Genomic DNA, 72,089 nt, shown 5'->3' with positions numbered 1-72,089 from the left:
CACACGCACACACACACACACACACACACACACACACACACATACACACACACACACCATTTATACATACACATACAGAGACATAAACTCATAAATACACACATATATACATATACACATGCATACATACATACATACATACATACATACATACATACATACATGCTTACATACATACACATATACATATATAAAAACAAATGCAGGATGGTAGGTCATGGGTGAAAGGCTGGTAATGTTTAGTTAAAGCTAGAAGCCCCAGCAACACTGACAGGATGGAGGAGCTCTGCTTGCTCATGCACCAGGCCCCTGGCATGTAGTGGCAACCCAGTGCTGTGACCCTTCCCCCAGAGAGATTTGTGACCATCAGCCACAAAGGGCAACACTCTAAGCCCTTCCATATGTAGATGAGACATCACTAACCTTTCTGATGAATCCTGTAGGAAGCAGCTACTGTCAGACCCCAAAACACCTCAAAATTGTAGATAAAGATCCTATCCAGAAGTACTAAAGGTGTTTGATAATTACTCCTTCATTTGACAGCTTCTGCCATAAGAACTGCAGCACTGCGGTCAGGAAAGAGAACTGTTCTTCTGAAATGCTACCAGAACCTCCCCTGCCACACAAAACCCCCAGCCCAGAGATTTCAGTGGAAAGCCTCTGGTAACAGGCTCACACATATACATATTCATATCTGCTACATATCCATCCAAACAAACACAAAATTCATACATGCACGCATATACATATACATACACAAATTTAATCATCCCTCCATGCAAATACACTGTATATTCAATACATACATGGGCATGTGCATAAACACATTCATGTGCACAAATACAGACACACACACACAGACACACACAGACACACACACACACACACACACACAGATGCATGCACACACGTGTGCTTATATGTGACCTTATCTTAACTATATTCTTCAAAGTATAATTAAACTTTTCTGCTTTTGCCTATGAGGAAATACACTTTGTATTTTCATGGTTTAAATAGTAGTACTACCCCCTCCGACATAGGCTCATGGGTTTGAATGTTTGATCCCTATGGAATGGCACTATTTTGATGTGTGGCCTTGTTAAAGTATGTTTGGCATTGTTGTCCACTAAGCATCCCAGGGGTGCCTGAAATATGAGACGTCTCTTCTCTCCAGTGGCTCCATGTATTCCAAGGCCTATGGGGAGCACTAGGCATGGGGCATTGAAGGACAAGGGAGGAGATCCTAATTGATGGCTAACCTTCATTGCAAGCCTGGTTGGATATGGAATCCACTCAGAGATGTGTGACTTGGCACACACTTCCAGGAAGGATTAGCTAGAATAGGGGCGCATTTTCAGAGTAGGGGGATCATCTGGAGGCCCAGTGGGAAGGAGGACTGAGGAGAAAGCAGGATTCTCTCTTACACTGCTTTGACTTCCTGTTGTCAGAGTACATAGCTATTATTTCTGATCTGTCCGTTATTTTTATATTTGTACCTAACCTCTTGTAGTTATACTGATTGTTCATTTATCAATACTAGAACCCAGCTTCTTCAATGTTCCAATGAAAACTGATGACTCCAGTTCTTCAGGAGATCCCCCAGGCCTTTATTATCAGACTGAGACTTCTGAGTCATCCAGTCTTAAGTACAGAACAGCTGGTGAGGTCTTAGTCTGCCCTCTATGGGAGCTGACAACTTGACTACCCAGGGTGTATCACATAAGTCAGACTAATAGATCCCCATTTTATAATACATATTCATCCTATTGGTAGAATTAATATAGAGAAATTTGAATATTACAATTATTTCTCTTTGTCTACCATTTATTTCTGCTCACCTTGTACTGTTGTTCTCCAAAATTCTGAGGAAAAAACTTACAGGCATTAACTTCTGTGTGCTCTGATCTTTGTTTTAAATATATTCTTCCCTGAAAATTTCAAATGAACAGTCTTAGACTGTCTGTTGCTGTGAAGAAACAGTATAACCAAGACAACTCTTATAAAGGACAATATTGAATTAGAGTTGGTATGCAAATTCAGCTCCACAGTTCATTATCATCAAGGCAGGAACATGGCACTGTCCAGATAGGAGTGATGCTAGAGAAGCTGAATTCTACATTTCATCAAAGGGAATCCAGGATCCAACTATTTTCAGACAGCTAGGAGGAGGGTCTCAAATCTCATTCCTAGTTTCTCCAGCAAGGTCCCACCTACTAATGTTGTCACTTTCTGTGCCAGGTATATTCAGACGACCACACTTATATACAACATTTTTGGATACTTAATTTATTCCACATATCTACTTGCTCCTGATCCCTTTCTGGCCATGTTGGCTTTTTTCTGGCTTGTGATGGTTAGCTTTAATTATGAACTTGACAGAACCTAGGATCAGCTAGAAAGAGAGTTTCAGATAGGTTTTGCCAATATTAGGTTGGCCTCTGGGCATGTTTGTGGGGAACTCTTTTAATTATGTAAATTGATGCAACCCATTTCTCTACTGGAAGGTTTTATATGGTGAGGAGAGATGTCTTGTTGGTGTTCTGTCTTCCCAGCTATTTGATAATTCCATTTACCTTCAGAAATATTGCAAGTTTCTATAATAGCAAGTTTCCATGACACCTCAAATGGCCTTTAGTCTTCCTTGTCTTTCCCAGTGTTTCTGTCTTTGTTCTTCTCTTACCTCCTGTTTGATATTTGCCTTATAGTCCATCCATAAATATCTATTTTACTTTTGCTTGCTAGGGAGACCCGTATCACTTTCTCCCCTCCAGTAACTTACTCTGTACCTAACTTCTGGCCATTATATGGAGTATACCTTTATCAAAGATTTAAAAGCTAACATTCTTATACATGTAAATACATACTACATTTGTCTTTTGGGATCTGGGTTACCTCACCCATATAAATTACTTTCTAGCATCATCCATTTACCTGGGAATTTAATAATCTCATTTTTTAAAAATGATCCAGTAATACTCTAATACTTAAATGTATCACATTTTTTTATGAGTGGAGCAGTTATGAAAATGATTGAGCATATGTGTTTGCAGAAAGTAAAAAATTCTTTGCATATATGTACAAGAATATTATAGCTGGATCTTGAGGTAAATTTCCAGCTTCCTGAGGAACCATCACACTGATTTCCATAGTGACTGTATAAGTTTCAGGCTTAACCAGAATGAAAGCGCATTCTCTTAGTTCACATCCTTTCATTGATCTTGGCGATTCTGACTGATGTAAGATGAAATCTCCAAGTAGCTTTCATTTTCATTTTCCTGATGATTAAGGATATTGATCATTTGCGTGTTTCTTAGCCATTTGCATTTCATCTTTGATAACTCTTTGTTTAATTTGTACCCTATTTTTAATTGAGTTGTTTGGTTTCTTGATGTCGGGGAATTTTTTTTTTTTAGATTTTTAGATATTTCAAATATTCCCAATATATCAGATATGTAGTTGGTAAATTTTATTCCTTTCTGTAAGATGCCATGCTGTCCTAATGACAGTGTTTTTTGCCACTCAGAAGTTTTATTTTGTTCTGCAAGGTGCCATTTATTCTTCATATTACTTCCAATGCTAAGGCTACTTTTTCCTATGCCAACACTATTTCCTATGAGTAAGACTATTTCCCCTATCTATTGTATTCGAGCATGTTCTAATAAGAGTGATTTGCTATTAGTTAATGAAATACTGAGCTCAGACAGCCAAGGTGAAAGGCAATCTGATTTTGTGACTCACCTGAAACTTCTGTGCAAAGAAGAGAAAATGACCCTAGCAAGTGCTGGAATTTCAGGCATGAGCCACCATCCCCTGATTGATGTTTTTTTTAACACCATTTTGGTTTTGGAGGTAGAGAATAGGCAGTAGAGACAAAGGAAATATACCATCTGCCAGAATACATATCATCACTATATACACATCAAACCACATCTGTAAGTATTAAAAAAAAAGTGCTCATGTGTGCAAGCTTTGGGATAAGGCCACTCTAGATTTTTACCATTGCTATAAAGGTAAACAGTGAGAACTAGTTTTATAGGAGTCTTCTGCGAGTTTTAGGTAAATTGGTTATTCAATGAATTAGCATTTACCAATTTGTGTTTTGTAGAATTCTTCTGGGATCGGTATTCGGCTAATTTACTACAGTCCACAGCTTCTATTTGAAGTGCTTTATTAAGGATCTTCTTGTAAACAAGTGTAGTTTGATCACTGCAAAGAATTCCTGCTGATGTAATTTGTAGCTTCCCCTTTAAATAGCCATCTCTGCTGCTTTATTTTTTCATTCATTTAATTTTGTCATGTTTCAGCTTAGCCTCAACTTTAGACTTCCCGATGGGAAAACCCACCCCTGACCTCTAGCACAGAAACCCTTCCCTGTGAAATCTGTGAGACATTAGTCTTCCCTGTTTCAGGGAACACTCAGAATACGTGTGTGTGTGTGTGTGTGTGTGTGTGTGTGTGTGTGTGTGTGTGTGCGCGCGCGCGCGCATGTGTGTATGTATGTGTATATATATGTATGTATATATATATATATATATATATATATATATATATATATATATATATATATAAAATTGAAGAAGTATGAGTATGCACACATTTGTGTGTGTATGTATTAGGGCCAGAGTTTATGCCAAGTTTATGGTACTCTACACCTTGTTTTCTGAGACAGATCTCTTACTCAATCTGGATCTCACTTCCTTGTGTAGCCAGTAAGCCCCAGGGATACTCCTTTGTCTACATTTCCAGAGCTTGGAATACAGATGCTTGTCACCATGCCCTTCTTTTTATGTGGGTGCTGGGGTTTAAATATAATTTCAAATGATTGAATGTAAAGCATTCTTTTGTCTATCCTATCTCCTCAGCTCCCATAATTACAATGTTAAAGTGAGAGTTTCACTCTTTTGTGCTTCTTCAACTTCAGCTGTGGTATCACTCATCTTTTTACTCTTCTCACTCTGTGTGGTATCTGGCTTTGATTGGCATGCAAATTCTCCCCTGTAGGAATCTCTCAATCTAGGTTGTAATTTCTTCCCAATGTTTTCCACCACTTCTCCTCCATATCCTACTTCATCTTGTAATGATTTCTGAACTTCTTTCCTTGCACCTGTGATAAAATATCCTGACAAAACCAACTTAAAGCACACAGGGTTTATTTTTGCTCATATTTGAAAGTATAGCCAACCATGGTGCAGGAATTCAAAGCAGTGGGAGACTTTAGCTGCTCATCCTAAAGTATCCACGACAAGGAACAGAGATTGTACTGCTGCACAGGCCTTTTTGCACTCACATTCTCAGGGAGTCAGTCAGGGACTGCAGCTACAGGAATGCAACCAAAATACTGCCCAGGTCTCAGGCATGATTTGAGTAGGTACATCTTCCAAACAAGTCTATTTTCTGCTAAAAGAACAACCAATACCACCGAGCTATGAATTTGTGTTTATACCTAGCAGAGATCGCTCTGCTCTTATCCATGTGGCCTTTATAGGCAGTCACAGATCAATCTGGTGCTTCCACTTGTCTAAGACCATCCCCTCCTTGTTGGTATGAGGCAGGTTTGAGGATTGTGGGATGAAGCATTTGTGGGTGCCAGGGGAACCTGTGCAGAGGCAGCTGTTATCCACTGTCTCTCCATATAGCCAGTACCTTTGGAATACAGTTTCTTTATGTTCACTCTGTAGGACCTGCTACCCTAAAATGCCAGAGCTCCTTTTTTCACTGTGTTGAAGTGCAGATGCACTGAGTTCATAAATGTTTAGAATGACTTTCAAAAGATATTTCTCCGAATTTTCTCTGCTTCATTCAATACTTATTGACGGTCTCCAAGCTGTGAAAGACACAAAAGAGCTAGTTGATGCAACCTGAAAAAGTTAGCAGGGGCATGGCATTAGTGCAGCAGCACTGGGGCAAACCAAACAGGAGTTGATTCAGAGACACAAACTGATGGAGAAGAGCATTGAAGTTTCTGAGAAAATTCAGCAGGGAGGTATATAGGAACCACAGTGATCTGACTGCAAGAGGTATGTTAGGTTCAAGCTAGGTCTTGAGATTGAAAGAGAGGGAGGACCTTGTCAAGCCCCAGTGCACTGGTATCCCGAATAAACCTCTTGCTTTTGCATCGAGACATGAGTCCCGTGTATGCGTGGGGTGATGTGTGTCCTCAGAATTGGAGTGAGAGTCTCCTCATTCTGAGGGTCTTTCAGGAAGATGGACAACAGAACTTCCTATAATGCCTTATGGTCACAGATAGTTAAGAAAAACCAAGGACACTACTGCTTGGCAAAGAAGCAAAAGCAGATGCCCTCTAGGCAGCTACAAATATAGAGAAGCCTCTGGGGCTTTGGAGCGCACAAACTGTATCTTTCTCCTAAGAAGAAACACTAGCATGGCTATAAAAAATTCCTTTTCTTACCTAGTAAGCTGGCACATTAAGGCTTCCACAAATGTTTTATCAATGCAAACGAAGGCATTATTGCCTGTGATTAAAGCATTATCACCTTCATGTTTTTTTATGCTCATGAATAATTTATTTTTCATAGTAATGTTTCAGTAACATAGTTGTCGAATTCATTTGTTTCATTTTTTATTTCAAGAAAAAGGATATCAAAATGATATCCAAATACTTGCATTTTCTAAAGATTACAAGTTGAATTCTGATGGGTGGGTGAGATTTTTATATTTTTATTTTTCTCTCTTCCATATTTACCTTTTAAAGTAGAATGTGATTGGGCACAAACTTATTTTGATTCACAAGCCTTGCTGAGTTAGAAGACCTAGGGAAACTTACAGTTTTGTTTTTGGTACTTTAGGAAACAAGCCACTTGTGGGAATTCTTCTGTCAAGCTGTTTTAATTTGTGTTTACTTCGTAGACTAATACATGCAGAATTAACTACATGAAATGAATAAAAAACTTAAGATGAAACTTTAGCCATCTTAATTTGGTCTACTAAGGAGTCCAGCCCAACAGCTAAACACTTTAGACCACGAGGTTAACATTAACAGTAGGTTACATTATGTCTTACAACAAATGTTCTATCAACCTCTTAAGTCACACCTACAGTATCACATGTAGAAGTTTTATCTTCCCTTTAATTTTCATGCCACATAGATGTTTTAAATGTTAACAAAAACATGAAAAATATATTATCAGTAGGATTGAAAGTACACATCAAACACATAGTTCTGGTGAAGCCTAGTCTACTTCTTCCATCTGTGTTATGTTGTCATCTCCCTCCAGGGGTGGCAGTTATTCACTTATAGCAGCACTGGTATCACCCACAGTAGGATCATCCTCTTCAATACCGAGATCATGCTTGATCGTCCTGTTGTTCCTGTTAGCTTGGGTCTGGATATCTTCTGGACTTAAGCCAAAAGACAGAAGTGAAGTTTCATACAGCAGAATGACCAGATCCTTCACAGAGTTGTCATTCTTGTCAGCCTCTGCCTTTTACCTTAAGGTTTCAGTATGGAGTGATCAGGGTTTATCTCTAGGTGTTCCTTTACTGCCATGTAACCCATTGTTGAGTTGTCTCTGAGGGCTTGAGCTTTCATGATTCTCTCCATGTTTGTTGTCCACCCATTTGTACTTGTGACAATGCAGCATGGTGATCTCACCAATCAGTTTGACACAACTACATTTTTAATGATTTCCTCCAAAATATATTTTTTAATTTTGCAGAGGTTCTCAAATTTTGTCTTTTTCTCTTCCTCTTTCTTCCTTTCCTCTTCATCTTCTGGAAGATGTAGTCTTTCATTGGTAACTGACATAAAGGTCTTGGCCTACAATTGCTTCAGCTGTTGTGCACAGTACTCATCAATGGGCTCATTTATATAGATTACTTCCAAGTCATGCTTTCAGAGACATTTCACTTAGGCTGAGTTAGCAACCTGGTTCTTGGTCTTACCTGTGATAAAATAGATATGTTTCTGGTTTTCCTTCATTCTGGTGCAGTAGAGGAGATGGTTTCTTTGAAGGGGTAGTGTGCAGTCACAGAACACTCAGCCCTAAGATGGCTGCTGCAAGATTATGAGATCGTTGGATAAAAGACTTTCCCATGAACTGGTGGCACAGGAAGATTCCGGGAACAGTCACAGGATGTTTCAGCCTGAGCAAACAACACATGTCTTCAAGCAAATACCAGATGTCTCCACCAGATGACCTTTTTGCTTCCTGCTATCGGTGCCAAGAATACCCTCACCCCTCCCTCCTTTGTGTTTCATAAAGGTCACTCCCCCTATCTGAAAGCCTTAAAACCTGTAACGCTTGCCCCATTAAATGAGACCTTAACAACAGAAACTTGCTTGGTCTCCTTCTTTTCTCCTCCCCTTGACCCTCAGGTAGCGCCTATTTGGGACGCTGAATAACTGAAACTGCTGGACCGGTCAGGTTAGGGGTGTGAGTTTTCAAGTTATTGGAGGTGAAGGGATTTGTTCAATTTGTCACTGAGATACCTTCTGGAAAATTATGAAAGATGTTTTGGAGAAAAAAGGTTGAAATGGATATAAAGCATTGTCATGAATTGGTTTTCCTTAACAGACTTAGCGGCATTACTCAGGCTGGTAATGCTGTTCTGATGGAAAGCAAGGTGCCAAGTCACAAGACAACTAACTTCTGAATCATCTACCTCTTGACAAGATGGAAAATGTGAGCTGAGAATGCAGTATTGGAAACTCATTATCTGCTTTTAGGTTAGGTCTTGCTGTCTGCACACAGCAGACAGGTGCTTGGACTCATTCTGCCCACAGCTCTATGTGAAAACACAGGTTGAGAGCTGGCTTATCAAGGTGCCTTGAGGACCATGGGCAAAAAATGTAACTAGGAACTCCTCAAAGTGGTTTTCTTAATAGGGAAAACTGCCTAAAGGCAAAGGAGAAAAAATTCTTGGAGTTGCTAACTGAGGGGTCTGTTAAATGCACCATGCCTTCAGGTGTGCCTAACCTTTTGACATTAAAATTCTAGCATTGTAATTTTACTGTGCTTTGTTCAGGTGCACTCTAGTCTGCATGCTGTTTATTGAACAAGCCTGTCAGTGTAGGAAAACAACAACAATATCAACAGCAACTACAACAATAACAGTAACAACAAAACAAAACAAAAAACAAACAAACAACAACAACAAAACAGTAAGTGACTTTCAAGAGCCAGTGGTCTTGAAAGGCAAAACAAACTCAACTGAGGATGTAATTAGAAAACCAGAGGAGGGTGAAAATTCCCTCAAGTAAAACAAAGCTAATTGAAATGTCATCACTGTCAACATCTATTCACAAAATTAAAAAACATAAAAACAAACAAACAAACAAAACAAAAAAAAAAAACAAAAACAAAAACCAGTATCCTACCTATTCCTATCTATGTACTAGGAGCCTGGCTTTTTCTTCATTGGGTAAAACATTTATTTCGAAAATGACTCCCCAAGCCTGGATTAAATAACAGCAAATTTAATTAACCTAGGTGGCTTGATGTAGATAATGCCTCTGAGGGGGAATTGAAGAGGTAGGATTTGTCTTCACATAATTGGCTTCATTTAGTCAAAAATCAAACACTGTCAAGCCCTTCATCTGCAGAGCCTGAGGGGATTCAGGCTCCAAGTTTACAGAATCCTCAAAGTCAACTGCTTCCCAAACGTTCCTGGAGCTGAGGGGAGAGAGGTAGCCCAAAGAAGAGAAGATATGCACAATGGAGTACAGTGAGATGAAGAGAAAGGGAAGAGAAAAATAGAGAAATGAGCGACTAGGGGAAAAAACATAAGTGTAGAGGAGAGAAGAATAATAAGAAAGACAGAAAATGAGAGGAGAATGGTTGAGAGGAGGGGATAGAAGAGAATGGGGGAGGGGAGAGAGGAATATATAAGGGACAAGTGGAGAGAGTGGCAAATGGGAGAAGGAGAAGATAGAAGAGTATGGGAGGAGAAGGGAGAGAAAGAATGTAGAGGAGCTACCACCTACTGTCATCATCATATTCCACAGACTACACCCCTCACAACAACCATGCTGGGGGTGTCTCTACAGATGCATTTAGGATAGTAACAGACAAACACCATTTGCAGTGTTTGGGGGCTCTATATACTCATCTGTCCATAACAACATGAAATCATAGAAAGAAGCATAAATCTTCACTCCGTTAATAATTTTTCTACTAAGAAATAAGAGCATACCCTATGAAAGAAAGCGAATCATTCTTTATTCATCAAGCAGTAAACTTTTAAATATAATATCAAACTTGGATGAGGAGGAACAGAGGCATCAGCAGGATCCTCCCCTTCAGGTTCACAGCTTGGTCCTACTTCTTGTGCTGTTTCTGCTTCTAAATCTGCCAAGAAGAACTAATCTTTTTTGTTCCACTCCCAGGTTTCTGTTGGACCCTCCAGGGATCCCTCAGTCTTTGCCCCCTTTTGAGTCTTGCTGATTCATGTGAAAACTTTTCTTCCTAACAAAGGAACATCTTGGCCTTTCAGTTTGGTTGCTGAGCAGTAACAGCTGAGCAGTAACACTGTTAAGTCGTGTTTTGTTCCTGTTTTTCTCCTGATGGTGTAACCTTGTTTTTCCACTGTGTTTCCTGGAATTCTCTAACTGATGAACTTTGGGTATATATTCTGTGAAGCTCAGTAAAGTTTTGGCATTATCATACACAAATAAGCTGAGGGTGTGTCTTTTCTTAAATCCCCCAGGCCTATGCCCTGTTCTCAGTACTGTGACAGTGCAGGCACTATCAGCTTCTTTGCTGTCTTAGTTTTGGTTATTACTATGATAGAATATCTGGACCAAAAACATCTGAGGGGAGGAAGTACTCATTTACATTATATCCCCCAGTTAAGTTCATTACTGAAGGGAAGTCAAATCAGGAAGTCAATGCTCCTCCCTACTTTTAGTTAGGTCTCCTACCTACATTGGGATCCCATCTCAGTTAACCCCATCTAGAAATTTTTTCCTGACATTGCCAGAGCTTTATCTACTAGGTTATTCTATGTTCTGTCATGTTGACAAATAAAATTCACTTTCACTGACAGGATTCATACTTTACTCAGGTCTAATGGCACCTGACCTGAAGCAGGAAGAGTGCCCTCCAAATAGACACAAGAAATAAAATGCAAAATACAGTCTGCCCCTGAGCTTGTGCCAGATATGGTAAATTGCTAACTGTCAAGGGCACTGAAAACAAACTTGTCAGACTGATGCTTGTCAAACAACGTTTAACGGAGTATGGATGCCCTGAGTACTGAGTGTGGAACCTAGTCCAGCAAGCCCCTTTGACCTGCAAACCCACCGACCCAATTAAGCATGTAGGATTTGGCATAAATGGAGGTTTTTCTCAGGGGAAAGTGGGTGGAAATGTCTCCACTGAATCTTCTGAAATAGCTTTTTAGTAACCAGCACTTTACAACATGAGAACTATTGAATTAGACATCCATTAGCTTTCATTCCCTAGGGAGAAAGGAATCCTACTTTCCTGAATACTTGCTGACTGAGAGAGACAAGAGGAATTAAAAAACCCATACCAATGGAAGATCAGCTCACTGAGGGGTGGCAACAAGTTGAGTCACTTCCCTAGCAAAGCAGAACTTAAGAGACACAAAGAAAGAGAGCCACTCCGAAGAGTATAGATCCCACTCTGAATACCTTGTTTGTTTAAAATGGTCCCCAGCACTGAGATCCATTCATGAACCTTTGGCTCCCTATGTGCTTAACAAAGAAAATCTTATCCTCACACTTCTGTTCTCTAGTTTTCGAATTCCTGTGTGTTGCACCAAGTGCATAAAATGTGAAGCAAGCATTTCTATTCCTGGACATGACATCCATTTTAGGGTCAACTTGGTGAGTGTAATCCAAAGCATCTGGGGCTAATTAGCTCTTAATTATTATGGAATGGAGCTTTCTCTCCATAATGAGTAGAGAACACCATTGCCTTATTGTTGGAGTGGCAGAGATAGAAGGACTTTTGGAGATCCCTGGTTAGCCTGTCTAGTCCATTTTGGTGTGTTTATGTTTCTAAGAGACTGTCTCAGGAAGAAGGTGGATGACTCCTTTGGAATGATAGCTTAAGTGGACCTCTAATCTCCACATTCATGTAAGCATATGTGCACATGCACCTAGACACTTTATAACACACACACACACACACACACACACACACACAAACACAGAGAGAGAGAGAGTTAGAGAGAGAGAAACAGAGAGAGAAACAGAGAGAGAAACAGAGACAGACAGAAACAGAGACAGACAGGGAGAGAGGGAGACAGATACCAAGAGACAGAGAGACAGAGAGAGGGATGGAGACAGAGAGACAGAAACACACACACACACACAGAGAGAGAGAGACAGAGACAGAGACAGAGACTGAGACAGAGACTGGGCTTCTGGATACAAGATCAATCTCAATAAACAGGGAGCTGGTCAGTGTCTTTGAGGGCAGTTAATCTGGGAAGGGTCTCTGAAAGCACTTGTATCAACTGTACTGTACTGTATGTACTGTGTACATATTTAAGACGACTATGGGTTGGAGATTTAGCTCAGATGTAGGGCGCTTGCCTAGCAAGCCCAAAGCCCTGGGTTCAGTCCCCAGCTCCAGAGGGGGTGGGAGAACACTATTATAGGCAGAGGGAGCTTAGACTTAAACCTTAATTTTGACAATTGTAAAAAATATAAAGCAAGTTTTCCATCACAATAAATTAGAAAATAATGAGTTTCCTAATGAATAGAGTCCAAGCATGTTAAGAGGGTAAATATTTTGATTTGCGTGAGAGTATCACCCTGTATTGGTGAGGCAGAGCAAATTGGTGAAGATGGATTTGTGGGTGAGTGGGCTCAGAAGTGCTTTCTTAGATCATTACTAGTATTCTCTGTTTTTTGCTCCCTGTGCAACCCCATATGCCCCTGCCTCTTACATACGTTAAGATGGTAAGCCCATGGCTTTCATCAGTACATGAAGTTCCTCCCTCATGAAGACCCACAAATAGGAGGGATGAGTCTAAATTGGAACATCCATGGTGTGTATATGGTATCTATATTCGATACTTTTGTGGCTGTGAACAAATACCTTTGGCTAAATGTGCTCATGTACTGATATCATCTTTAAAGCTAATCTTAAAATGAGCTGGGTTTGTCTTCCAGTTTTACTTGCTCTCTGGCATCCCCCTAACCTCTCATGAAAACAGACACACCTACTTCCTTAGACATCTATTCATAGCTATCATCTAGCTTCCCTAACCACAACCCGTGTCCAAAAGGATCAAGAGTAAAGGACATTTTGGAGACCATCTCGTACAGTTTGAGTTTTTTCAAAATTTGGGCCTGGTTTCGCTCAGATCTCTTGTTTCTTACCGTAGCGGGATTTTATATCTCTATCACACTCCTCTCCAAATATTTAAAGCACTTGACTACCAAACGCTGATTCTTTGCATATTTATTTACAGCTCAAATTCCAGAATATAAGGTCATATATGGGGAGAAAAATGAATGGAAGTCTTTATGAGAGGGTTCTGCTCATAATAGTCTTTAAATGACCCGTCACTCAAGAGTCACTTGATAAAATTCCAGAATATTTGCAGTATTTTCCATTGGGTTGAATAATTTATTAACATTTAATATTTCACAACAGTAATACAGAGCATCAGATAAAAATTTTATAAGCACATTTTTAAGCAAAATGGAATGTGAGTCATTGGGCAGTGCTGGGTACCAGAGATTTCCCTTTACGTCTAGGATCAGACTGCAAAATTGAGCTCCTCGGCCTGTCAGCTCCCAAAAGGTGCCTTAAGCTCATGCCTTAGGATGCTGTGAGTTTAGCTGAACAGCACTATCTCCTTATGGAGTGATCTACCTATGCAGCTGTATGCTTTAAATGTCTGTAACTAGAACATTTTTTGTACTCAACATGAGAATATTTAGCTCCGAGATAACAATTGCAAATTTGATTTAAGGTTCATCTTCTCTGTCTACCTTTCTATTTCTTTCTCTTCACACAGATTGTATGTGCAGGCCGATAGGTGTTTGTGCATGCAGAAGCCAGCATCTGAAACTGTGTCTCTTTTCTCAGGTGTCACCAACATTATCCCCTACTTTTGGTGACAGTCAGTGTCTTTTACTGGCCTGGAAACAGGTATATAAATTAATCTGACTGGCCAGAGAGCTTTGTGGTCTGTTTATCTCTACTTCCAACAAATGGATTATAAGTACACACCGATATGACCAACTTTTGTTTTTTGTGTGGGTTCTGAGAGAATTATCTCTGGTCCTCATCCTTGCAAGGCAAGAACTTGACCAAACCAACTTTCTCCTTTATTTTATTTTACACATGTAGCGTATATAATCCATGAATTACAAAAATCAATAGGAAATACTTTTTAAATTTTATTTATTTACAACTGTTATTGTGTGTGTGTGTCTGTGTGTATGTTGTGTATGTGTGTGTATAAATGTATATGGTGTGTGTGTGTAAATGTATATGGTGTGTGTATGTAAATATATATGGTGTGTGTGTGTGTGTGTGTGTGTGTGTGTGTGTGTGTGTGTGTTTAGGTGCACATGTCATGCTACATAGGTATAGCTTGATGTAGTCAGTTCTCATTCCATCTTTACAGGGTTAGAGGTTCAACACAGGTCTCCAGACTTGCTCACCAAGCACATTACCACTAAGTAACTTTCTATCTTTTTTTATTTCTTTTTTTTTAAAGATTTATTTATTATATGCAAGGACACTGCAGCTGTCTTCAGACACACAGGAAGAGGGCATCAGATCTCATTACAGGTGGTTGTGAGCCACCATGTGGTTGCTGGGATTTGAACTCAGGACGTCTGGAAGAGCAGTCAATGCTCTTAACCGCTGAGCCATCTCTCCAACCCCCCTCTTTTTATTTCTAATTATGAATGGCAAACTAACACAGATCAGATATAACCTGCTGAGTGTCATTTAGAATATGAAGTGCCTTTGATTTGGAGCAGTGCTGCTCTAAATTGTCAACCAGATAGTGGCCAGCACACTGTGTTCTTTCCCTCTAAACTTACAAACAGTTTATTTCAAAGAAACATTGCTTTGGTGAGTCAGCCAACGCATTACAAACAAGTTTATTTCTACAAGAACATGGATTGTAGTTATTCAATTCAATATAACACATGTGCTTCATTGACAGCATAATACAGATAGTCAACTCAACATGCTCTTGAAATACCCTGGGGACAAATCTGAAGGTGTTTCTATGGGGGCTTTTCCAGATTAGGCTAACTATAGGAAGAATTACTCAAAATGTTAGTGTTACTATGGGTTAGAATCCCAGACACAGGAAAAACAGAAAGTAAGCTGAGTACCACATTCAGTTCTCTTGGGTTTCTTGCTGCAAACACCATGCAGGCAGTGGTCTCATTCTTTTGGCATCACAATTGCTATTCAGTGAGCATTAACTCTTTTTTTTATGAAATTACAATTTTATTACGCAGAGATAACCCATGGATCCTTCCTAGATATCACTGCTCTTTGACATTTGAGCATTCTATAGTTTTCCAATTGTTTGGACATTTTTCCTACCATTTTCCAACCTACATAGAATTACATATCATCTATTATAAAAAAAGATATCATAGAGTTGATACTGTGCATTATTATGAGCAAGAAAGGATTTTTAACTATATCCGGTCATATTTATTCTACCTAATAGTTCTCCTTTATCTTTGGTAGAGTCCCATCACTTCTTACACGACATGCATTTTGCAGTCCAAATTTTTTTTTTATTAACTTGAGTATTTCTTATATACATTTCGAGTGTTATTCCCTTTCCCGGTTTCCGGGCAAACATCCCCCTCCCCCCTCCCCTTCCTTATGGGTGTTCCCCTCCCAACCCTCCCCCCATTGCCGCCCTCCCCCCCACAGTCTAGTTCACTGTGGGTTGAGTCTTAGCAGGACCCAGGGCTTCCCCTTCCACTGGTGCTCTTACTAGTATATTCATTGCTACCTATGAGGTCACAGTCCAGGGTCAGTCCATGTATAGTCTTTAGGTAGTGGCTTAGTCCCTGGAAGCTCTGGTTGCTTGGCATTGTTGTACATATGGATGGGGTCTCGAGCCCCTTCAAGCTCTTCCAGTTCTTTCTCTGATTCCTTCTACGTGGGTCCTATTCACAGTTCAGTGGTTTGCTGCTGGCATTCGCCTCTGTATTTGCTGTATTCTGGCTGTGTCTCTCAGTAGCGAACTACATCCGGCTCCTGTCGGTCTGCATTTCTTTGCTTCATCCATCTTGTCTAATTGGGTGGCTGTATATGTATGGGCCACATGTGGGGCAGGCTCTGAATGGGTGTTCCTTCAGTCTCTGTTTTAATCTTTGCCTCTCCCTTCCCTGCCAAGGGTATTCTATTTCCTCATTTAAAGAAGGAGTGAAGCATTCACATTTTGATCATCCATCCTGAGTTTCGTTTGTTCTAGGGATCTAGGGTAATTCAAGCTTTTGGGCTAATAGCCACTTATCAATGAGTGCATACCATGTATGTCTTTCTGTGATTGGGTTAGCTCACTCAGGATGATATTTCCCAGTTCGAACCATTTGCCTACGAATTTCATAAACTCGTTGCTTTTGATAGCTGAGTAATATTCCATTGTGTACATGTACCACATTTTCTATATCCATTCCTCTGTGGAAGGGCATCTGGGTTCTTTCCAGTTTCAGGCTATTATAAATAAGGCTGCGATGAACATGGTGGAGCACGTGTCTCTTTTATATGTTGACGCATCTTTTGGGTATATGCCCAAGAGAGGTATAGCTGGATCCTCAGGCAGTTCAATGTCCAATTTTCTGAGGAACCTCCAGACTGATTTCCAGAATGGTTGTACCAGTCTGCAATCCCACCAACAATGGAGGAGTCTTCCTCTTTCTCCACATCCTCGCCAGCATCTGCTGTCACCTGAGTTTTTGATCTTAGCCATTCTCACTGGTGTGAGGTGAAATCTCAGGGTTGTTTTGATTTGCATTTCCCTTATGACTAAAGATGTTGAACATTTCTTTAGGTGTTTCTCAGCCATTCGGCATTCCTCAGCTGTGAATTATTTGTTTAGCTCTGAACCCCATTTTTTAATAGGGTTATTTGTTTCCCTGCGGTCTAACTTCTTGAGTTCTTTGTATATTTTGGATATAAGGCCTCTATCTGTTGTAGGATTGGTAAAGATCTTTTCCCAATCTGTTGGTTGCCGTTTTGTCCTAACCACAGTGTTCTATGCCTTACAGAAGCTTTGCAGTTTTATGAGATCCCATTTGTCGATTCTTGATCTTAGAGCATAAGCCATTGGTGTTTTGTTCAGGAAATTTTTTCCAGTGCCCATGTGTTCCAGATGCTTCCCTAGATTTTCTCCTATTAGTTTGAGTGTATCTGGTTTGATGTGGAGGTCCTTGATCCACTTGGACTTAAGCTTTGTACAGGGTGATAAGCATGGATCGATCTGCATTCTTCTACATGTTGACCTCCAGTTGAACCAGCACCATTTGCTGAAAATGCTATCTTTTTTCCATTGGAAGGTTTTGGCTCCTTTGTCAAAAATCAAGTGCCCATAGATGTGTGGGTTCATTTCTGGATCTTCAATTCTATTCCATTGGTCTATCTGTCTGTCTCTGTACCAATACCATGCAGTTTTTACCACTGTTGCTCTGTAATACTGGTTGAGTTTAGGGATAGTGATTCCCCCTGAAGTCCTTTTATTGTTGAGGATAGCTTTAGCTATCCTGGGTTTTTTGTTATACCAGATGAATTTGCAAATTGTTCTGTCTAACTCTTTGAAGAATTGGATTGGTATTTTGATGGGGATTGCATTGAATCTGTAGATTGCTTTTGGTAAAATGGCCATTTTTACTATATTAATCCTGCCAGTCATGAACATGGGAGATCTTTCCATCTTCAGAGGTCTTCTTCAATTTCATTCCTCAGTGTCTTGAGGTTCTTATTTTACAGATCTTTTACTTGCTTGGTTAAAGTCACACCGAGGTACTTTATATTATTTGGGTCTAGTATGAAGGGTGTCGTTTCCCTAATTTCTTTCTCGGCTTGTTTCTCTTTTGTGTAGAGGAAGGCAACTGATTTATTTGAGTTAATTTTATACCCAGCCACTTTGCTGAAGTTGTTTATCAGCTTTAGTAGTTCTCTGGTGGAACTTTTGGGATCACTTAAATATACTATCATATCATTGCAAATAGTGATATTTTGACTTTTTCTTTTCCGATCTGTATCCCCTTGACCTCCTTTGTTGTCTGATTGCTCTGGCTAGAACTTCAAGAACTATATTGAATAAGTAGGGAGAGAGTGGGCAGCCTTGTCTAGTCCCTGATTTTAGTGGGATTGCTTCAAGTTTCTCTCCATTTAGTTTAATGTTAGCAACTGGTTTGCTGTATATGGCTTTTACTATATTTAGGTATGGGCCTTGAATTCCTATTCTTTCCAGGACTTTTATCATGAAGGGGTGTTGAATTTTGTCAAATGCTTTCTCAGCATCTAATGAAATGATCATGTGGTTTTGTTCTTTCAGTTTGTTTATATAATGGATCATGTTGATGGGTTTCCATATATTAAACCATCGCTGCATGCCTGGGATGAAGCCTACTTGATCATGGTGGATGATTGTTTTGATGTGCTCTTGAATTCGGTTTGCCAGAATTTTATTGAGTATTTTTGCGTCGATATTCATAAGGGAAATTGGTCTGAAGTTCTCTTTCTTTGTTGTGTCTTTGTGTGGTTTAGGTATAAGAGTAATTGTGGCTTCGTAGAAGGTACTCGGTAGTGCTCCATCTCTTTCAATTTTGTGGAATAGTTTGGATAATATTGGTATGATATCTTCTATGAAGTTCTGATAGAATTCTGCACTAAACCCGTCTGGACCTGGGCTCTTTTTGGTTGGGAGACCTTTAATGACTGCTTCTATTTCCTTAGGAGTTATGGGGTTGTTTAACTGGTTTATCTGTTCCTTATTTAACTTCAGTACCTGGTATCTGTCTAGGAAATTTTCCGTTTCCTGTAGATTTTCAAGTTTTGTTGAATATAGGTTTTTATAGTAAGATCTGATGATTTTTTGAATTTCTTCTGAATCTGTAGTTATGTCTCCCATTTCATTTCTGATTTTGTTAATTTGAACGCACTCTCTGTGTCCTCTCATTAGTCTGGCTAAGGGTTTATCTATCTTGTTGATTTTCTCAAAGAACCAACTTTTGGTTCTGTTGATTCTTTCTATGATCCTCTTTGTTTCTACTTGGTTGATTTCAGCTCTGAATTTGATTATTTCCTGCCTTCTACTCCTCCTGGGTTGTATTTGCTTCTTTTTGTTCCAGGGCTTTTAGGTGTGCTGTCAAGCTGCTGACATATGCTCTTTCCTGTTTCTTTCTGCAGGCACTCAGCGCTATGAGTTTTCCTCTTAGCACAGCTTTCATTGTGTCCCATAAGTTTGGGTATGTTGTACCTTCATTTTCATTAAATTCTAAAAAGTTTTTAATTTCTTTCTTTATTTCTTCCTTGACCAGGTTATCATTGAGTAGAGAATTGTTCAATTTCCACGTATATGTGGGCATTCTTCCCTTATTTTTATTGAAGACCAGTTTTAGGCCGTGGTGGTCCGATAGCACGCATGGTATTATTTCTATCTTTCTGTACCTGTTGAGGCCCGGTTTTTGACCAATTATATGGTCAATTTTGGAGAAAGTACCATGAGGAGCTGAGAAGAAGGTATATCCTTTTGCTTTAGGATAGAATGTTCTATAAATATCCGTTAAGTCCATTTGGCTCATGACTTCTCTTAGTCTGTCTACATCTCTGTTTAATTTCTGTTTCCATGATCTGTCCATTGATGAGAGTGGGGTGTTGAAATCTCCCACTATTATTGTGTGAATTGCAATGTCTGTCTTGATCTTTAGTAAGGTTTCTTCTACGTATGTAGGTGCCCTTTTATTTGGGGCATAGATATTTAGGATTGAGAGTTCATCTTGTTGGATTTTTCCTTTGATTAATATGAAGTGTCCTTCCTTATCTTTTTTTTTGACTTTTAGTTGAAAATTGATTTTATTTGATATTAGAATGGCTACTCCAGCTTGCTTCTTCTGACCATTTGCTTGGAAAGTTGTTTTCCAGCCTTTCACTCTGAGGTAGTGTCTGTCTTTGTCTCTGATGTGTGTTTCCTGTAGGCAGGAGAATGCAGGGACCTCGTTGTGTATCCAGTTTGTTAATCTATGTCTTTTTATTGGGGAGTTGTGGCCATTGATGTTGAGAGATATTAAGGAATAGTGATTATTGCTTTCCAATATATTTATATTTGGATGTGAGGTTATGTTTGTGTGCTTTCATTCTCTTTGTTTTGTTGCCAAGACGATTAGTTTCTTGCTTCTTCTAGGGTATAGCTTGCCTCCTTATGTTGGGATTTACCATTTATTATCCTTTGTAGTGCTGGATTTGTAGAAAGGTATTGTGTAAATTTTGTTTTGTCATGGAATATCTTGGTTTCTCCATCTATGTTAATTGAGAGTTTTGCTGGATACAGTAACCTGGGCTGGCATTTGTGTTCTCTTAGGGTCTGTATGACATCAGTCCAGTATCTTCTGGCCTTCATAATTTCTGGCGAGAAGTCTGGTGTGATTCTGATAGGTCTTCCTTTATATGTTACTTGACTTTTTCCCTTACTGCTTTTAATATTCTTTCTTTATTTTGTGCGTTTGGTGTCTGACAATTATGTGATGGGAGGTGAATTTTATGGTCCAATCTATTTGGAGTTCTGTAGGCTTCTTGTATGTCTATGGGTATCTCTTTTTTTAGGTTAGGGAAGTTTTCTTCTATGATTTTGTTGAAGATATTTACTGGTCCTTTGAGCTGGGAGTCTTCACTCTCTTCTATACCTATTATCCTTAGGTTTGATCTTCTCATTGAGTCCTGGATTTCCTGTATGTTTTGGACCAGTAGCTTTTTCCGCTTTACATTATCTTTGACAGTTGAGTCAATGATTTCTATGGAATCTTCTGCTCCTGAGATTCTCTCTTCCATCTCTTGTATTCTGTTGGTGAAGCTTGTATCTACAGCTCCTTGTCTCTTCTTTTGGTTTTCTATATCCAGGGTTGTTTCCATGTGTTCTTTCTTGATTGCTTCTATCTCCATTTTTAATTCTTTCAACTGTTTGATTGTGTTTTCCTGGAATTCTTTCAGGGATTTTTGTGTCTCCTCTCTATGGGCTTCTACTTGTTTATTTATGGTTTCCTGGAATTCTTTCAGGGATTTTTGTGACGCCTCTCTATGGGCTTCTACTTGTTTAATTATATTTTCCTGGAATTCTTTCAGGCATTTTTGTGATTCCTCTCTGTAGGCTTCTACTTGTTCTCTAAGGGAGTTCTTCACGTCTTTCTTGAAGTCCTCCAGCATCATTATCAAATATGATTTTGAAACTAGATCTTGCTTTTCTGGTGTGTTTGGATATTCCATGTTTGTTTTGGTGGGAGAATTGGGCTCCGATGATGACATGTAGTCTTGGTTTCTGTTGCTTGGGTTCCTGCGCTTGCCTCTTGCCATCAGATTATCTCTAGTGTTACTTTGTTCTGCTATTTCTGACAGTGGCTAGACTGTCCTATAAGCCTGTGTGTCAGGAGTGCTGTAGACCTGTTTTCCTCTCTTTCAGTCAGTTATGGGGACAGAGTGTTCTGCTTTCGGGCGTGTAGTTTTTCCTCTCTACAGGTCTTCAGCTGTTCCTGTGGGCCTGTGTCTTGAGTACACCAGGCAGGTCACTTGCAGCAGAAAAGTTGGTCTTACCTGTGGTCCTGAGACTCAAGTTCGCTCAAGGGGTGCTGCCCTCGGGCTCTCTGTGGCGGCAGCAACCAGGAAGATCTGCGCTGCCCTTTCAGTGCATCAGGGTTCCAGATGGCCTTTGGTGTTTTCCTCTGGCGTCCGAGATATATGTGCAGAGAGCAGTCTTTTCTGGTTTCCCAGGCTTGTCTGCCTCTCTGAAGGTTTAGCTCTACCTCCCACGGGATTTGGGTGCAGAAAACTGTTTATCCGGTCTGTTTCCTTCAGGTTCCAGCGGTGTCTCAGGCAGGTGTCCTGCCGCTCCTGGGCCCTCCCCCATGGGAGCCCAGAGGCCTTATACAATTTCCTCTTGGACCAGGGATGTGGGCAGGGGTGGGCAGTGTTGGTGGTCTCTTCTGCTCTGCAGCCTCACGAGTGCCCACCTGACCAGGCAGTTGGGTCTCTCTCTCACGGGGTCTGGGAGCAGAGAGCTGCTGCAGGCCGTGATCCGCGGGTGTGGGACTTCCAGTAAACACAGGACGTGCCCGGTCCTAGAGGAATTCTGCCTCCGTGTGTCCTGAGCTCACCAGTCAGCTTTCTTGCAGCAGAAAAGTTGGTCTTACCTGTGGTCCCGAGGCTCAAGTTCGCTCGTGGGGTGCTGCCCACGGGCTCTCTGCAGCGGCCATGAGCATTAACTCTTAAGCCAAACTATGAAGAAGGAGAACTTTTCTTGAGCTAATATACTAGCAGATACCTGCTCCGTGCCAATTACAGAGAACATCGGTGAGAGAATCCTGATTATGTGAAAGGTAATATTCCCAATATATGGAAGATTGATAACTGAACAAGAGTGGGTATACTTTTTAAATATATGTCATTTAATCTACCAAACAACACCTGTCTAAAGTCCTGAGAAACTGGAAAATACCACACGACATGGGCCAGTACACCAAGCATGAGATTCTAATCTCAATGATCCTCCCACATCACTTTTCTTTTGTTCTTATTATTTGTCTTTTTGCTATACAAAATACCTAGCAAGAACGACATAAAGAAGAAAAGGTTTGTTCTGTTTAATACCATATCAGTAGATACAGACTATCAAGGCACAGAAGGAATGGCTCCAGGAGTATTAAGCAGTTGGTGCCACTGTGTCTTGGTTATCTAGCAGACAATGATGATCCCATGTTCAGGTCAGTTTATTTTTATTCATTCTAGTGTTCAGTCCTATGGGATGTTGTCACCGACATTTATGATAGGTCTTTCCAATTTTAATAATCTTGAAACTCCTCCCCACTGACACACTCAGTGATTTGTCTTTAAGACAATTCTAGATCTTGTCAAGTAGCTAGCACATAGTAACCATCACACTTTCTGATTCAAGTCAATGTTAGAGAGATTACAAACATCTAAATGACTGTATTGCTATTAATGTGACTTTAAGAAAACTTTTTAGTGGAATTGTATGTCCAAGTATGCTGTATAACTATTTCTAGATTTACCCTCCCATTCCATCCCATTTGAGGACATTCTCTTCCAAGATTCACAATAAACTTTGTTTTCCTTTTCCTTTTTTTAATTTTTAGACATCATTTAGTTTCTTTTTCTAATAGGATATTTATAATTTGCATTTTGACTGTTATTCCATTACGCTGTTTTCTGGTCATAAGCCCCCTACCTCATCCCCCTCCCCTTCTTCTTGAGCTAATATACTAGCAGACACCTGCTTCCTGCCCAAACCCCCTGAAATTCCCTTACAATAGGGGGCCAACCTTGGCAGGACCAAGGGCTTCTCCTTCCGTTGGTGTTCAGCAAGGCCATCCACTTCTAAATATGTAACTGGAGCCATGGGTCTGTCCATGTGTAGTCTTTGGGCAGTGGTTTCGTCATTGGGAACTCTGCTTGGTTGGTATTGTTATTCTTATGGGGGTCCAAAACCCTTCAGCTCCTTTAATCCTTTCTCTAACTCCTCCACTTGGGGTCACCTTCTCAGTTCAATGGTTTGGTGCTAACATTTGCCTCTGTATTTGTCAGGTTCTGCCTGAGCTTCTCAGGAGACAACTGTAGGCTATTGTCCACATGCACTTCTAGGCTTCATCAATATTGTCTAGATTTGGTGGTGGATATATATATATATATATATATATGCTAGATTCCACAGGTGGGGCAAGCTCTGAATGGCCATTCTTTCTCTCTCTGCTCCAGACTTTGTCTCCATGTTTCCTCCTATGAATATTTCTGTTCCCTCTTTTAAGAAGGACTAAACAATCCTCACTTTACTTACCCTTCTTTTTGAGTTTCATGTGGTCTGTGGACTGTTTCTTGGGTAATTCAAGTGTTTAGGCTAATATCTACTTCTCAATGAATGCATACAATGTGTGTTTTTTCATGATTGGGTTACCTCACTCAGGATGATTTTTTCTGATTCCATCCATTTCATCAACGAATTTCATCAAGTCATTGTTTTTGATAGCTGAGTAGTACTTCATGGTGTAGATGTACTACATTTTCTGTATCTATTCCTCTGTTGGATCCCAGGGCATCTGGGTTTTTTTCCAGCTTTTGGATATTATAAATAAGTCTGCTATAAACATAGTGGATCATTTCTATTTGTTGTATGTTGGAGCATCATTTGTCTAGGCTTACAACCAAAAGAAAGTTTCATTATGTGGCTTTGATATTTTGTTATACAAAGCAGGTTGTGATTGAATGTGCCAGGACATGCACCTAGTAACTTTCTCTGTGAGAATGGAAGGAGCACATATCAGCATTACCGACAATATGCTGGAAAATGCAGAGGTTTACACACATGCAAGTATGGTTGTCAAATGTCAGCCACAACTTGACATTGTAGGTGAGAGTAGGTAGCCTAATCATCTGTCCAATCTATTTAATGCCATATCTCTTCTTCAACATCAAACTTTAATTTATGCCAAAGACCAGCCTCGGATGGGAGATGAGTTCTTTAGAGGAGGGACGTTTAAGAGAGGTGGAAATAAAACAAACAAACTTGAAGGCAAATTTTAAGTTAAAAGCTGATGGCCTATGTTTGCTCTCAACACGTTTCCAGACTTCTCCCTCTAGAGAAAATTTTCTCCTACAATTACATAAAATTCATGTCTTGTAGATCAAATAGCTAATCTTCTGTTGAAATATCAATTCAGTTAATATCTGAGATTCTCTTTTGATTATCTCATTAATCAGTGTCCCATGTTTCCCATGACACCAGCAGATTCATTCTTAGAACAAAACATTTTTTTAAACAGTGCAAATAATTCCATAGACCTGCCTTTTTTTGTAAGCACGGATAATGAGCTCACTGTGTGGGATACCATCCTGATATTATGATTTTTTTACTGTGCCTGGATTAACCTAACTATTTCTCAGGCTGATCATGGTCTCAGGAATCTGCCTGTCTTTGTATCTGTATGACAAGCTGGCTTATAGTCCAGCTTCCTCTGATTTTCTCAGTCTACACAGCTCCTTTTACAAGTCATATTGAATGCTTATATCTTGCAAAGTTAAGGAATTACATATTCTTGAACTCATATTTTCAGAGATCTTTCCCAAGGCCTCCCAGAGTCACGTTCTCTCCATGATTACTATGGAGTCATTAACCTTAGCATGAGGAAAATCCTTACATTATTATGTAAACAAGCCTTATACCTACAGCAATGATCATCACTACCAGAAGCTGCTAACATGCTGGCTCAGTTCCTGGGGTGTAAACCAAGTCAAACAGTCTTTTATATGGCCAAGCCAGACTGGGAAAATTTAAATTTTTTATTTCTCTGTGTTTATTAGGTATGAGCATGTGAGTGTGCATGTGTGTGTGTGTGTGTGTGTGTGTGTGTGTGTGTTTCTGTGTACGCCATTCATATGTGTGAGAGTGGGAATGTACATAACAAATTTACCAACTTGTAGACATCAGAGGACAAATTCAGATGTCATTTCCTTTACATTTTTTGAGACAGTGTATTTTCTATATACAGCAATGTAACTGTCCCAAGACCTTCTGTGATTCTCCTGTCCTTTCTCTCATTATATGATAGCAACACTGGGATTAGAGATATATATTGTCAAACCTGATTTTCATTAGTTTTGGGAGTTTAAACTTAGGCTCTCACACTTGCAAGCAAATATTTGGATAATTTTACTTCCTCACACCATTCTCCTAACACACTTTTTATTTTCTCTAAGACTTTTATGATTAGAGAAGCTTTTTGACTTGCCAATCATGCCTGATATAATTTCTTTTTATTATCCTTTCACCACATGTAAATTTTGAAAAGAAGAACCAGAAAATAGACTGCCTCAGGACTACACAGACAACTATTCTTGATAGCAGAGGAAGCAATTAAGAGGAGTGAGTTTAAGAGGACTGGATACAGAAAATGTGGTACATCTACACAATGCAATATTACTCAGCTATCAAAACCAATGCCTTTATGAAATTCATAGGCAAATGGTTGGACTGGAAAACATTATCATGAGTGAGGTAACCCAATCACAGAAAAACACACATGTTATGCACTCATTGATAAGTGGCTCTTAGCCCAAAGGCTTGAATTACCCTAGATGCCTAGAATACATGAAACTCAAGATGGATGATCAAAATGTTAATGCTTCACTCCTTCTTCTAAAGGGGAACAAGAATACGCTTGGCAGGGAATAGAGAGGCAAAGATTAAAACAGAGACAGAAGGAACACCCATTCAGAGCCTGCCCCACATGTGGCCTATACATATTCAGCCACCCAATTAGACAAGATGGATGAAGCAAAGAAGAGAGACACAGCAGGAATACAGCAAATACAGAGGCGAATGCCAGCAGCAAAGAACAGGACCCCTGTTTAAGGAATCAGAGAAAGAACTAGAAGGGCTTGAAAGGGCTGGAGACCCCATATGAACAACAATGCCAAGCAACCAGAGCTTCCAGGGACTAAGCCACTACCTAAAGACTATACATGGACTGACCCTGGACTCTGACCTCATAGGTAACAATGAATATACTAGTAAGATCACAAGTGTCAGGGGGAGCCCTGGGTCCTGCTAAGACTGAACCCTCAGTGAACATGATTGTTGGGGGGAGGGCGGCAATAGGGGGAGAATGGGGAGGGGAACACCCATAAAGAAGGGGAGCGGGAGGGGTTGGGGGATGTTGGCCCAGAAACCAGGAAAGGTAATAACACTCTAAATGTAAATAAGAAATACTCAAGTTAATAAAATAATAATAATAATATTTATTATTATTATAACTATAATAATAATAATAAGAAGAAGAGTGAGTTTGCTGCTCTTTTAGATAATCTCCCATAAACTACCATTTACCTACTCTCTGTTAGGAACACTTACCTTCAAGTCTCCAGTGATGACTATATCAGAGGAGATGGAATATAAAATGTTTGTTCTTTTTTGATCTCATTGGTTCTGTAGTTTCTGGAGGAGGACTGGCTTTTGCTTGCAACCAAGTGTTAACAAGGAGGTTGCCCAGCTGCACATTCCAAAAAGAGAGCATAATCTGTAACTCATACATTTTCCAATGCTGGTAGATTCCCCAACACAGACCATGGACCAGATATGCATTTCCTGAGAAGCAGTAAAAATGAAAATAAGCTTTCTCATTTTACTCCATGTCTTTCTGTGCTGGAAAGAGGCTTCCAGTAAATTTTCAAATGATTCTTTTCTTTTTCTTTCAGTTTCTTCCTTCCATTTTTGATTTTAGCAAATTACAGCCACTTGAAAGGAATACAATTTTAGCCCTTTTCACTGTGCCCTCTGCAGAGTATGGGCTTGAATTTTGAGCCATCCTGGGTCAGTTTCTATTCAAAACCATAAGCTATAGTCAGCTATACTTAGGAACAAGCTAAACCTGTTCACTGTGTGTAGAATGGAGACATTCTAAGTAACATAAGGGATTGCTGGCAATGAAATGAACATTGCAGTTGTTCTTGATACAGGGGTGATGTTGTCAACCTCAGTGCAAGTCATGTCACTGAAAAGGCAGGATGAAGTTAGAAAATTTTGAAATTAAGTTTCTATAGAAGACAGTTAAATTTAAAGTTCTACCATTCTCTATGGATATCTCTTTGGAAATTTCTATCATCGAATTGAGTTATTTATACATTGGTCTTGAAGAGAGCTCAGCAAATGCTGTTCGTGTTCAGCAACAGGAAAAACACAAGGAGTCTGGGAGAAGGACTCAACAGGAGTTGCTTGTGGACAGCAGCAGGAAAATTCATGAGGATCTTGTCACTCCTATCTCTTTGCTGAATTCTCCTTTTTTTCCTATAACATCTCATTACTCTGGGGCTAGAGAGGTAGGGGAGTGTTGTTGAAAAAAAGGAGGGCTGGATCTAAATCCCCAGAACCTATAAAAAGCTGGTCTTGATGGTGTGTACCTGCAATCCCCAAAGCTTGAGAGAGATGAGTCACACAAAGAAGTGTGTTACAATACAAAATCAAGACACTCAACATGAACTTCGGGCACACACACAGAAATAGGCACCTGTCCTGTGCTATCGTCTCACCAGCAAGAATGCACGCATACACCAGGATCCTTTTGCAGCAAAGTGTTTACTGTACTGCTTTCTTGAACAGGGACAGGGGGACCTCAAGCACTCGCCTTATACAGACAGCAGGCTGAGGCTATGCTAATTGTCCTTCAGGGATTGGCAGAGCATGAGTTATCTTATTAGAATGGTGCTGCTCCCTCATTAGCATATTACCGGCCAACTGATGTCAGGTGCAAAGCCTGCGCATGCGCAGGACTGTTGTTCACCACAGGAGGGCACCCTACATTCTCCCCCTTTTTTGTTTAATAAAATGACTGGTCTAGATCTGGGTGTCATGTCAATCTTGTCATTGCTCCTGTCTTAGGTCGTTCTCATCCAAACCCGGCCTTACCCATCATAGAGTTAACCTATCGCCACTGGGCCCTATGTCTTAGGTTGGTCCAAGCTCGAGGAAAGTTGCCCGTCTCTGGATACAATGACTCCAAATGAAAGTGGCAAAAATGATCTAGGGCGAACTCTTAATCTTTCAAAGAGGCCAGTCATATGTTGTGAGAAGCACCATTTTTAATGGTGGTCATAGCCTGGTAAACAACCACCTTGTGTCTGGCATGTTCTCTTTTGTAAATGGCCGATAAGCCAGAGACCTACTCTGCATCCGAGGAGGACAATAGCTTCCCAGGCAAACATGCCTGCCCACTCCTTAAAAAGGGGAGAAAGCATTGGTGATCCATGAAGATAGTCCCTCTGTGAAAGAAGCATCAACTCTTGTGGAATTCACGGTTACAATGGCCACACGCAGCTGCTCCATCAAATTGTCAAATTCACTAGTCCAATTTCTTTGGCTGTCGAGACAGCGTAGGCCCGCCCTGTCTGGCCGGCCACCAGCCAGAAATCCAGGTGGCATTCAGCTTTTACAGGGCCCAGATGAATCCCGTGGCAAATTAAACCACGCTGCAGTCTGATTCTTATCTAATGGCAAAAGGGGCAAACAACTTTGGAAAGCAAAACTCAACCTCCAACAAACAATCTAGTCTCCAAAATCCAGTCTCCAAGACACCGAGTTTATACAAGGTTCGACTGTCAATTCTTACATATGAACGCATGATGGTGCGGTCTCCAATACCTCAACAAAGAGACATTGCCCTAAATTCTTTTAGAAGCCTGGTTTATAGAATAAGAGTTCCATAAAAATATTATCTCAATTTAGACCTGTTTCCCTACATTGACTCATGCCACATGTTGTCTAGAATAACTATCCAAATTAACAGTTTTATGTCAACTTTGTTACCAATGTTACACTTTTTTTCTCAACTTTCTGTTACCAATGTTACATTTTTTAGCCATATCCAATAACATAAAAGCCAATAGTCCATAACCAAGGCATGTAGAGAATAATTATACATTTAGAACCAATCAGAAACAAAATTGAAGTGGCTACACATATCTTCAATATTTAGACCAAACACCATTATAACTTTTCTAGCTGTGATTTTAAGAGAAGCACCTTGTCACCTGCTAAGTCTAATAATCAGCTCAGGCAGACGCTCATTCCCGGGTAGCTTCTCCAGCTGACCCAGGCTCCTACTACAGGTGCAAGGCTCCAAGGGCTGATTGAACAGCTTTTTATTCATTTGTTCCTTTTTTGAAACGAGTTAAAATCAAATCAAGGTGTGAACGACCAGCAGATAAAGTTTTTTTTCCATTTTCTCTTTTGAACATGAAACATAAAACATTTAAGCAACAAGAAACAAAAAACACAGACATAAACTGACATACATGGACAGCTTGGTGCACCAAGGACAGATAATAGACAGAGGGAAAAAACTAGATGGTGTCCCACCAAAGGGACCCAGATTCCAATAGGAGTCAGCAGAGAGGTAGGATTTCCCCTTTCCCACCACTTCCACGGTGACCATCCACTCAAGTGGAGTTGATATGGACGATGGATTGTCTCAATTCCTGGACTAGTCCATCAACGTGTTGAAACCAAATTCCTGTAAGATACTGAGATATAATACGGGATATCTGAGCAGCACGACTGACATTCACAAATGGTATGGAAGTGAAACACAGTCCTGAATATTTCCACTCACAACCCAATTACATTAACTCCATCAAGCTGTGCAATGGCGTTGAGATGTCCTTGGGGGTAGGGGGTAGGAAAAATGAAACTAATGCTGTAGCTGATGTGTCCTGACTGGTCCCAGCTGAAAGTCCTTGAGACCAGGAATCCAAGTAGGGACACTCTGTAAAATACAACTTTGAAGACAAAAGTTTAGAATTGAGATATCTTTTTGTTTGATTCTCCTGAATAAATTTTTCAGGCAGTCTACCTCTATCAAGTCTGAGCAGTATGACTCTGTGAAGTTTCCAGAGCCTAATCACACCTTTTACAAGCACAAAGACAAAATTTTTCTCCCAAAATACTGTATTCCTTTTATCTCCTTTTCTTTTCTTTTTTTCTTTCAAGACCTTTTCTGCCTCCGACATACTTTCTTGTTGCTCTGCAAGGACACTCTGACCTGTCCTAACGACTGTAACAGCTTCCCACACAAAGAAAAAAATAAACAAAATTACCAGCCTTGCCCACAAAGGATCCATAACGTTCGGTTTCTTCACAGTGGCTCTCCACCTAGGCCCATATCTTTCTTCTTCATAGCGAGCTGCCTCATCTTCTAAATCCTCTTCCTCAGAGGGGCTAAGCTCATCTGTTTCTGAACTATCAAGCCCCAAAACCTCTAACTCCTCTACCGGATAAAGGCTTTTTTTCAGGGTTTTCTTCTCCTTCCCCTGTTTCTCTCCCAGGGCTTCCTTTCCCCTATCTCTCGCTTCCTCGGATCCAAGGTCCTTGGAAGGGCCTCTTTTCTTAGGTGCACCTTTCCTTCTTAAAGCTTCTAATCTTTCACCTTACTCTGTTTCTGACATGCTGTCCTGTAACTCCTCTAACGTCTTGTCATGCTATTACTGTTGGGCGGCATTTCTCATCTTCCAGGCACGATTTCTGACTGTGCCTGGCAGCAGCCGCAAAATGGAAAAACAAAAGAAAAAGAATGAGCGCTGACAAAACAATAACAAAAGCTTCCACCGCATCTTCTAATGGGGGAGAAAGATGAGAGAGATCAAGACTAAACATGCCTCTCAGAGCTTACCTTCGTCCTGCAATTCTGAATCCTCTCCGGGAACGGGGGGTCTCCTCGGCGCCTGCGATGGTGAGGCGATTTTTTCCAGGTTTTGGCACCAAATGTCCCGAGCTATCGTCTCGCCAGCAAGAACGCACGCGGACACCAGGATCCTTTTGCAGCAAAGCGTTTACTGTACAGCTTTCTTGAACAGGGACAGTAGGACCTCAAGCGCTTGCCTTATATACACAGCAGGCTGAGGCTATGCAAATTGTCCTTCAGGGATTGGCGGAGCACCAGTTATCTTATTAGCATTGTGCTGCTCCCTCATTAGCATATTACCTGCCAACTGATGCCAGGTGCAAAATCTGTGCATGTGCAGTACCGTTGTTCACCACAGAAGGGCGCCCTATATTTCTTATTTTACTTTTAGTGGATATTTTATTTACTTACATTTCAAATGTTATTCTTGCTCCTGGTTTCAACTTCTACAACCTTGTATCCCCTCCTCCCATGCCTTGCTTCTAAGAGGTTGTTTATCCACTCAAGGACTCCCTCCTTCCCTCCCCCATTCCCAGGCATTCCCCTACAGTGGAGCATTGAGTCTTCACAGAACCAAGGGCCTCTTTTCCTGTTGATTCCAGATAAGGCCATCCACTGATGCATATGCAGCTGCAGATATAGATCGCTCCATGTGTACTCTTTGGTTGCTGTTTAAGTCCTGAGATCTCTGATGAGTCTGGTTAGTTGATATTGCTTTTCTTCCTATAGGTTTGAAAATTCCTTCAGCTTCTTCAGTCCTTTCTCTAACTACTCCATTTGGGTCCCTGTGCTCAGTCCAATAGTTTGCTGTGAAATGCCTTTGTATTTCTTGTGTTCTGGCAGAGCCTCTCAGGAGAGAGTTATATCAGGCCCCTCTGAGCATGCACTTCTTGGCATCATCAAAGTTGTCTGGGTTTGGTGTTTGGATGTGGGATGGATCTGCAGGTGGGGCAGTCTCTGGATGGCCTTTTCTTCAGTCTCTGCTCTATATTTTGTGTATTTCTCTTGTGAGTGTTTTGTTCCCACTTCTAAGAAGGACTGAAATATCCATGCTTTGGTCTTCCTTCTTCTTGAGCTTCATGTAGTTTGTGAATTACAATTCACAAAAGGTATACCTTGGGTATTCTGAGCTTTTGGTCTAATTTCCAGTTATCAGTGAGCGCATATCATGTATGTTCTTTTGTGATTGGATTATTTGACTCAGGTTGAGATTTTCTAGTTCCATCTATTTCCCTAAGAGTTTCATGAAGTCATTGGCTTTAATAGCTGGGTAGTACTCCATTGTGTAAATGTACCACATTTTCCGTATCCATTCCTTTCTATTTTTCTTCCTGTGACTTCCAACAATCAGATTAAAAGTTAGAGCAATGCAGTTCCTGGTGAGATAGATCAAAGGCCACATTATTTAATTCCTTGCTGCCAGGCTACAGATGCCAATCTCCTAAATCATCAGCTTTTTGCACAGAGAAAGAACAAGAAACTTTTAAGACTTTTTCAAAGTTATTGTCAGCCTTTCAGTATAATTAGAGAACTAGAATATCTGAAACCCTCAGACTTCAAAGCCACACTAGAGTCTTATTCTGTGCCCTGTCTCTAACTTCTCCATGCCAGGAGGCTCCTGGCATCTAAATTGGCACCTTAAAAGAGGCAGGGACTTTGAAGAAGGTAAGTCTACACAGATTGTACTCTCAATTGGACCTTTCAGACCTGTTTATAGAGGGTGAGAAATAGGAGTTGATATTGCCAACTGCCGTCAGCAAAGGTTGAAACTAGGTACCATGAGGTTTGTGCCAGAAGCCATCATCTCTGGCTGTAAATTGACTGCTGCCATCTGCAGTGGCAGGATAGTAGGTGCCATCACAGCCAGGTTGGGTTGGTTGAGTACCATCAATGCCAAGGGTACATCAGGAATCATCAGCTCTGGTTTTCATTGCCTGCTACACCAGGCAGTTCTCAAAGCATTTCTTTTGGGAGCTATCAGCACTAATATTAGGTCTGGAACCATCAGTTTCAGGTTATGTGCATTTCTTTTATCTCTCAGGATGGAACAATGTGAACCTATTGACATAGAGTTCTTTACAGATGTTATTAAGCATACTATTAAAGAAAAAAGGGATTAGGGTTAGCTCTAGCCAGCTGATTGACTTTCTTCAGTTTATATAAATGGTCAGTCCTCAGTTTCCAGGAAGGAGAAATTTAGATATGGGTACATGGGAGAAAACATGGTTAGAGACTGAAAACTGGTTTAAAGTGAACAGAGGATTAGGTGTGTCCCCTATAGCATTTGCTATTTGGAATGTGCTTAGGAAGGCATTGGCTGATAAGCAAAAAAAAAAAAAAAAAAAGCCACGTATGTTCAGGAGACAATAGATTCACCTCCGTGCAAGGAAACTCCATTCCTACTGTGTCACTTAGGATCTAAGTTCAATGTTTATTCTTCAACAGAAAAATCTAAGAAAAGTAGCTCAGAAGAAGGTAGTGATAAATCAAAAAAGAAAACATCAACCTCTGAGAAGCAAGCTAACTCAAAAAAGAAATTAACAAAATATCATAAACATATCTGGTCTACCCTGCAGCATTTAAAAATAAGTCATTCTATAAGACTCCCTGATAAGGGGTTGGGGATTTGGCTCAGTGGTAGAGCGCTTTTCTAGCAAGCGCAAGGTCCTGGGTTTGATCCCCAGTTCCGGAAAAAAAAAGGAAAAAAAAAGACTCCCTGATAAATATAAAAAGAGTCCAAACAGGTTGTGATCAGCTGCTGGTGTACTCTCTGCTCTACAACAGGGTAAATTGTTAGGCTTTTTTTCAGTAATCATGGAGAATAAAAAAGGTTAAAAATTCCTTTTGGTAATTATTGTCATTTAAATTCCTTACAACTCCTCATGATCAATTTAAAGAAGCTAGAGCCCACCAAACTAAAGATAAATTTTTACCATATATATATATACATATATATACATATATATATATATATATGTATTTATATATGTAATTGTCGGAAAGAGAGTTCTCTAAGATGTTTGATAAATAAGGATGAGAAAGAAAGAGTTAACATTTGCCTAGGAATTTTATGTAGTCTTTGTTTTTAATATCTGAGTAGTACTCCATGTTGTAAGAACACCAAATTTTCTGTATACATTCTTCAGTTGAAGGACATCTGGGTACTTTCCAGCTTCTCGCTATTATAAATAAATCTGCTATGAACATAGTGGAGTATGTGTCCTTGTTATATGTTGGAGGATATTTTGAGTGTATGCCAATCAGTGGTATAGCTGGGTCCTTAGGTAGTTCTATGTCCAATTTTCTGAGAAACCACCAGACCAATGTCCAGAGTGGTTCTACCAGCTTGCAATCCCACCATCAATGGAGGAGTGCTCCTATTTCTCCACATCAATGGATAGAACTAGAAAATATCATCTTGAGTGAGGTAACCCAGTCACAGAACACACATAGTATGCACTCACTGATAAGTGGATATTAGCCCAAAAGCTTGGAATACTTAAAAAAATCGCAGATCATATGAAGCCCAAGATTAAGGAAGCCCAAACTGTGGAGGCTTCATTCCTTCTTTGGTGGTAGAACTCATTACTCATGAGAGGAAATACAGGGACAACATGTGAAGCAGGAACTGAAGAAAAGGTCATCCAAAGAATGTCCCACCTGGGGATTCATCCCATATAGAGCCACCAAAGCCAATCACTATTGCTGATGCCAAGATGTGCTTGCTAACAGGAGCCAGATATAGGTGTCTCCTGAGAAGCTCTTCCGGAGCCCTACTGATACAGACGAGGATGATTGAAGCTAATCATTGGACTGAACAAGGGTACACCAACTGAGGAGTTAGACTAAAGACTGAAGGACCTAGAGGGGTTTGCAACACCATAGGAAGAACAACATCAACCAAAAAGAACCCAACCTGAATTCCCAGGGTCTAAATCACCAACCAATGAGTACACATGAAAGGACCCATGAGTCCAGCCACATATGTAACACAGGATGGCATTGTCCAGCTTCAATAGGAGGAAAAGCCCTTGGTCCCATGAAGGCACATTTCCCCAATGAAGGGGAAAGCCAGGTGAGTGGGAATGGGAGCCTCCTCATAAAAGCAGGGAGGTATCGGAACGGAGGGGAAAGGGGATAAAATTTGAAATATAAATCCATAAATTATTCAAGAAAAATAAAATTGAAAAAGAAACATAAACGTATGAAATGTTTATGGGTATGGGAAAAAAGTTTGAAGAAACAACTCCCCCAAAAATGACAAAGGAAGTTATAATAAAAATAGTAGCTGTAGCTCTAAGAGCATGGAGATGCTTGCCTAACAGAGATACAAATACCAAAAGACTTGTTAATATGATATAGAAACCAGAAAAAAAATTGAGAATTCTTTTGCCCAGATGATAGAGGTTTTAAAGCCAAAGATATTATTTTAAAACATCTTGCCTATACCCACTTGTTACTCTCTCCTACAGACAATTTAAAAATCTGTTAATTTATTTAAAACATATGCTGAGGTTGTTACTCCATAATTTTAGTGTGTATCCCTAACAACAACCACACAATGCTAGAACACCATACAGAATCTTACTAATCAAGGACAGAAAATATTTATTAATTTAGGGTTTGCTCAAAAAATTATTCAATAAACCAGACTGGGCATATCATCCAATAATGTCCCAGTAAGGCAGGAGGTACCATAAATTTTAAGGCTTCTTGATCCAATCAGAGCAGAAACTCAAACTAGTTGCCCTCCTTGTCTGAAAGGGTACCACTGGGTTAAAAAGTTCCAAACTAGCTATCATAAAAATCACACTCGAAATATCCAATAAAAAACGAGATTGAAAAAAAAATACACTGCCCTATCTGGTGCTGTAAGCCCCAATAATACAGTTATCTTATTAAATCAGAAAAATTTTTTGAGGGTCCTACCTCAGGCCCCTGAAACAATAGAAGCAATTCAAGAGCCTCAGGAAACCAATGCATTTGTCCTTTGAAAACTATCTAACCGCTCCTGCAGGCAAACCCTGGCAGTACAGGACTGAACCTCAACAACAATATTTACTCATGACCTCCTCAAACAGCTTACTTCGATTATTATCATCTTAAATTTTTTCACACAAGAAACATTTGTATAACAAACAAATGTAGTGACAATATTTATTGTCTTTTTAATAGTACAGACAAGCCCACTGTTTAAAAAAAATACTATGTCATTGTTTTATACCTATTTTACAAGTTTAGTCCCAATATTCAGAATTACAATTCTTGGTTCAGTTTAGAAATTACCTTTGTCTATTGGACATATTCGAGTTTATTCTGATTTCTCATCCTTTGCATGAAGATAATGAAAAATTTAATTCATTAACAGCAAATTGTTGCTTTTGCTAGGAAAATAACTTAGCAAAATCTTGCAACCTCATCAAATCACCTCTCCACTCAGGGAAATTGCTCCTAACAAAATTTAATACTGTTCTCAATAAAGTTCATATTGTTTTGCACTAATAACTTTGAGAGTGGGGCCATCCCAGAATCTTACTTGTCTAGAAAAAAAAATCACATCATTGAAGAAACCTGACACTTCTTCTACATGTAATCAAACAGCAATATTTTTGTGCTTTTAGTAGAATGGACCCCATAGCCTCATTTGTATGAATGCTTGGCTCATACTGAGTGGACTTGTTGGAGTCCATTGGCCTTACTAGAGTTAGTATGTCCCTAAGCAGGAATGGTTTAGAACTCCAAACAGTTCAATTTTGTCCACTGTCTTTTCTTCTGCTGCTTGTCGATAAAAATATAGAACTTTCAGCTTCTTGTCCCATTCCATTTCTGCCTCCATACTACAATGTTTCCCAGCATCATGAAATGGACAAGATCTCTCAAAATGTAAGTTAGCTGCAGCTAAATGTTTTCCTTCTTAAGATTTGTTATGGTCATTGTGTGTCTTCACATTCAATAAACCCAAGGAAGATAGGCTTGTTCTTTTTAAATGTTTGGAGGAATATTGACTTTCTTTTAGGACAACAGTGAAATCTTTTAAATGTTGCTTAATGAGCCATTCATGGAAGGATATGAAACAAAATGTTCCTGAGTATGACTTGATCTTTGAGTTCCTGGCTCAAGTGGACACAGAGGTGATTACAATTAGTATGTTACATAGAGATTGCTTCTTAGATATCTTGGAAAATAATGATGCTGTATTTTTGACGTAGTTTAAAATATGTGCCTGAAGCTAAAGTGTAGAGCTATAGATTTATTCCCTTTGTAGAGGAAATGTCAACATAGCCTCTTATTGACCATTGTCTGCAGTTATTAGTGCTTACGCATATGAATACATATAAAGAAAAGTAAGAAGCTGAGAATGAAATATAGCTGTGAGGAACTGATTTCATACCTCCCAAAAGAATATGAGTATATACTTGTAATCTAGTGAGTATGTGGAAAGCAAGAGAAAGAAAAAGAGAATCTCTCTAAGTTTGCTCTATAGCAATCTAGGTATAGGTGATTAGAAAATAAAGAAACCCATCAGGCAGATATGCTGGTGCAAGACTTTTTTCCCAATAGTCTACAGAAAGAGACAGGTGGGTATTTCTGACAAGACCAGCATGATATACATAACAACATACAGTAAAGTTGTGTCTCTGTGTTATTAAATAAACCAAACAAGCAACTGAGCACTAAATGAATGAAATGCATAGATTCATGAATGCATAATTAAATATATGTATACATACATAAATAAATTGAACTCTTTATAAATAAGGCGAATAGCTAGGAGTCAACCTGCGTATGTTTTCTCTTGAATTCATATATCCTGAAATCCATAGAACTGTATATATTAAGAGATGAACATGCACACAGTCACACACAAAAACAACATAATACTCATAATGATAAAAATATAAAGGGTATGGTGCTGCATTCTTTTTAACCTTATCTATTCACATACAGAAGCAGGATTTTCTATGCTTGTTCTATGACACTAGTAATTCCATGCTACCATAATAAAAAATTATATCAGATAAATAACTACAATGGCCACATATGAAATAAAATTATCTTTGAAATATTATTTAATTAAGATATTGTGTTTTAAAAGTTGTTGAGTTGATAATAGAATAGTGGATTTTTATAAAGAACCTGAGAAGGCTAGATATCAACAAATCTGCTATTGGAGAAATATGATTCCTGATTTGTAAACAGAATGTGTAAGGAATCAACTTATAAAATATAAATAATATGTGATTTGAGGATCTATAACTAATGAGATATTACCTAATCCTAACACATTTACCTAAGGTAGTTCATCAATTCATAATGAAGACATTAAATTACATGTTGTATAGAATCAAATTGAACTAGAACATTTAGTGTACTAAATATGTGAATGTGTGTGGTATATATGGTATATATGACTATATTATTATGTTTTTATGTCACTTACACAGGTATAACTTTAAGAACTACCAGTATATTCTTGCTCTGCTACTTGCCATTGAGGAGGTCAATGGGAACCCCAATCTTTTACCCAACATGTCTCTTGGATTTGATTTCTACACTGTGAGATTCACCGAGAAGGAAACACTTATGAATACTGTTGTTGGGCTCACTGCTCATAGGCAGAGAAAGGATTTGCCTAATTCCAATTATAAAAAGAAAAAATTTTCTGCTGCACTCACAGGAACATTATGGATAACATCTGCCCAAATGGGACATTGCTTCAGCTCTTGAAATGTCCCCAGGTGAGAAAATTTGGATGTGCACACTGAGAGTCAATTTTCTTAGTTCGTATTATAGGTGTCTTTAAAATGAAAGAGCCATTTATCAATTATCCAAACATCAAAACATACCCAGAGTTCAATCCAGATATATTTTGCTTGTAAAAGAAAGGTTGTTGTAGTAAATGAAACCAGGTAAGTCCTTAAAAATTACAGACTTAACGGAAATTTCTGTAAAATCTAGTAAATGGAATGTTTTTTAAAATCTTCTCCTGTTTTCATCTATTGCTTCAGGAATGAATTTTTATTTGATATTAATTTTCTTCCTCTTTTCACCAATATGGTTCAGATTACTTTTGGACTTTGTGATCCTGCCTTGAATGACCATGGTCTATATTCTTCTCTCTACCAAATGGTCCCCAAGGACACATCTCTTTCCCTTGCCATTGTTTTTTGATGGTTCATTTTAGGTGGTCATGGGTAGGTCTCATCCTCCTTGATGACCACAAAGGAAATAAAATTCTATTAGATTTTAGAGAGGAGATGGAGAGACAAAGAGTCTGCTTTGCTTTTGTAAAAATGATCACAGCCACATGGGCTTCATATTTTCTAAGATTCTGGTAAATATGGATGAGACAAATGTAATAATTGTTTATGGTGACATTGATTCTCTAGAAGATCTAATGAGAAATATTGGGCAAAAATTATTGACATGGAAAGTCTGGGACATGAGCATTGATCACCATGCTACTGAAGTTACTGATTACTCCATGTTTGACTCATTCCATGGAAACCTAATTTTTAAGCACAATTATAGAGAAAATTTTGAGTTTACCAAATTCATTCAAACATTTAATCTTAATAGATACCCAGAAGAAATTTATCTTCTGAAGTTGTGGAATTTGTTCTTCAAGGGCTCATTTTCTGATATTAATTTTCATCTCTTGGACAACTGTCAAATCAACACTTCATTGGATGTGTTACCTAGTAATATATTTGATGTAGCCATGAGTGAAGCGAGCATTAGTATTTACAATGGTGTGTATGCTGTAGTGCACAGCCTCCATGATATGAGACTTCATCAAGTTCAAATGCAAGTATATGAAAATGGAGAAGGGATATTTTCCCCCTATGGCAGGTAATAACTGCTATGTATTTTATTGACACCACAGTAACATAAGAGATTTTCAATGACACTAACTTACGTCTTAAAAAATCAGTTTATGTTGTCCACAGTTACAGAAAATTTTGTGTTTCTAACCTTATTTAGACATCAATGCAGCTTCAACAATACATTGCTGTGAAAAGATGTGTATTTACTAGAAGCAAATCTCCTTATTCAACATTAAGTTCATTTCATCAATTTATAGCTCTATAATCTAATCATGATAATAGTTACAATAAAAATAACACTTTATATATTTCTTACAAGTAAAGTAGAAACAGAAACATTTATGTGAAACACCAATTGTTGATTTATACTTAAATGAAGCCCTTGATTAATTTCTAAATATCACCACTCTCATTTTAGACACTGAACCTCTGAAGGTATTCTGAAAGCAAATGTTTGTGGGCAGGTTTCAAGAAATTTGAGCTTTTCATGGGTCATTTGTCACCAATTGCTTACTTGAGCTTGGTTCAAAATTGTCACTTAAAGATCAATAATCAAGAAGCAAAGTGATATTCTATACACTCAGCTTGTCACTTACTCAACAATACTTGGAGCTTCATTATTGTTGATGATCAAATCAGAAGTTAAAAACAGTAAGACACATTCCAAAACCCACATCTTGTTATGCCCTTTGGGTACAATGTAATATAAAATTATGTTTATCTTCAGCTTAACAATTTCCTGAAGGACTTGAGGTAAGAGACAATAGGAGTTTAGATTGGAAACAGAGAATAAATGCAGAATATGATATTCTTAACCTTTGGATTTACCAAAGGGTCTTGCACTAGAAGTGAAAATGGGACCCCTTTTTGCAAATGCTCCCAAGGGTCAACAGTTGTTTTTATCTGAACAGATGATTCAACAGCCAGAAATATTTTCAAAGGTATGTTATGCATTATCTAAATGCTTTGTGCTGACACAATTATGTTTTCTGATATAATGATACTTGACTCAAGTTCCTTTATAATTCCACTATCAGTATGAAATACCATACTAGTATACTGACTATTTGGGTTCCATGATTCAGATCAATGGAAGTATATAGTGGTCAATAAGTCCCCCACTGTTTATTCATATCAGGATTAGGTTTCCTTTCTTTGTCACAAATTAGGGATTGGACACATGATAAGAAGAAATTTCCATCTCCAAATGACTTATGTATTAATGTGCTGGAAAAAGATCTCTCATGTGGGATTAATATAATGAAACAATATTGAAATTTAAGTTTTTCCACCATCTTTATTAAATTGGATATTTCTTATTTACATTTCAAATGATATTACTTTTCCATGTTTATAGGCAAACATTCCCCTCACTCCTCCCCTCCCCTTATAGGTGACTGTTCCCCTCCCCATCATCCTCCCACTACCGCCATCCCCACAACAATCCCTTTCACTGAGGGTCCGGCCATGGCAGGGCCAAGGAATTCCCCTTCCACTGGAGCCCCTACTAGGCTATTCCTTGATACCTATGAATTCAGAGTCCAGGGTCAGTCCATGTATACTCTTTGGGTAGTGGCTTAATCCCTGGAAGATCTGGTTGTTTGGCATTGCTGTTCATATGGGGACTCGAGCCCATTCATCTCTTTCAGTCCTTTTTCTGATTCCTTCAACATAACGGCCATTCCCAGTTCAACGGTTTGCGGCTGGCATTCACCTATGTATTTGCAATATTCTGACTGTGTTTCTCAGGAGAGATATACATCCAGTTCCTGTCAGCCTGCACCTCTCTGCTTTATCCATCTGATCTAGTTTGGTGGCTGTACATATTCGACCACATATGAAGCAGACTCTGAATGGGCATTCCTTCAGTCTCTGTACTAAAATTTGCCTCCCTATCCCATCCTAAGAGTATTCTTGTTCCCCTTTTAAAGGAGGAGTGAAGAATCCACATTTTGGTCATCCTTCTTGAGCTTCATGTGTTCTCTGAATCCTCAGTAATTTGAGCATTTGGGCTAATATCCATTTACCAACGAGTGCATACCATGTGTGGTTTTATGTGTTTGGGTTACCTCACTCAGGATTATATTTTTCAGTTCCGTCCATTTGGCTATGAATTTCATGAAGTCATTGTTTTTGATAGCTCTGTAGTATTTCACTGTGTAGATGTACCACATATTCTGTATCCATTCCTCTGTTGAAGGGCAGATTGGGTCTTTCCAGCTTCTGGCCATTATAAGTAAGGCTGTTATGAATATAGTGGAGCATGTGCCTTTGTTGTATGTTGGAGCAATTTTTGGGCATATGCTTAAGAGAGGTATAGCTGCATCCTCAGGTAGTGTAATGTCCAATTTTCTGAGGAACCTGCAGACTGATTTTCAAAACGGTTGTACCAGTCTGCAATCCCACCAGCAATGGAGCAGTGTTCCTCTTTCTCCACATCCACACCAGCATCTGCTGTTGTCAGAGATTTTTATCTTAGTCATTCTGACTGGTGTGAGGTGGAGTCTCGGGGTTGTTTTTATTTGCATTTCCCTTATGACTAAAGATGTTGGACATTTCTTTAGGTACTTCTCAGCCATTTGATATTCCTCAGCTGTGAATTCTTTGTTTACCTCTGAACCCCATTTTTTGATACGGTTATGTGTCTCCCTAGAGTCTAACTTCATGAGTTCTTTGTATATTTTGAATATAATCCCTTTATCATTTGAAGGATTGGTCAATATTTTTTCCCAATCTGTTGGTTGCCATTTTGCCCTAACATCAGTGTCCTTTGCCTTACAGAAACTTTGTAGCTTTATGAGGTCACATTTGTCAATTCTTGATCTTAGAGAATAAGCCATTGGTGTTTTGTTCAGGAAATTTTCTCCAGTGCCCATGTGTTCGAGATTCTTCCGCACTTTTACTTCTATTAGTTTGAGTGTATCTGCTTTGATGTGGAGATCCTTAATCTACTTGGACTTAAGCTTTGTACAGGGTAATAAGACTGAATCGATATGCATTCTTCTACATGCTGACCTCCATTGCTGAATCTGCACCATTTGTTGAAAATGCAAATCTTTTTTTCATTGGATGGCTTTGGCTCCTTTGTCAAAAATCAAGTGACCATAGGTGTGTGGGGTCATTTTTGTGTCTTCACTTCTATTCCACTGGTCTATCTGCCAGTATCGGTACCAATACCATACAGTTTTAACACTATTGCTCTGTAACACTGCTTGAGTTCAGGGCTAGTGATTCCCCCAGAATTCCTTTTATAGTTGAGGATAGTTTTAGCTATCCTTGGATTTTTGTTATTCCAGATGAATTTGCAAATTTTTCTTGCTAACTCTAAGAAGAATTGGATTGGAATTTTGATGGGTAATGCATTGCATCTGTAGATTGCTTTTCATAAAATGGCCATTTTCACTGTATTAATCCTGCCAATCCTTGAGCAGAAGAGATCATTCCATCTCCTGAGATAGTCTTCAATTTCTTTCTTCAGAGACTTGAAGTTCTTATCATACAGATCTTTCACTTGCTTGGTTAAAGTCATACTGAGGTATTTTATATTATTTGGGACTATTATGAATGTTTTCATTTCCCTAATTTCTTCCTCAGCTTGGTTTTTTTTTTTTGTTTGTTTGTTTTTTTGTTTCTTTGGTTTGTGTGTGTGTGTGTGTGTGTGTGTGTGTGTGTGTGTGTTTGTGTGTGTGTGTGTGTGTGTGTGTGTGTGTGTGTGTGTGTGTGTAGAGGAAGTCTACTGATTTATTTGAGTTAATTTTATACCCAGTCATTTTGCTGAAGGTGTTTATCAGGTTTACTAGTTCTTTGGTGGAACTTTTGGGTCACTTAAATATACAATCTTATCATGTGCAAATAGAGATATTTTGACTTCTTCCTTTCCACTCTGCATCTCTTTGATCTTCTTTCAGTGTCTGATTGCTCTGATTGGGGCTTCGAGAACTATATTGAATTAGTAGGGTGAGAGTGGGCAGCATTGTCTAGTCCCTGATTTTAGTGGGATTTCTTCAAGTTTCTCTCCATTTAGTTTAATGTTAGCTACTGGTTGCTGTATATGGCTTTTACTATGTTTAGTTATGGTCCTTGAATTCCTTTTCTTTTCAGGACTTTTATCATGAAGGGGTACTGAATTTTGTCAAATGCTTTCTCAGTATCTAATGAAATCATCATGTGGTTTTTAATCTTAAAGTTTGTTTTTATAGAGGATTATGTTGATTTTTTTCCATATATTAAATCATTCCCAAATGCCTGGGATGAAGCCTACTTGATCATGATGGATGATTGTTTTGATGCATTCTTTCATTTGGTTTGCGAGAATTTTATTGATTATTTTTGTGTCAGTATTCATAAGGGGAATTTGCTCTGAAGTTCTCTTTCTTTGTTGGGTCTTTGTGTGGTTTAGGTTCAAAAGTAATTGTGGCTTCATAGAAGGAATTCAGTAGTGCTCTCACTGTTTCAGATCTGTGGAACAATTTGGATAATATTTGTATGAGGTCTTCTATGCAGATCTGATAGATTTCTGCACTGAACCTATCTGGACCTGAGCTCTTTTTGGTTGGGAGTCTTTTAATGACTGCTTCCATTTCTTTAGGAATTATGGGGTTGCTTAAGTGGTTGATCTGTTCATGATTTAACTTCAGTTCCTGGGATCTGTTTAGGAAATTGTCTATTTCTTCCAGATTTTCAAGTTTTGGTGAATATAGGATTTTGTAGTAGGATCTGATGATTTTTTTTAATTTCCTCTGATTCTGTTTTGTCTCACTTTTCTTTTCTGCTTTTGTTAATTTTGACACATGCTCGGTGTCCTCTGATTAGTGTGGCTAAGGGTTTATCTATCTTGTTGATTTTCTCAAAGAATCAGCTTATGTTTCTGTAGATTCTTTGTATAGTCCTTTTCATTTCTGCTTGGTTGATTTCAGCTTTGAGATTGATTATTGTCTGCCTTCTACTCCTCCTGGGTGTATTTGCTTCTTTTTGTTCTAGAGCTTTTAGGTGTGCTGTCAAGCTGCTGACATATGCTCTCTCCTGTTTCTTTCTGTAGGCACTCAGAGCTATGTGTTTTCATCTTTGCCCAGCTTTCATTGTGTCCCATAAGTCTGGGTATGTTGTACCTTCATTTTCATTAAATTCTAAGAAGTCTTTAATTTCTTTCTTTGTTTATTCCTTTACCAGGTTATCATTGAGTAGAGCATTGTTCAACTTCCATGTATATGTGGGCATTCTTTCTTTATTTTTATTACAAACCAGCTTTAGCCCATGGTGGTCTGATAGGACACATGATATTTTTTTCAATATTTCTATATCTGTTGAGACCTGTTTTGTGACGGATTATATGGTCTATTTTGGAGAAAGTACCATGAGGTGGTGAGAAGGTATATCCTTTTGTTTTAGGATAGAATGTTCTATAAATAACTGTTAAGTCTATTTGGTTCAAAACCGCTGTTAGTCTGTCTATGTCTCTGTTTAATTCCTGTTTCCATGATCCCTCCATTGATGAGGTTGGGATATTGTAATCTCCTACTTTTATTGTGTTAGGTGTAATGTGTGCTTTTAGCTTTAGTAAGGTTTCTTTTATGTATGTACGTGTTCTTTTATTTGCAGCATTGATTTCCAGGAGTGAGAGTTCATCTTGGTTGATTTTTCCTTTGATGAACATGAAGTGTCCTTCTGTATCTTTTTTGATTACTTTTGGTTGAAATTTGACTTCATTCCATATTAGAGTGATTACTCCAGCGTGCCTCTTCAGACCATTTTTTTGGAAAGTTGTTTTCCAGCCTTTTTTTTCTGAGATAGTACCTGTCTTTTTTGCTGAGATGTGTTTCCTGTAGGCAGCAAAATGCTGTGTCCTCATTACATATCCAGTTTGTTAATCTGTGTCTTTTTATTGGGGAATTGAGTCCATTGATCTTGAGAGATATTCAAAATAGTGATTGTTGCTTCCTGTTATCTTCATATTTGAAGGTGAGATTATGTTTGTAAGCTTCTCTTCTCTTTGTTTTGTTGCAGAAAGATTCATTTCTTGCTTTTTCTAGGGGGTAGTTTGCTTTCCTCTGTTGGGCTTTACCATGGATTTATAGAAAGATATTGTGTAAATTTGGTTTTGTCATGGAATATCTTGGTTTCTCCATCTATGCTAATTTAGAGTTTTGCTGGATACAGTAACCTGGGCTAACACTTTTTTTCTATGGGGGTCTGTATGACATCTGTCCAGGATTTTCTGGCTTTCATGGTCTTTGCTGGGAAATCTCATGTAATTCTGATAGGTCTTTCTTTATATGTTACTTGACCTTTTTTCCTTACTGCTTTCAATATTCTTTCCTTGTTTGTGCATTTGGTGTTTTGACTCTTATGTGACAGGAAGAGTTTCTTCTCTGGTCCAATTTGTTTAGAGTTCTGTAGACTTCTTGAATGTTTATACGCATCTCTTTCTTTAGGTTAGGGCCTTTTATCTATGATTTTGTTGAAGATATTTACTGGAACTTTGAGTTGGGAGTCTTCACTCTCTTCTTTACCTATTATCTTTAGGTTTGATCTTCTCATTGAGTCCTGGATTTCCTGTATGTTTTGGGCCACTGTTTTTTTTCCATTTTCCATTAACATTGACAGTTGTGTCCATGATATCTATGGAATCTTCTACTCCTGAGATTCTCACTTCTATCTCTTGCATTCTGCTGGTGATGCTTGTACCTATGGTTCTTGTGTATTCCTTTGGTTTTCTATATCCAGTGTTGTCTCACTTTGTGCTTTCTTTATTGTTTTCATTTCCATTTTTAATTCCTTTACCTGTTTAATTGTGTTTTCTTATAATTCTTTCAGGGATATTTGTATTTTACCTCCAAGGGCTTCTACTTGTTTACTTGTGTTTTCCTGCATTTCTCTAAGGGAGTTCTGTATGTCTTTCTTAATGTCCTCCATCATCATGATGAAATGTGATTTTAGATCAAGATCTTGCTTTTATTTTGTTTTTTGGATATTCACTGTTTGCTTTGGTAGGAGAATTGGGCTCTGATTATGCCATGTAGTCTTGATTTCTGTTGATTGTGCTCCTGTGCTTGCCTCTCACCATCAGGTTGCCTCTGGTATTACCATGTTTTGCCATTTCTGACAGTGACTTGACCTTCCTATAGGCCTATTTGTCAGGAGTGCTGTAGACCTGTTTTCCTGTTTTCTTTCAGGCAGTAATGGGAACAGAGTGTTTTGCTCTCAAGCTGGTAGTCATTCCTGTTCATTGGCTTTCAGCTGTCCCTGTGAGCAGGAACAACAAGGGTCTGCCCCTACTTCTTCTGGGTCCCTGTGTGCAGGGGGCCCAGACTGTGCTAAGCGTTTTCCTCTAGAGTCAGAAATGTGGGCAGAGAGTAGTCTCCTCTGGTTTCCCAAGCATGTATGAACCTCTGAATGTCCATCTCTCCCTCCCACGGTATTTGTGTTGAGAGAGCTCTGTGACCTGTTCCACTCATATCTGGGTGCTATCTGGACCACAGGGGTCCTGCAGCTTGACTTCTCCCAACTTCCCATGCCCAGAGCAAATATTCAGTTTCCTCTTGGGCCAAGGATGTGGGCAAAGGTGGGCAGAAGTGGTGGTCTCTCCTGCACTACAGTATCAGGATTGCACACAGTTCTAGGCAATCAGGTCTCTCTCCCATGGGGTTTGGGAGCAGGAACTTGTGGGCCTTGATCAGCGAGTTTTGGGTACAAGATAGAAACCAGAAAGATCTGGTCCCAGAGGAAGTTTGACTTTGTGTGCCCTGAGTACACAAGGCAGGCCACTTGGGGCAGAAACATTGGTCTTACTTCTGGACTTGGGCCTGAAATCACTCCTTGGAGCTGGGTTTCATCTCTCTGTGCGGGCAGAAACCAGAAGGCCCTGCCCCCACTTCCCCTGGGTCCCTGTGAACAAGGGGCCCAGATGGCACTAGGTCAGAAATGCAGGCAGAGTGTATTCTCTGATTTCCGAGTCATGTCTGCTCCTCCGAATGTCGAGCTCTCCTCTCACAGGATTTGCATGCAGGGAGCACTCTGACTGAGTTCGCTCAGATCCAGGCACAGTGGGGACTGCCTGAAATTTATTTTTTATTGTATGGTCAAGTACCATGATGAGAATGACTTTTAGAATAAAGATTATATTTTGCTTTATGATTCCAAAAGTATCTGAGCCTGGAAAAGATAGAAGCATGACAACAAATGCTTATAGTGGAGACAGGAATAGTAAAAGGAATAAAATCTTTATATCCACTCATATTAACAGTAGAAAAAAGAAAGAAAAAGAGAGAGAGAGAGAGAGAGAGAGAGAGAGAGAGAGAGAGAGAGGAAGGAAGGAAGGAAGGAAGGAGGGAAGAAAGAAAGAAAGAAAGAAAAAAAGAAAGAGAGAAAAAAACCTGGCATTGAGGAAACATAATATATCAATTCCCAACCACTGTGCCATAATTTCATCATGAAGTCTGCATCCCTTAAAGTTTCAATAACTTCCCATAAAATGTTACCAAAAAGGAAATAAGTACTCACATGCTCCAGTCTATTTCAATATGTAATAAAATAGCTCCATTAGCATGGATAAATTGTCTTTCAAGTCTTATTATGTCCTATGTCATCCAATGTTTAATAATAACTTCAAATAACTTGAACAATTTAAGAATGTGGGGCATTAATTTTAAAATTCAGAGCCTGCCCCACATGTGGCCCATACATATACAACCACCAAACTAAATATGATAGATGAAGCAAAGAAGTGCAAGCCAACAGGAACCCCAAGGTAGATCTTTCCTGACAGACACAGCCAGAATACAGCAAATACCTAGGCAAATGCCATCATTAAACAACTGAACTGAGAGCGGAACCCCCGTTGAAGGAATCTTAGAAAGGACTGAAAGAGCTTGAAGGGGCTTGAGACCCCATATGAACAACAATGCCAACCAACCAGAGCTTCCAGGGACTAAGCCACTACCCAAAGACAATACATGGACTAACCCTGGGCTCCAACCTCATAGGTAACAATGAATAGCCTAGTAAGAGCGCCAGTGGAAGGGGAAACCCTTGGTCCTGCCAAGACTTAACTCCTAGTGAACATGATTTTGGGGGGAGGGTGGTAATGGGAGGATGATTGGGAGGGGAACGCCCATAGAGAAGGGGAGGGGGAGGGATTAGGGGGTTGTTGGCCTGGAAACCAAGAAAGGGAGAAACAATCGAAATGTAAATAAGAAATACCCAAGTTAATAAGATGAAAAAATAGAATAAAAATTATAAGAAAATAAAAAGAACTACAAAAAAAGAGAAAATATGCGATTTTCAAATGTCAGAGCGTGCTGATGGTATAATAATTTCCTCTGAGCGCGGAAGGAATGAAAACTGCAGGTCTCTCCTCTCTCCTCTACAATTGTGACATTTGTAGAGTAAATAGTGACATTTAAGATTTAGCTGACCCTTTTCACCATAGCTAAATTTATCAGTATATGTCTTCATACAAATAAATGTTCATTTGTTTCATTCATAATTATAAGTCTTCTCAAATTAACAGTCAAGATTCACCATAATAGTGAATGTTAAGATGATAAACACAGGTGTCTGAAAATACAAAGTTAGTGTTATACTAGATTGACCACATGGCCTTGTATATTATGTTCCTAATCAACAATGTTTCATAAACTCGTCCTTAACTCATTAAGATTCCAAGTTATTTTAACACTGTGCTAATTCTCAGACGAAAATGTAAACACATTTGCCTTCTAAAGGTATAATCTTTTATTTCTTTAATTTATTTTTAATTTTTAATTGTTTATTTTATTTATTTACATTTCAAATATTATTCCCCTTTCCAGTTTCTGATAAGCAAACCCCCATAACATTCTCCCTTCCCCTGTTTCTTTGATGGTACTACCCTACCTACCCACCAACTCACTCTCTCCTCCCGGCCATGGCATTCTCCTATACTGGGGCATCAAGCCTACAGAGGACCAAGGGCCTCTTTTCCCATTGAAACAGAATAAGGCCATCCTGTGCTACATATGTGGCTGGAGCCAGAGTTCCCTCCATGTGTATTATTTCGTTAGTAGTTTAGTCCCTGAGAACTCTGTGTTGTTTGGTTGATTGATATTGTTGTTCTTCCTATGGGGTTGAAATCCTCTTCAGCTCCTTCAGTCCTTCCACCATCTCCTTCACTGTGTTCCCCGTCAGATATTTGGCTGTATAGGTATCAGAGTCTGGCAAAGTCTCTTGGGGGACAGCTATATCAGGTTCCTGTCAACAAGTACTTCTTGGAATCAGCCATAGTGTCAAGGTCTGGTAGCTGCATGGAATGAATTCCTAGGTGAGGCACTTTCTGGATGACCTTTCCTTTAGTCTCTGCTCCATTCTTTGTCTCTGTATTTCCTTTACACAGGAGCAATTCTATGTCAATATTTTCAAAATGTGTGGTGGCGCCATCTCTCAACCAGGGGCCATGTGTAATCTCTGGATATAATCTTTATAGCTTCTCCCTCCGCTTTGTAGGGTATTTCAAGTAATGTCATCCCCATTGGGTCCTGGGAGTCTTTTGCTTTCCTGACATCTGGGACTTATTGGTGGCTAGCCCCAGTTCCTCATCCTGCATTACTCCACACAAACTTTTAAGTAAGTCTCGGTGTTAATAACAATACTTCACCCTTCACTGCATAATATTCAAAACTCTGTTTTTATGATTTTTTTAATAAAACACTGAACATTAGATGACACTTTTTTTCATTCTTCTTAGGTCCCTCAGTCTGTATATAGTGAGAGTTGTGGGCCTGGATTCAGTTAAGTGACCCTAGAGGGCAAGCCCATCTGCTGCTACAAGTGCACACCTTGTGCAGACAATGAGATTTCTAATGAGACAGCTAAATACAATTTTATGGGTAACTTCCTATTTCTCCATAGGATTCCACAGCATGCTAGAAAATGAAAAAGGTCTGAGTAGAATTTAGATATGAATCTTTTTGTTCTCTTATAAAAAATTTTAATGTCATAATTCATTGCAATCCCCTTTAAAACCTCACCACAGCCATTACAAGTCATGCTTGACATATCTTTACTCCAGTGCCAATATTGGTATAGGAAGATACAATACTTTCTTCTGTACTCTTTAGTATTTTTCATTCCTTTTTTTCATTTAACGTGTATTAATAAAGTATCAAAGATCGTTTTTCAAAATATACTTCAATGATTTTAAGAATCATTTAAGGCTCAGATCTGTTGCAACTTCAAGGGATTATTAACAACATATTTCTTATTTTTAGTTGTTTGACAATCTCGTACAATGCATTTTCATCACATTTCCTACTCACACTCCTTGTAGGTATCTTTTCCCTTCCCTAATTGCCAAAATATGTAATTATAGTATCTAATACACCTCATGATACTTATCTATACTTATTTGGGTGCATGTCACTTAAAAAGGTAGGTAACTGACCATATTCTGCACATTGAAAAGAACTTATTCTCCTGCTAGTACCTCATTTTCTAGGGGTTGGAGTGTCTTCAAAGATCCCTGCAATATCTATGCTGAAATTTGGTCTTGATTAAGCGAGCATGCATCTAATACACTTTTTCATTTGTTATGAATTTATGAAATCAATTTCTATGTGTTCAGAAAACAGTGTTATTTTGTAGTTTTCTATACACTGAAGATCTTGGTAACTTTCTGGCTTCTCTTGGATTAGAGTTTTACAGAACTTTTTATTTTGTTACTGGACCTTTTATGAAAGATTAGGGTTTGTGGTCTTTTAAGGAGTTGTACTGCTAGGGTCTGGCTTTAGGTTTTAAACTTTCATGTGACATTCTTTTTTCTGCTGCTGCTTTCAAATCAGCATATATATTCAGCATGTGTTCTAATGTGATCTGTCCTTTGCTGCTTCTATGTTTCCTGCTAGTGTGGAAATGAACAAATACTCCAATTCTATACGCACATACCATATTAATTAATTAATTAATTAATTAAATAATTAACAATCCTGTCATGGTCCCCACTCTGTGGCTGGCCTCCAGCAGTCATTGTGTTCACTGGGATGCCTTTCCTCTATCCTTAGTCTCTTCTTCATTTTTCCCTGCAGTTCTCCTACACAGGAATATTTCTGGGTCAGAATTCAACAGAGGTCTGAAGCAGTGGGGGTTGAAAAACTGGGAGTAGCCACTAGAAAGTCCCAGATGTCAGGAAAGTAATAATTTCTCATGACTCAATGGAGATGAAATTTACTAAAATAACCAATGAAAGGGGAGAAAGTACCTAGAGACCATATTCAGAGTTTAGCCAAAGCCCCCTGGTTGAGAGATTGGGCCTCCCACACATCTCAAAAAGAAAAAAAAAAATTCGAGTCCAAAGGAAAGGCAGGAACTGAGAGTGGAGCAGAGACAGAAGGAAAGACTATCCAGAGATTCCCTCACCTAGGAATTCACCCTATCTGCTGATGCCAAATTCATGTACAATTGCTGATGCCAGGAAGCATTTGCAGGCAAGAGGCTGTTATAGCAGTACCCTGAGATGCTCTGCCAGAGCCTGACTAATATAGACACAGATACTCTAGCTGACAACCATTGAACTGGCACAAGTATCCCAATGGAGGAGTTAGGACAATGATTGAAGAAGCTGAAGGTGTCTGTAACCTCACAGGAAGAACAAAAATATCAGCCAACTAGACTCCCCTCCCCAATCCCACATACATACAGACACACAGATCGTAGGAACTAAAACGCCAAGCAAAGAGTACACATGGAGGGAACCAGAGCTCCAGATGCATTTGTAACAGAAGATTGCTTAATCTGGCATCAATGGGAGAGGAGACCCTTGGTCAATTGGAGGCTCAATGACTCATTGTAAAGGAATTCTAGGGCAGTTAGGGAAGAGTGGGTAGGTGGGTCAGGGAGCTCCCTTATAGAAGTTGGGGGTCCGGGGTATGATAGGGGCTTTGAAGAGGGGGAACTAGAAAGTAGGATAACATTTCAAGCATATGGATGTTATTTTATGTAATATAAAATACACATATATACATGCAAGAGGAAAGCACAAGTTAAGTTAATGGTTTGACTACCAGTACTAGGCAATTTTATTAAAGGCCGTAATGCCTCCCCCCTCATCAGATGTTTATCCAGCTAGATACCATCTTCTTGTCTCTATCAATGCATGCCCAAACTAGGCTCATGGCTCCACCTTCTTGCTCTGTCAGGGTTGGTGGGGAGCAGAAGCTCCAGGTTTAGTAAGAGACCATATGGAGATTGCACTTGGTTCCTTGGTGGGCTTTTAGGATTCATAAACATTTCCTGGCACAACAGAATCTTTATTTGGTGTCCTGTCAGAGGGGGTTCGAATGCATTTTCACGTAACAACAAACATAACAAAAGCCCAACTTTGTCAGGGATTACTCCTCTAGGAGACTGTATTTAAACAATGTCCCTGACTTAAGCAGGGGAGGTATTTGAACCTCCTCATCCAGCCCCTGCACTGCTTGCTAATGTACACCACCTGACTTGAATGGTCCTCTTCTCACTAAAATGTGGAGTCATTCTCTTTTGTAAGGGACTATTTCAGAAGTATACACTTGCTTAACAATGCATTTTATGCTGAAAATGGAAACAATTTGTTCTGTACAATGGAGCTTTGTTTTGCTTTTTCGTTTCATTAGTTCATTCTCATAACAGCAAGTTTTTATCCAAATATAGTTTCCTTTGCCCTAAGGGAAAAGATACACTTTACATGTACAAATAAATAAAAGCTATATTAGTCTAATGATCAGATATGTTTGGAAAAATCCTCCAAATGTAGATGACCTCCTGTGTCCTTTCAAAAGTGCACTTTAAGTAATTTTATTGTATTATTTATTAATGTTGTTACTTTGTGTTGCTTAAGATGAATATATCGACCACTACTTTATGCCAGTCAGACATTCTGCTCAATTCTTTATTTCAGTAATGTAGGCTTAGCAATCAGGAACCCAAAGAGGATTCAGAACTTTCCTCTATCTACATAACAGCTATGATACCTGAAGTACAATAAGCTCCCCGAGTTTCTGTTTCTTCACCGTTGGAGATAAACCTCCATGTTCATGAATGGTTTGTCAGCAAAGGTTTCCTGTACTAGACTTTATCCCTAGTATGCTGATGCTGTAAAATGACAATCCTTTAGAATTGCTGCTTAATGACACTACAGAATCTGCTCTCATAAATGGATAAAAGTAGCTGTCATTGCAGGACTGAGATATTTTAAGGGTGAGTTGTTACAAATTCAGCTTCTGATTGTTCTCTGCCCATGGTTTGATGTTGAAACTTTTCCAGCCACACACACACACACACACACACACACACACACACACACACACACACCACTCTGTTACCACAACTTCCTCATTGAAGTCAGCTAATATTGATACTACTTTTGAATTTCAAAAAGCAGTGAGCTAAATAACCTCCTTTCCATTAATTTTTTTAACCTACCTAGGTATTAGTAAAAAACACAGTATAACACCTAAAGAAATGTTTAACATATTTAGTCATAAGGGAAATGGAAATCAAAACAACCCTGAGATTTCACCTCACACCATTGAGAATGGCTAAGATCAAAAACAGGTGACAGCAGATGCTGGCGAGGATGCGGAGAAAGAAGAACACTCCTCCATTGTTGGTGGGATTGCAGACTGGTACAACCATTCTGGAAATCCGTCTGGAGGTTCCTCAGAAAATTGGACATTGAACTGCCTGAGGATCCAGCTATACCTCTCTTGGGCATATACCCAATAGATGCCCCAACATATAAAAAAGGCACGTGCTCCACTATGTTCATAGCAGCCTTATTTATAATAGCCCAAAGCTGGAAAGAACCCAGATGCCCTTCAACAGAGGAATGGATACAGAAAATGTGGTACATCTACACAATGGAATATTACTCAGCTATCAAATACAACGACTTTATGAGACAGAAGGAACACCCATTCAGAGCCTGCCCCACATGTGGCCCATACATATACAGCCACCCAATTAGACAAGATGGATGAAACAAAGAAGTGCAGACAGACAGGAGCCAGATGTAGATCGATCCTGAGAGACACAGCCAGAATACAGCAAATACAGAGGCGAATGCCAGCAACAAACCACTGAACTGAGAATAGGACCCCCGTTGAAGGAATCAGAGAAAGAACTGGAAGAGCTTGAAGGGGCTCGAGACCCCATATGTACAACAATGCCAAGCAACCAGAGCTTCCAGGGACTAAGTCACTACCTAAAGACTATACATGGACTGACCCTGGACTCTGACCTCATAGGTAGCAATGAATATCCTAGTAAGAGCACCAGTGGAAGGGGAAGCCCTGGGTCCTGCTCAGACTGAACCCCCAATGAACTAGACTGTTGGGGGGAGGGCGGCAATGGGGGGAGGGTTGGGAGGGGAACACCCATAAGGAAGGGGTGGGGGGAGGGGGATGTTTGCCCGGAAACCATGAAAGGGAATAACACTCGAAATGTATATAAGAAATACTCAAGTTAAAAAAAAACAGTATAATAGAGAAACCTATCTTGTTGACATGTGATATTAATCTGAACTAGGTCTTTATGCTCACAGTGTTCAGAGTTGTTCAACTAGGTGGCTGGGCCTAACATCCCTAAAAGTTCCTGGAAGTCCTAAAAGGTCTATTAAATAGTTAAGGAATAGTGAAATGCAGAGAATGCAGAGAAAGGTTTACTCAATGTTGCCAAACCAGGAAGGGAAGAAATTTAGAGGTCTAATGATCCACATTACACCACAGTGAGAACTATGCATAAGAAAGCAGTCCTGTTATAGGTGTAGGCCTTCCTATCAACAGCCATCATTATCTTAGCCTCTCTTGAAAGGGGACTGACAAGCTGTTAGAACTACTCAAAATCTCCTCCTGGGAAACAAGCAGCCCCTCTGGGAGGCATTAGTGCCTCAGCTTTTCAATTTCCTAAGCTAGTTACCTAGAGAAATGGCAGGTTCTTGTGACTTTCTTTCTCAAATGCATGATAGCTAAAGTGAGGAGCACAAAACTCTCCCTTTAGAATTCCTTTGGTCCTACAATGAGGGTTATAGAATGTGACCTGAAAATTATTTGGAATCCATAAAGAAAAAAAATATAGGACTGTCACTGACATCTAGAGGCTACCGAGCAATCTCAATTTTCTCTAATTCCTTGAAGTGGAATCAGGACAATTGGCTTTGCAGCAAGTCATAACTATTGCTGACCTTCCTACAACTCAGGAGTTGAGCTCCAGGAAGACCCTGATGAGGAAAGAGTTCACTGGAATAAAGGCAGCTGGAGACATTTGCTCCATCCTCTACATGTCGCTAATATCATCCTCAGCAAGAGGATGGTAAAGTAGTAGGCACTGGGAGGCCTAGGTCAACTTCTTTTGATGTACGCACAAGCCACAAAAGCAGAGGACTCTGCTCCCAACAACTCAGCTCCTTACATTCCCTCATCTCACCCTGAGAAACGAGGGTTTCAGATATAATTTCTTGTCATGGAAATCAGGTAGACATCTTAGCAAACTGTTGTCCTGTCCACAATACCTGAAGTCCAGGTCATAAATAATGAGAGTCCTTGTCTCACCATTACTAGTACCATTGTCCATGAATCTCTAGGTAACAGGTTTCCTGGTGACTGAGTTTCTCAACTGAGGAAGAGAATTTGTATGTTACCTGGCTTAGAAAAATCAAAAGGGTGATGGTGGTCACAATTCCTGTTTCCATATTTTCCATACTACCTTCTAGGGAATCAGTGAGAACACGCAGAAGGACATTCTGAAACCTTCTTCAGAGATCTCTGAGAAGAGATGCACAATTCTGCCATGTAGCCCAGACTCTTTTTTGGAGTCCCTACCATATGTTGTTTATCTCTGGCACTGTGACTAGAAATCTCCCAGACCCCTATTAGGATAATTTATCTATGTGCCTGTCTGTCTCTCTGTCCACACTGATAATAAACCTTCTAACAAACATCTTACCACCAACAATCCAGCCCAGTGTTCCCCTTGAGTCCCACAGCTTAGACCTTTGAAAATGTAAAGGAAGGAAGAACAGATCTCAATTGAACTGTGATGGGGAATGAAGTCTTGTTTACAATTTGGAGACCTGGGACCTTATATATTTTTATCCCAATTCTTTCTATTGATGAAATAAAAAACCTAGATCAAATAGAAAAAAGCACTTAATATTTAACTTATTATTTCTGAGGGTCAGAATCTATGGTTACAGAGTAAAGAGCTGGTAAAAGGTACAAGTCATATCTTGTTCTGTAAGTTGGAGACAGAGAATGCTAACTGAGAATGTTGAAATTATTTTGGACCTCAAAGATTGTGCTAAATGACATACCTCTAACAAAAGACCTCCTCTACTAATACTTCTCAAATGGTTCCTTCAAATTGAGACCATATATTCAAAATAGGAGCCCATAGAGCCCATTCTCATCCAAACAACCATAATCTGGTTTGCAGTCTATGATTGTGTAATAAGAGATAGATTTGAACTACAAAGAATGCATGTCTCAGCAATAAAATACTTGAACTTGCCAGCAAAAGTAAGAGCCATCAGGAAAAATCAAGTCATTCTCTTCTATGTCCTTTGTGTTAGCTGTCACACCAAAACATAGTCCAGACACTTGGGTTTAAGTTGATTCTACTTGGAGCCAAGTTGACCAGCAAGATCAGCCATCACACACACCTTGAGCTTGAAGAACGGCAGCAAAGGCTTTATCTAGACCCGGGCACAGAGAAGCTTGAGAAGTACCATCTGTCTACATCACTTCCTAATGGGTCATACTACTGAACAAAGTATCTGACTCCATGCATTTAATGGCTGTATGACTACCTCATTGCTGTCACAGTACACACTCATGTCAAGTAAAACTATCAATGCTTCAATCTCTATATAATGTCCTTGGCAGGAATAAAGATATTCTAAAGAGACAAGGTGAATCTTGCTTTAGCTATCTGGCTGTGGAGATGAAATTCTCTTAGGATTTGGAATTTCTCAAGGCATGAACTACTTACCATCTGTGGAGCAAATCTCAAATCTAATCAGAATGTAGGTGGTACCTCCTATACTAGGCTACCATTTTAACCAATACTTGTACCAATGTGGTTTATTTCATACGTGTTAATTATTTTCTTCCCCAGTATGTTACATTATGCTAAGTCTCAGAGCCACTGATACAAACAGAATGTGTAAGATAGGTTCTAAATGAACTGACCATACAGTGGTAGAAAGGAAGAAATTCCCAATGAGTACCTTCCCCTTATCATGTGAACCTGAAAAAGAATATAGGTCTGGTCCTTATTGGCCAGTCTTGTGCCATCCACAGGAATCTACATGCAAATTCCACTCCTTCCCTATACTTGCTTTCTCTTCTCTCCCTGATATTAACCATGTAGCTGGATAAAGTTAAACTCACCTTCAAGTTATACATCCAGAGCTGGATATTCATGACAATTGTAAATACTATCAAGTTCACACATTATCTTTGACCACCTAAATAAATCACCAAATTTCTTTATAGATGAATGCAAGTGATGCATTTTGTGCCATCACCAACTGGAGATGCTCTAACTGATCTATCTTCATGGAGGTACAGGATAAGGTAAACAGAACTGTTCTAAAGTCTATAGAATATTACACCCTAATCCCCATATAACGTGCTGTAATAAGCACTCAATAGCTGTCTAATAAACAGTTTCCCTTTTTAGTGACTAATCATTTTCACAGAATAACAATCTCTGAGGATACTCTTTGAAATGAATTTCTTAAGGGCCTTGATTCATCCATAGTTACACTGTTGAAAACTAAATAACAGAGCCATCAGGAATTTCACAGACATGGGCAGCCCTTGATTTGCATGCTCTAAAGTTTCCCAGCCTCCAACTGCAGGGATGTGTTTACATGTACTGCCAGAACCTGAGCTGCAATCTCAAGATATTAGTTCTAGAAACTGAAAATAATTTATGATAAATAATCAGATCAAGTGAAAACCTGAAAGTAGAGAAATTAAATAAGAAAAGATGGCGAGGCAGTCAGCCTTTGAGGTTCAATGTCATGTGGAAGAATATTCCCCAAGGCAATATCTTTTTCAATTTTACTCCCTCCATGGGCACTTGAAAATGTCAAAATTACATTCCAAGTTGTAAATAACCCGTGACTTATACTGTGTGTACTCAGGATAAGAGTCTGTAGATACACGGTTTTTGAGAATGGGTAAACTCTGTGTTCAGTCATATCTCACTAGGAATCTTTCATCTCATAGGCTCCGTTCCAGAACATTTAAAAGCATTACAGATTGGAAATATGGCCTCCAATAACCCACATTCACATTATAATGATCCTGGGCAACATGTCTCTGAACTACTCCACCTCACAAAATGTGTGTTAAAGGTATGCATTAGAGTCTGAGCATCCCTAAAAAGATAGGTTAGCTATACAATCTCTGTTGGCAAATAGATAATAGTGAAAGCAAGAAAATCAGGACTATTCAATGCAGCCTCAGAATGAAGAAAGAGGAGGAGAAGGAGGAGGAGGAGGAGGAGGAGGAGGAGGAGGAGAAGGAGAAAGAGGAGGAGGGGGAGAAGAGAAGAGGAAAAAAGAAAGAAAGAAGAGGAAGAAGAGAAGGAAGGAAGGAAGGAAGAGAGAGAGAGAGAGAGAGAGAGAGAGAGAGAGAGAGAGAGAGTATGTGTGTGTGTTTCTGATCCAGGGATAGTCTGGTCAATAACTGACCCATCATTATTTTCATGAACATAAACACATGGCCTCTACCTTTGATGTCTGAGAAAATCAGGAAATGTCCCTGGTAGCTGCAAAAGAGACAAAGTAGCTGCAGCTAGTTAAGAATAAGAGAGTGGGCTAAGAAAAAAGTCATTCCCAGGTCAGGATGCTCCACTTTTTGATACAGATTCCCTCCTTTTGGGATTTTTTTTTATTAACTTGAGTATTTCTATATACATTTCGAGTGTTATTCCCTTTCCCAGGTTCCGGGCAAACATCCCCCTCCCCCCTCATAGGCTTTTATACAACCAGGCACTGCTGTAAGTCATTGAAGAGCTGAATTTGTGATCTGGGCCTGAGGGCTGGATCTTGCCTTGAACCGGAGAGCAAATTGGAGCTCCAGCTGCTCCCATGTGGGAAAGTGCTTGGCTTTACTCCAGGTTTTGGCTTGGTGGTGGTTGTGTCTGGGACTGCAGAGAGGCCTCTATGGGAGATTAGACAGCAGCTCTGTGTGTAAAGGCCATCTCTGTAGCTAATCATGGTGTATTCAGTTGAAAAGAGACAGTCCACGGTTTTAAGACCTTTATTGTCATGGTAGAAAGTAGATAGGTAAAACCATACTCCACTTCTCAGGGTGGGCCCAAGATTAAATACCTTTTGCTGGGAGGAATATCTGTGAAAGAAAGTTTATTGTCTAACCCCTCCAGACTTTTAGGTACCTCATTAAAATGGAGATCTCTGTCTTGTGCTAATGTGACCTGTGGTCATGCCTCTTTTCTTATTGTCTGAGATGTTAAGGTTACATGTGGAAGGGCTTGGGACATTACGCTAACATGACACATGGCCACAAATCTGTGGGGGTCTCCAGTTAGTGACAGTGGCTTGGTACCTGGGACCAGGCACATATCCTACCAAACCTTCAAGTTCTCTGAAGCTTCTAGCCTTAGCTTAGTGGAGAACCATGATACCTTTTATGATCACATCTCCCCCTTCTACTTTTTTTTTTTAATGAGAGGCATCACTGAGTGACTGTTTCAATTATAGTGCATATTTGAGTAAGGTATAACTATAAAACCTGGGTTGGAGGGATAGCACAAATAAGCCAGAAGAGTAATGAGAGGTGGAGTTGGGGGTTGGGAATACAAAGGATTGTTGCACCAATTAATTGTTCTGTGGGTTGTACAGTTTATAAGAGTATTAACATCAGTTTTAAACATTTGATTAATCTAAGTGGGCATCGTGTTTTGTTTACGATTATGTAACTGTCCCCAAGTTTATTAGCCATTTGACTTTGACAAGAGAGTTTATCTGTAGCTGGGAGTTCCCAAGTCTGTCCTCTGTGGGTCTGAGCTGTCATATATAGATCTCATCACATTTGTCTCAGGAGTCTTCTGTCAGCAAGGAGATGGTGCTCAGTCTGGATGTGTGACAGCAACATTATCCTTTTCTTTTGTAGAGATAAGCCTGTAGGGTAATCACAACATAGAAGAAGAGCCCCAAAGGTGATGTTTACATTGCATAAGGTGGTTAGTGTGTGTTAAGCCTGTAATGGTTTGCTTGAGAGGAAATCATGGTCCATTTTTATGATCCAAAAAATCAAGTGTGTTTGAGGATTTTAGACATGGAATGAAACCTTTAACTCTGCTTTGTATGTCTGAGGAATATATATTATGTTAATTATGTATGTGGGATAAGCAGTAATAGTTTGTCTGTAAAAGAAAAATGGTTGTTAATTAAATATCAAATACTGGTTATTAGTATAGTTGGTTTGAACTATGGGAGTAGATTAAGTATGATTTTGAACCTTAAAAGAAATCTTAAACAAATTGAAAAATCTTGGACATAAGTCGTAAATGCTAGGGAAAACAACATTTAAATAAAAAAGCCTGAAAAATTTGGAGTTGAAATGCCAAACACTGTCATAAGTGCTCCTGTTAGGGAGAACAGGCATTTAAACAAAGCCGGAAAACTTTTGAGTTATTCAGGTGTGTTTTTCCTTTGACTCCTTAGCAGCAAGATCTTATATATATATATATATTTTAGCAGCTTCTAGGTGCATGAAGGAAGGCCTGCTCTACTATGCTGCTACTGTGTCCTCTTGCAGACTGGACCCCTTGTTTTGCCCAGTTATTTATTTATTTATTGGCTGGCATATACTAAATGTAGAACAGAAGCAGAAGATGAAAGACCAACTTTGATGAAAACCTCAAATGTAGAACCACAGAGGCTGGATAGCACAGTTATCACGAGGGCCAGAGAGAGTGAGAGGCAGCACACATAGCTATGTTCTCTCTGTGCTTCTAGCTGAAGCTGCAGCAGTCCACTGGTCAGTGTGACAGGGCAAGGGCAGATCTAGTGTTTTGGGCCCATGAGGACTGAAGGAGTCCACTGGTTGAGCTCAAGGTGACAGGCTGACGAAGCAGAAAGCTCAGAGCTGGTGCTACTTTCTGAAAAGCAGCTGTTACTGTGTAGGAGCACTTGTTGTGGTTTTGTGGGAGGGGCAGAGAGTGAGTGCTATTTGCAGGTAGATTTGGAGAGTATAGCTGAGAATTAAAGCCTAGGTCTTTTGAACTAGGTCAGGGGTTAATCAGGTATTTGAGACATGTGGAGTTACAATGTGGGTCTATGTGTGGGACAACAATTGGGTTTGTCCCCATGTTGTAGCATTTGTTGTAGGGTTGTGTGTCCCACATCTACTATACCTTAGGGAGCTTGCTTGGTGAGCCAGGATGTGGGACATTGACTTTGCTTAACCCATGCAGTCACCCAACAGGGACAGGTGTTAGAGCATAGGGAAACAGTGGCATACTACCCAAGGATGGGAAACTAAAATCTGAGACAAAAGATAATGAAGTCTTACATGTCAGAGGAATCAGAAATTAAGGACTCACCAAGAAAGTACTCAGAAGTGATATGACAACCAAGAAAATGAATGCCTCAGAATATGAAAAGGACAAGCCTCCTGACTGTGTAATAATTAGCCCACTTTCATAAGAGGGACTTAAGTATCGAGCCAAATGCTATGAAGAATAGTTTAGTAACATGTGAAAGAAAGTCATTCTTGGATGCTTCTTTTTTGGGATCTAGACCAGTTTAAAAATATTAGTTTATGGCCCATTACAAGAAGAATCTCTGCATATCTAATGTCCGCAGGTAACATTTTAGAATACGTGTCTATTCCTAGTTATATATAAGGTGCTCTCTGGCAGGGTCCTTTCCATATAGCCAAACTAAAGAAATTTGTATCTATGTATCCATATATTTATGTATGTATTGGTAAGTATTTCTGTGAACCTATGCATGGTAATAATTGCATCTCCATCTCTTCTCATTACATGACTTAACACGTGATTTCAAAACGTTTCTTGGTTTCAACGATATCTATATCCATGTCTATATCTCGGTTTCAACGATAGTATAAGAGAGACCTATAAATTAATATGTAATCGATGGTATTTTTATTGTTACTATGATAAAATGCCTGAAAAAGGTAACTTAATGAAGGAGGGGATTACTTTTACTCACACTTTGAGGGTAGAGCCCTTCAGAGCAAGAAAAACATGGGACAGGGGTCGGAGGCAGAGGTGGTCATACTTCACCTGCACTCAGGTATGAAATATGAGCATTGGTGATGATCCCGTTCTTTTTATGCTGTCCAGGACCCCAACCCACTCAATGGTGCTACGTACAACTCTGGCTGGTCTTCTCCTCTCAGAGAAGCCAAAAACAAGCCACATAATTTGCTTCCATGGAGATTCTAGATCCTGTCTAGTTGACTATTAAGATTAACCCACACAGCCAGCAATTTTGTTGGAAATCCCAGAAGACAAGCATTCCACACAGTTTACATCTCTTGATCACAGTGATTTCAATAATAAGAAAAAAAAAGATGCGGTACCTGATATGGTACCAAAAGATAATCCGTGTTTCTAAGAAATGCACAATCTACATAGGGAGAGCAAGTTATTACCCTACCATTTGGCTTTAGGGGTAACTGAAACAAAAAAACCTCAGGACAAAATCAGATATAGGAACCAGGCCAGAGTTTACATAGGCTGCAGGCAAGGCTTTTACTGTCATTTTCACATAATTGAAAGATCACCTTTTATATGTTGTAAATAGCCACCCACTTCTAGTCTCCCACTCTATGTGCCTGGAGGCTATTTTGCTCCAAATAAATTGGGAATAATGAAAGTCATATATAGGCTAATTACACTGTTTTTCAGTTGTTACATAATGTGTAGATGTCTCGAAGAATCACAATCCTGCCTTATTCATATAAATACAATTAACGATTCCATAACAATAACAAAAGAAATATTTAAGGCCCCTGCCCCATCTGAGATCTGTCCTCTCTGTATGAATGAGTGAAAATGCAAAGCAGTGTGAGGGTAACGAAAACAGAATCAGATCTGTGATAGTCTGGAAAGGACCAGGAGCTGGGTTTGTGAAAACAGTTGGGCACCAGCTCTACAATGTAGAGTGAGATTACTAAAGGAGAGAACACCAGAAAAGGGTTGGAAAACACCAAGGACGTCTTATAGTACCAAGAAAGTGTTTTTGAACCCTAAAAGACCTGTCAGGAACAAATCTGATGCAATCCAATTTGTTTATTGGAGATAGCTCAGGCTCAGTACACTGCTGAGCTGCAGGAAGAAGATCCCTATACACTCATTGGGACAAGGTTTTATAGAAAGCAGCAAGTAAGATTGCAAGATTTTATAAATAACAGGTAGCAAGGGGTGAGTGTTTCTTGGCTGTCTACCATTTATGTCCTATGATTTGTGGCCTTAAGCATAACTAGCTGATGTTGGGAGCCAAAACTTAAACTTTATTTCTTATTGATGGTTGTTATGCAGGGGTAGATTTGTACCTGATGGTGCAAATTTGTTGGGGAAAATAACCTGAAAACTGGCGCTGGGTACAGGTTTGTTAAAGATATTAACATGAAAATGCAGGACTTCATGGGGTTAGCCTAGGAAATGGAGTTAGGCACTGTTTTGTGTTTGTTTGTTTGTTTGTTTGTTTGTTTGTTTGTTTGTTTGTCTTGGGGGTGGTAACTTGGAAAGTAATGCTAGATACTGGCTTTGGGTCAAACTTAGGTCAGGTTCTCTAAGATGGAGTCTGTTCCCAAAAGACTTGGTCTCTCAATTTGAGGAGTCACATAGATCTATAAGCTCTGAAAGCAGATTCTACAGGTAAGAAAAGATGTTAGAGAGTGCAGGAATCTATGATGTTCTCTAATTTGGCACGAGGCACTGTAGTATGTACCATTTTAGTGATCTTTGAGAAGATCAAATGTCTCTGAGCTGCAGCATCTCAAGTCAGAAGCCAGAGGACAAATTGAATCATAACAAGCAAGAGGTGTCTTCTGAAATAATCCTATTTAGTTTGATGCATCATAGTGGATATTGCTCTATGGAGGAAAGTGTCCAGATTCTGAGGATGTTCCATTAAACAACACAGGAGCTTGGATCCAGACAGGAGTAGGATATCTGAAAGAATGATTAGTCACAATGGCCATTATTGTGTGAAACCAAAGTTCCACCTGTAATGATGTAGAATACCATTTGTACCATCCTTTCAGGGATCACCATGAATAAGAAAAGAGAAGGATAAGGCTCAAAGGAGGGGAGTTAGGACCCCGAAACAGAAAGACAGTGTGGAGTAATTTAAAATAAGAATTCAGCAGTAGAATTCTGGAGGACAGATTGGAAATAGTTCTCACTCAATGTGAATATGCAGATATTTGGCCTTGTGAGACTAACTGTAAAGTATCAACCCTGTCTTTGCCTCTACCTTAATGTTAACAAAGCTCCATGAAGCCAGGTAACGGAACATGCAATTTTGAAAACAGGCACACAGCACAACGAGGCATGTTGAATATATGGCTTTATGTTGGACATATTGGAATATAGATGAGTATTTTCTCCATGTCAGTGGACTATTATTAAATCCTTGTTCATTTTCCATAAAACTTTATATTGAACTGACGTCAATGGAAAGTGCTGGGACACTGAAGGTGAAAGCAGGTTAAACTGAGGTCTATACTAATTGCCTCTAATAAACACATCCTTAGGTTTCCTCACCTTATGAACACTTCACTGAGCTAAAGATTACAATGTATGGTTCAGCAATAGTGAACGAATTTGAAGGATTTGTTGTGTATCATTAAAAAAAATATCTCTATCATATTATAAGTGATATTTCCCTTAAGCAAGGTAGAAAGAACCACTCAAAGTCAAACTTCAAGACTCGTGTTTTCTTGAGTGCCAATATAATGGAAGAGAGATAGCTGGTCAGGGAAGTTACACAGATTTTCACTCTGGGGTTCTCCTTTAATAGACAGTCTTGCAAATACATCCATATCCAAATGTATAGAAAGGAGATTTTTTTTAAAAACTTGTTTTTGAAAATTCTCATTGATGATAACAATTTTTGCCCTTCATGAACAGCAGGAAACATTCGTGTCATAGAATAACACGTCAGGCTCTCAAGGTTTCATGCCAGCTACACATTGAAACCTCAAACTCTCAACACAAAAAGTTTTTGGGAAATATGAATGGCTTTCATATAATAAATACTTCAGAACCTCATTCTCAGCACAAGAGGTTTCTTCTTCATATCTATGAACACAAAATGGATTTTTACAATTTGTTAAAGATTTACTGTGTCTCTTACTTACTGACTTTCATGGATGAATGAATATTATCCTTCAGCTGGAGGTGATTGGCACAAGTGGACAATACACCTTGATTTCCACCTTGGAAATATAGATCAGGAAAATACTAACAACGGAGATATTGGTGCATCCAGGGAGAAAAAATGAGATCATAAATCCAGAGAAGGCTAGGTAAAGGAGCTTCTGGAGCCAAAAACATCAGCCAGAAAGTCAAGGACATCTGTCCCAAAAAAACAGGGTTATGGCTGCAGTTGAGGTAGGATGTACTTGTGTTAAGATGTTACAATTAAGAATCCCACGGGGTGAAAGATGGATTAGTTAATAAGGTATATGTTTGCATTCAATCATGAAGATAAGTACTTAGATTTCTAATTCAAAACAAATAAACAACCTCTGCACCCCCCCAAAAAAAAACAAAATCAAAAACAAAAACAAAACACACCTAATCTCAGTCATAAGGAGGCAGAGATAAGCTTCTTGGTACACAGTGGCCAGCTAGTCTTACTTAATTAAATGAGAAATTCAAGCTCAAATGACAAACTCAAGAAATGTAAAGAATGACACTGAAGAAATGGCTAAATAGAACACTGATTACTCTTCCAGAGTAATTTTGGAATAATTGTAATCACAGGTTTCTACCCTGACTTTGATCATTCAAATAAAAGATAAAAAATCTTTATGTTTATAAGATTCAGACAGCATTAGGGCTAGGAAGATATTTACTCTATGCCACTTATGTTTACTTCCTGGCCAATAACCCCATGATATGACTTACAATCTTCTCTCTAGGCCACTCGTATTTCAAGTGGACAGCTCTCAAAGCCATATTTTCAGGATTCCTACTCCATGATGTATTCTCCTCTCTCTGCCCGATCTCCTTTCTCCTATCCCACCCAATCTACATATCTTCTGATCAGCTACAGAGTGTTGGCATTTTTATTCAACCAATAGTTTTAAATTATGAGAAAAGGTCACATAGCATTACTTAGTTTTGTGAGCATGTGATGATTGTCTAGTCCTTGATGTAATCCAGAGCTTGGGGGCCAGCATTAAAATACTGAACAATAGAACAAATCTCAATATGAATTTTATGGAAATGATAATATTTACATTAGATAAAAAAATTGATTTTCCAAAATGAAAAAGGAAAGATGAAGATAAAACCAGGAACTTCTTTTATTTTACAGAAGGCCCAAGTAAAACAGAGATATTTGAAAAATAACTTAAAGATAGCCTTTGCTTGACTATAAGTTACCAAATTTCCTGAGGTAGCAATTAAATACGTTGATTAAAAAAAAGTCCACTACTTAAAACCATAAGTCTTTCTTCTAACATTCATTTGATTTTTCTAAAACACATAAGAACAGACTCAGATTTAATAACTACTTAACTTTTCTTGCAAATTTGTCAAAAACTTTAACCACTTAGAAAGTAAGGTATAATGATCTCAGGATATATTTAATTTTTCTGTCTAGTCAGTGTTTAAATGTTTCTTAAAAAGTAAACTAAAACCCATTACCTGCATTTTAGAAAATAAATAAATAGTAATCAAAATTTATGTACCCTAAAATAATAATCCATGTATTCCATGTGGGAGAAAGGGTGAAGATCCCTTACCTCTTTTGATGCTTGTTGGTTTTAAAAAAAATATTTATGTTGTTTTAAATTGTGTAAGAGAGTGAGTCACACACACACACACACACACACACACATGGAGATAGAGACAGAGAGAGAGAGAGAGAGAGAGAGAGAGAGAGAGAGAGAGAGAGAGAGAGAAACACATAAAGTTTCCCTGAAGAACAGAAAGATGGCTCAAAACTGCAAAGCTGAAATATATATTTTTCCTTAGAGAGCTAGGTCTGTCTCCCAAGTGGTTTAATTAACATAGACTTATACAACTCTCCTAAATTTGGTTGGTCAATTTAGACAAAGAAAGAGAAAATCAATCAAGGTACTTCTTTAACCACACTTGAAGGAAAGTTAAGTCTGTGCAGCCAAGTAAATATTAAAAGTAGAAAATGGAGATTAAATGGGAACCATACTGGAAAGAGCTACAAAGAGACCAATTAAATACCCACAACCTACCCAGGTCTATATTCAGGGTTCTAAAGTGGTCTTAAGTGTTAAACAGAAGGTCACAGAAATGCATCTCTATACAGTCTCCTTGCCTATCACTGAGCTATCATTGTCTCTTTGGAAACATATGAAAGAGTGGAATCTTTCCTAGAGTAGAATTTTCACATGGCTGTCCCAAGCTTTCTCCCATCTCAGCATGAAATTCCTGGGAAAATTCCAATTTCTCAAGGCCTATTGTCTCAGTGGTCTGATAGCCACAATGAGAGGCACAAACATCTCTTTAAAATATCTTTATCCCAAATATGACCAAATTAAAGGGTGTGAAATCCTCAAAGAATTTATAAAATATAATTTTTAATTTTAGAATTCTTAAGAAAATAAAGATGAGAACATTAAAATTAATACAAATAGTTTGATGGATTTTGCTTTATCATTAAAGTTATAATGAACAAATATCAAAACTTAATTAAACATGTTTATCCCTTCCATGCCTGGTATGCTCACAGATGCTGTGAGCATCAAATATGGTTTGAATATAAGATAGGAGAACTAAAATACCCAAGTTAATAAAGATGGAGGAAAAAAAGATAAGAGAACTATGCATAATGTTTGGTTTGCATAACTAGAATTTCTTCAGGAATAAATATGAGTGTGGGCCTATAGAGATGTTTCTGAGGTAAAAATTTTATACAGAGCCATGTACTGATTGCAGAACTCATGACTGATTGCCTGCAAACACTACAACTCCTGATCCAGGGAATGTGATGCTCTTTTCTAAACTCAACAGTCACCCTTACCTGACAACACACACAAACTCAAACACACACACACACACACACACACACACACACACACACGCACGCACGCACACACACACACACACACAAACAAAAACACACACCACATAATGTAAATAAAATTGAATGAAAGAAAACTTTTAACATGTCAGTGTTCTTAGGTAAATTTAGTTTGTAACAGTTCACATTGCTCCTTAATTTCTCAAAGCAGATCCTGTGTCAATCCTCTGTGGCACTGCAGCTAGAGCAGAAAGCCTACAGATTTCTAAGCTCACTTGTTTACATGTACAAAGAAATGAAGATCCAGGAAAGACAGAAGACCAAGCCGCAGAAAAAAAATGGTAAGTGACAGCCTAAGGATGGGAGTTCACTGAGTGGACATTGGCTTGGTTAGTTTCTACCAGGAGCAATAAAGCCATCATCTTGTGGAGATTGTTTTTTTGTTGTTTTGTTTTTGGTTTTTTTTGTTTTTTTCTTGTGTAGTTGTCTCCCTCTAACTCTCAGCCTCAGAATTTATGACTCTTAAAGTTGTTTTGGGTTCAGAAAAATAGTATGATTGGGAGGTGGGTTTCTTTTTGTTTGTTTTGTTTTGATTTGTTTTTATGTCAGATGATCAGACACTTTTGTCTAACTTCCTAAATCTTCTATCATCATCACCTCTTTTTCCTTGGAGTTACCCATGACGAAACTAATCATGGGTGCATCTGAAAGGCTTTCCTTCTCTCTGTACCTCTTTCAGAAAGCAAAGCAAGTCACCATGGAGATTATACCAAGAAGTTACCATAAGGAGATTAGAATAAAAAAAATAAAGAAGGGTCAAGAGATGGCTCACTGGTTAAGAACATTGGTTGATCTTCCAAAAGACACGAGTTCAATTCTCAACTCCCCTACAAAAGAAAGATTAAAACATTTGTAACTAAAGTTGCACATGAACCTGTGTCTTCTTTTCTATGGGCACCAGGCATGCAGAGAGTATACAGTCATATATGAAGATAGCATATACTCGGAAAATGTTTTTAAAAATAATAGAATGAGTAGCTCCACCTACAGGGCTCTTATAGGTCTTCTAAGACTCTTAAAAACCCTTACCCGGTACCATATAGCATGTATGTATTTGCACTCCTGTGTGTGTGTGTGTGTGTGTGTGTGTGTGTGTGTGTGTGTGTGTGTGTGTGTGTGTTTGTGCATGTGTATGGAAAGCAAAGGATTGTTTTTCCTCAGACACCATCTACCTTTCTTTCTTTCCTTCCTTCTTGTCTTCCTTCCTTCCTAACTTCCTTCCTTCCTTCCTTCCTTTTTTTCTTTCTTTCTTTCTTTCTTTCTTTCTTTCTTTCTTTCTTTCTTTCTTTCTTTCTTTCTTCCTTTTCAAGGCAATAGAGACATGGTGTCTTATTGGCATAAGAATTGACTAGCAGGCTAAGATGGGTTGACATCAACCTCAAGGATCAACTGGACTTCATTTCTCCATTGTGGAAATTACAATCACACACAACAACACTTGAACTGTATTCCATTTTATTAAATTGGGCATTTCTTATTTATATTTCAAATTTTATTCCCTTTCTCAGTATCCAGGCCAACATCCCCCTAACCCTTCCCACTCCCCTTTGATATGGGTGTTCCCCTCCCAACTCTACCCCCATTACTGCCCTCCCCCCAACAATACCATTCACTGGGGTTCCAGCCTTGGCAGTACCAAGGACTTCCCCTTCCACTGGTGCCCCTACTAGGCTATTCATTGCTATGTATGAATTTGGAGCCCAGGCTCAGACAATGTATAGTCTTGGGGGAGTGGCTTAGTCCCTGGAAGCTCTAGTTGGTTGGCATTGTTGTTCGAATGGGGTCTAAAGTCCCTTCAGCTCTTTCCGTCCTTTCTTTGATTACCTCAACAGGGGTGCCATTCTCAGGTTAGTGGTTTGCTGCTGGCATTTGCTTCCGTATTTGTTATATTCTGGCTGTGTCTCTCAGGAGAGATCTACATCCGCTTCCTGTTAACCTGCCCTTCTTTGCTTCATCTGTCTTATCTAATTTGGTGACTGTATATCTATGGGCCACATGTGGGGCAGGCTCTGAATGGGCATTCATTCAATTTCTGTTCTATACTTTGTCTCCGTATCCCCTGCTAAGTTTTTTCTTGTTCCCCTTTTAAAGAAGGAGTGAAGCATCTCCAATTTGGTCATCCTTCTTGAGTTTTAGGTGATCTGTGCATCTTGGGCAATCCTAGCATTTCGGCTAATATCCAGATATCAATTAGTGAATACCATGTGTGACTTTCTGTGATTGAATTACCTCCCTCAGGTTGTTATTTTCTAGTTCCATCCATTTACCTACGAATTTCTTGAAGTCATTGTTTTTGACAGCTGAGTCATATTCCATTGTGTAGACATACCACATTTTCTGTATCCATTCCTCTGTTGAAGGGCATCTGGGATCTTTCCAGCTTTTTGATATTATAAATAAGGCTGCTCTGAGCATAGTGGAGCATGTATCTTTCTTGTATGTTGGAGCATCATTTGGGTATAAGCCCAAGAGAGGTATAGCTGGGTCCTCAGGTTGTGCAATGTCCAATTTTCTGAGGAACCTCCAGACTGATTTCCAGAATGGTTGTACCAGTCTGCAATCCCAC

The 72,089-nt window shown here is 39.1% G+C and overlaps 1 long non-coding RNA gene and 1 pseudogene across 1 annotated transcript; one reads left to right on the top strand and one right to left on the bottom strand.

Annotated features, from left to right (window-relative positions):
• Positions 1-28,265: 28,265 nt before the first annotated feature.
• On the bottom strand, positions 28,266-31,560 carry LOC148005571 (uncharacterized). The gene is made up of 2 exons (XR_015620593.1): positions 31,373-31,560; positions 28,266-30,482 (listed from the first exon to the last, which is right to left on the bottom strand). It is a non-coding gene; the product is annotated as an uncharacterized LOC148005571 (long non-coding RNA).
• A 7,879-nt stretch (positions 31,561-39,439) lies between these two features.
• LOC148005570 (vomeronasal type-2 receptor 116-like) lies at positions 39,440-56,533 on the top strand (annotated as a pseudogene).
• The last annotated feature ends 15,556 nt before the right edge of the window (positions 56,534-72,089 follow it).

This window comes from Rattus norvegicus, chromosome 5, assembly GCF_021556685.1.
Source record: "Rattus norvegicus strain SHRSP/BbbUtx chromosome 5, alternate assembly SHRSP_T2T, whole genome shotgun sequence".
NCBI classification, from domain to species: Eukaryota; Metazoa; Chordata; class Mammalia; order Rodentia; family Muridae; genus Rattus; species Rattus norvegicus.
Note: the sequence above shows the minus strand (reverse complement) of the source record. Positions and strands in the feature narration are given on the sequence as shown.